The sequence below is a fragment of the Cavia porcellus genome, unplaced genomic scaffold (genome assembly GCF_034190915.1).
Source record: "Cavia porcellus strain 051 isolate PalLab524CR breed Dunkin Hartley unplaced genomic scaffold, mCavPor4.1 scaffold_31, whole genome shotgun sequence".
Taxonomy (NCBI): Eukaryota; Metazoa; Chordata; class Mammalia; order Rodentia; family Caviidae; genus Cavia; species Cavia porcellus.
The window spans coordinates 27,721,938-27,792,252 of record NW_026947514.1 but is presented as its reverse complement, the minus strand read 5'-3'; the positions used below and the strand labels follow the sequence as shown (position 1 = coordinate 27,792,252).

General features: G+C 47.0%; 2 protein-coding genes and 1 non-coding gene across 4 annotated transcripts; 1 reads left to right on the top strand and 2 right to left on the bottom strand.

Moving 5' to 3' along the window:
- The first annotated feature begins 161 nt into the window (after positions 1-161).
- On the top strand, positions 162-10,188 carry Vrtn (vertebrae development associated). The gene is made up of 2 exons (XM_003472415.2): positions 162-472; positions 6,496-10,188. Exon 2 carries the CDS (start codon positions 6,497-6,499, stop codon positions 8,609-8,611), a length of 2,115 nt encoding a protein of 704 aa, XP_003472463.1. The 5' UTR covers positions 162-472; position 6,496; the 3' UTR covers positions 8,612-10,188.
- Positions 10,189-37,453: 27,265 nt separating this feature from the next.
- Syndig1l (synapse differentiation inducing 1 like) lies at positions 37,454-57,904 on the bottom strand. 2 transcript variants are annotated; one of them, XM_023566114.2, is made up of 5 exons: positions 57,752-57,893; positions 46,561-46,711; positions 40,216-40,686; positions 39,381-39,521; positions 37,454-39,243 (listed from the first exon to the last, which is right to left on the bottom strand). In XM_023566114.2, the coding sequence occupies exons 3-5, from the start codon at positions 40,627-40,629 to the stop codon at positions 39,085-39,087; spliced, it is 714 nt and encodes a 237-aa protein (XP_023421882.1). In that variant the 5' UTR covers positions 40,630-40,686; positions 46,561-46,711; positions 57,752-57,893; the 3' UTR covers positions 37,454-39,084. The 2 variants fall into 2 exon arrangements, with proteins under 2 accessions (XP_023421882.1, XP_013010644.1); XM_013155190.3 differs by lacking the exon at positions 46,561-46,711 and having other exon boundaries at positions 57,752-57,904.
- A 12,024-nt stretch (positions 57,905-69,928) lies between these two features.
- LOC111757600 (U6 spliceosomal RNA) lies at positions 69,929-70,033 on the bottom strand. Its single transcript, XR_002791907.1, has one exon. It is a non-coding gene; the product is annotated as a U6 spliceosomal RNA (small nuclear RNA).
- Between the last annotated feature and the right edge of the window lie 282 nt (positions 70,034-70,315).

Here is a 70,315-nt window from a genome sequence, read left to right as displayed (position 1 = left end):
ATGCAAAGTCCGCAGATCAGCCTCACTGTCTGCCCTGCATTCCCTGCGTGCAGCTGGCAGCAGTCCCGTACGCTTTGCATCGCACCTCCAGGAAGAGCCATGCTCCAGAGAACTGCACCTGAGCCCCATCAGCAATTGTCTACTTAAGGGCCAGAGGCTTCCCGTGCAGCCTCCCGTGCGCCTCGCTGCCCTGGTTCTAGTGGTCGAGCTTCGTGGCTCGGCAGTGGGTGTAGGCTCTCTGGGAAGCTGCTTTTTCTCAGCAGTTTTGAGGAAGCCAGAAGTGGGGCATTTTCCTACTCACACCTCTCTGGCCTCTGCAGGGAAGAGGAAGGAATGGGACAGGGTGGAGCCCAGGTCGACGTTAGAGGAGGCCTAGGAGGTTAGGGTGGGGAGAGGCGGGGCTTGTGCCGCAGGAAGTGTGGTGTAACTGGACGTTGAGCCGAGTACACTTGAAACCGCAGCATCCATACAGGCAAGTTCATCCTACCTTCTTGGGCCTCAGTTTCCCTCTCTATAAAACGACTCGGTTCCTTTTCAGTGCGCAGAATCCTGGATGAGGGGATTTTAGGGCAATGGAATTACACTGCTTAGGAGAGGAGATTGGGGGCAGATTGCTAGGGTTTTGTTCTGTTTTTTTGGTGATGGAGGTACTGGGAATTGAACCAGGCCTTCTACATTGAGCACAGTCTCAGGCCGTTTTTAATTTGGAAATAGGTCTTTGCTAAGTTGCCCAGGCTGGGCCTGAATTTGTGATCCTCCTACTTCAGTCTCTCCAGAGTGCTGGAATTACAGGTGTGCACTGCCATGACACTTGGTTTTGTAGCTTTTAATAGCTGGGTAACTCCTGAACCTCCCTTTCTACAGGTGTGAAGTAGGTCATGATGCGAGGGATTGGGGCAGGTGTGATGCAGTTCACATGGAGGGAAAGGGAAGCCACATAGAAACAAAATTACCCCTGAAATGCAAATGCTCACCCCCACGGAAGGTCACAGACATTTTTAATTACCCGAGGGAGCAAGAAAATAGACTCCGTTGAGTGGAAGAATCTTTGCCTACATAATTTGAATCTGCTGCTCCCTCCTGGTTTTTTTCCCTGAGATTTCGATTGAATTATCGGAGTTAAGTGTTACAGTGAGCAATCAGTAAATGGTAGTTGTTTTCCTAATTTTATTTTTTGGGGTTTCTGACGGCACACATTTATATGTCACTATATAACAGTGTTTAACAAGTGACGTCGTGTAAGAAAAAAAATACCACCCTGTTTGTTGGGATGACTGTCAGAAGGAAAAAACATTTTGTGAGAAGTTTATTCCTCAAGGTTTAATTTTCTTATTGCATATGTAGAGGGTTCTCTTTCCTAACGACTGATTTAAAAAGCTTATCTCCTGAGTCCAAAGAACAGTAATAAGGTTGTTTTTTTGGTGCAGTTCAGGTTGGCCTTGAACTCACTTTGTAGTCAAGTGGCTATCTTCCTGCCTCAGCCTCTCCTGAGGGCTGCGATTACAGATGTGTGCCATCACGCTTGGTGAGGCAAGTTTCTTAAAAAGTAAAGTGCAAAAAAATGAACAGAATAACCCGAATCAAGGCTAGATAATGTAGTACAAGGACAATTTGGTGAAAGGTTATACCAGATTTGTTTGGTTTTGGTGTTTTTTTTTGTTTTGTTTTTCTGAGAGAGTCTATGTAGCCCAGACTGGTCATGAACTTGCAACGATCCTCCTGCTACAGCCTCCCAAGTGTTGGGACAGGCAGGTATCACCTGGCCCACCTGGATCTGTTGTTATAACAGACATATTTTTAAGGAAACCTGTAGGAGAGAAATTTTACCCAAGGTTGATTCTGATTTCCAGTGTTATAGCAATGCCTGGAATCTCAGCACTTGGAAGGCAGGGACAGGAAGATTGCCTCAAGTTCAAAGCCAGACTGAACTAGATAGCAAGACCCTGTCTCCAAAAAAATAGAGCTTGCCTTTATGATTACCAAGTGTAATTCTGATAAGTATTTCCTTGCTGCTTTCAGGTTTTTTTTTTTTTTTTTTTTCCCCAATTTTACTAACTCACAGTACCCAGTCAAAAAATGTGAAAGGGCTGTTGGGACTTGAACCCAGTGCTGTCTATGTACATTAGGCAAGTGCTCCTATCTTTTTTCGGGGGAGGGGGTACCAGGAATCCAACTCTAGACCCTGTGCTTGCCAGGCAGGAACTGTGCCACTGAGCTCTATCCCCCCGCCCAAGTGCTCTTGTCTTTTGGACTTTTGAGACAGGGGCTAGTTGTTTAGCTTAGCCTAGCCTGGCTTTAATCTTGTGATCCTTCTGCTTTAGCGCCTTGAGTGCTGGGATTATGGGCCCATGCTACCATGCCCAGCCCAAACACGGCCCTTTTAGTATACAGCCAATGAGCTGAAAAATGTACACACCTAAATACAATGTTTACACCTAAGGTCCTAAGGCTAATCTAAAGAAATGTACAGGCATTCCTCATTTAATGGTTGAATGATGTGCCTTCCAGTAGGCTGTTTTTGTTTTTTTGTTTTTGTCTTGTTTTGAGATCGGGTCTTGATCTGCAGTTCAGGTTAGCTTTGGTCTCACTTTGCAGCACAGACCTCTCTTGAAATTGCAATGGTCTTCTGCCCTTAGTCTCCTGATGCGGGGATTACAGGTGTGCACCACCAAACTCGGGTTAGGCTGTTAATTAATTGGTTGCTAAATGAGGAATTGTATATGGTATATACACTACTCAGAATGAAGCAATGGCCAAAAGAAACTCCAACTTGATGACTCTGATTTTATTTGCATAACTCTTAAAAGCAGTACTGTAATGCCTAACAGACATAAAACTACAGCCCTGTGCTGACAGCACAATCAGCAACAATTGCTGTACTGTAGAAACCACCCACAGGCCGCACTGCTGTGCACCCTCCTGCATCATAAGTTGGAACAGCCCTCAACCAGCAGGCTGTTCCATATCTGTATTGAACTCTGCGTACAAAGACCTAAGAAACCAGAAAGGATAATCTTTCTAATTTAAAAGCAGTCCAGCCAGGTGTGGTGGTGCACACCTGTAACCCCAGCACTCAGGGGGCTGAGGCAGGAGGATCGTTGTGAATTCTAGCGAGACCAGTCTGAGCTACAAAGTGAATTCAAGGCCAGCCTGAACTGTATTGCAAGACCCTGTCTCAAAAAGACGAAATAAATAAAAGCAGTGCCAATAGAGGAATGCCACTCTGCTTTGCAGCTGAACATTGAAATTAGATGATTAGTTTGTGCTGAAAGAGGCTGAGGGTTGAAACCCGAGGAGATGAATGCCCGGCAGCTGAAGGAACATTTGCTTTTAGTTACTAGTTTGGGGGCTTTGTACAAATTAGGCTGTCTCAATTGCCTCAGTTTCTCCCCCTATGAATTAGAGATAGTGGTAGGGCCTATCTTCAGGTCTGGCTGTCAGGGTTAGAACCGCGCACGTAAATAGTACACAGTCACTAAGTCCTAGTTGTTATAGGCTTTTGCTGCCCTTTTGAAAAGATTGTCTTTGTTCCAGGACATTTTTGGTTTCAAAATCTCTTTTTGCTCTTAAAATCTGAAGACCTTGAAGAGCTTCTGTTTATAGGTTGTATCTCTCAGTGCATTCTCTATTTAAAAGTAAAATTGAAGGGGAAAAAAATTTAAATGGACTAGAGATGTTTAGTAGAGTGCTCGCCTGGCAATTATGAGGTCCTAGTTTGATTCTCAGCCCCTCCAACCTGTCCCCCCAAAAAAGAGCAAGAGAATTTTAAAACATTAAAATAAACAGTAGCAAATCATCATTGTTATAAAAATAACTTTTAGAATGCAAAAAAGTAGTGGGAATTCACTATTTTATATTTCCCCCCAAATATCTCTGCTCAATCTGTTTTGTTAGCATAACTTTGGTGGAAATACATGAAGAAAATTCAACTTTGCCCACATTTGTAGATGGAAGAAGAATGGGTGTTTTGATGGCTTTTTTTTTGTTTTGTTTTGATAACCACATCAAAACCTGAGAAGCTGTAGTTTTGCTAAGACTTAGTTATAACACAGCATATGAAAGCATTTCTATGAACTTAGTTTGCCATGTTAGAATTTGTTAGTCTGTACAATACTACAGATCTTTTACGAAGTGCACGATGTTTTGTTTTTGTTCCTTGTCTTTTTTTTTGGTGCCGGGGAATCGAACTCACAATGATGTTTTCTTTTTGAGACAGAGTCTCACTATGAGTTCAGGCTGGCCTTGAAGTCACTATATAGCCCAGGTTGGCCTCAGACTCACAGCAATCCCTTGCCTCAGTCTCCCCAGTACTGGGTTTACAGGTGTGCACCATCATACCTGGCCAAAGTACACAATTTTGCAATGTCACTCCTTGGTTATTTGAAAAATACCGTTTATTGAACGATACAGTTCTTTAATGGAAATACTGACAATTTCATGATAGAGTATAAAAATAGCATTAATAAATATCACCACTGATCTCATTAGAATAGTCTATAGGAGGGCTGGCTGCTTAGCTCGCTGGCACAGCACCTGCCTGGCAAGTGCATGGTCCTGAGCTCAATTCCCAGAACCTCCCCCCGCAAAGTCTCTAGGTGGGGAACTGCCAAGCTTATTGTAGTAGATGCAGATTTTCTAAGAATTTGTGTGTGTGTGTGTGGGGGGGAGTGTCTGACCTCAAGTGCTCCTCCTGCCTCAACCTCCTGAGTAGCTAGGATTATTGGTGTGCACCACTGTGCTGGCTTTACAATTCAAATTTTCAAAGCAAGGTTCAGAATCTTTCACTGAAGTGGGAAGCTTACCTTATTGTTTTGTCCCCCCCCACCCCCCGAAAATCAGTGGCAAAGTTTTATTTGAAAAAAGTGAAGTGAGCTTGCAGATCAAGTTTGGGCCAAGTAAAAGATGAAAGAACACTCTGGAGAAGGTGGGGTGGGCTATCGGGAGGCAAGCCATGATAGCCACTTCATTCATTTGTGAGATAATGTCTGCTGAGCATATCTGAGTCTATATGACTAGTATCTGTCAGTCTTTAAAAATGGAAAGGAAGCCAGACATGGTGACACATGCCTGTAATGCCAGCACTCGGGAAGCTGAGGCAGGAGAATCACAGTGAGTTTGAGGCCAGCCTGGGTTATAAAGTGAATTCAGCCTGAACTGCACAGTGAAACCCTGTCACAAAAAAGCAAAAATGGTATTCCATGCTATGACTATACTAATTCATTACAAAGCTCAGTGGTGCAACTGAGATGTTCCTCACACTCAGTATGCAGCAGAAGTGTTCCGGGACCACCCTCCATTTGGTCACTCCCAGTAAGAAAAGATAGGCCTTTAAGGGTCATGGTTTAATAAAACTTATCTTTACTGCTTCACTGGAGGACATTCTTAAGTGAAGCTAGTCTTAAATTCTTTTCAGTTTGAAGGGCATAGTAGTAAAGAACATAATATTTCTAGCATAGTTTGATGTCATTGCCTTGATCATGCTAAGATAACACAGTTTTATTCACACAAGAATACAGTGGAAAAAAGGACAAAGAATAGCTTCCTACTTGAAAATAGTTTAACTTGCAAGCTATCAGAATACCTTAATACTTTCAGAATCAGTATTTTAGGGAGAGGGAGACCAATTTTGGCCTTATATGACTGTAATTTTTTTCCCTGTAGCAGTAGGGATTTTGGGGGGGAGCACTGAGGACCAAACTCATGACCTTGTACTTGCCAGGAAGGTGCTTGTGCCACTGAGCTAAATCCCTGGCAGTGTAGAGATTGAACCCAGGGCTTTTGCACTGAGCTACCACCCCAGCCATTTTTTTTTTAAATTAAATTGAGACAGTTTCATTAAGTCCTTAAATTGCCCAGGTTGGGCTTGAATTTGTGATCCTTTACCTCGGCCTCCCAGAATACTAGAGTACTGGGATTACACAAGTGTGCCACAATGCCCAGTTTTTGTCTTGTCTTTTTTCTTTTTTGAGAGTCTTGCCGTGTACTCACAATGTAGCCCAGGATGGCGTTGAATTTGCAGCCGTCTTCTGCCTCAGCCTCCTGAGTGCCAGGATTACTGTGTGCCACTACACCCTAGCCTTCCCATTTTAAGTCTTTAATAAAGCTCAGAGAGGTACAACTTTTATGTCTAAGAATGCGTGTGTGTGTATATTTCTATATCTCCATCTGTTACTGTAACTTAGTTATGAATGTAACAACTCCGTAAAATAGATTATTATCACCCCCATTTTACGGAAAAGATAGTATGGAAGTAGGCTGAGTGGCTTACCCGAGGTGGCCAAGCTGAGTCCCAGAAACTACACTTTTCCCTAGTTCCACTGAGTGACTAAACAAACCCAAGAGGCCGTTAGCTGCCATCTGCTATGGGGAAAGGGCGCAGCTGGATGTTGTCTGTAGAGAGAAGGTGCTGGAATGCTTGCTTAGAGCACCATCCTGGTGGTGCTCTATGCATGCAGGCACCTTGTCCTCACCTCTGCTGTGTCCTTTGCCTTACAGGATGACTTCTCGGGACCAGCTGGTGGAGCAGGTGCTGAGGGAGCTGCAGGAGGCAGTGGAGTCCGAGGGCCTGGAGGGTCTTGTTAGTGCTGCGCTGGAGGCCAAGCAGGTCCTGTCCTCCTTCGCCCTCCCCACCTGCCGCAAGGGGAGTCCTGGGGTCCAGGTGCTGGAGGTGGACTCTGTGGCCTTGAGCCTGTATCCCGAGGATGCTCCTCGCAACATGCTGCCGCTGGTGTGCCAGGGCGGGGGCAGCCTGCTGTTTGAGGCAGCCAGCCTGCTATTGTGGGGCGACCCAGGCCTCAGCCTGGAGCTGCGGGCGCGCACCGTGGTGGAGATGCTGCTGCACAGACACTATTACCTCCAGGGCATGATTGACTCTAAGGTGATGCTGCAGGCCGTGCGCTACTCCCTGTGCTCTGAAGAGTCCCCTGAGATGACCAACCTGCCGTCGGCCACACTGGAGGCCATCTTCGATGCGGATGTCAAGGCTACCTGCTTCCCCAGCAGCTTCTCCAACGTGTGGCACCTGTACGCCCTGGCCTCTGTCCTGCAGCGCAACATCTACTCCATCTACCCCATGCGCAACCTCAAGATCCGACCCTACTTTAACCGTGTCATACGGCCCCGGCGCTGTGACCACATGCCCTCCACGCTGCACATCATGTGGGCAGGCCAGCCCCTCACCAGCCACCTCTTCCGCCACCAGTACTTCGCCCCCGTGGTGGGGCTGGAGGAGGTGGAGGCTGATGATGCCCCCAGCCTGCCCCCCACTCCTCCAGCCCTTGTATCGCTGCCTCCACCAGCTAAGACCCTGGAGCTGCTCAACCGGGAACCTGGCCTCAGCTACTCCCACCTCTGTGAGCGCTACAGCGTCACCAAGAGCACCTTCTACCGCTGGCGGCGGCAGTCCCAGGAGCACCGGCAGAAGGTGGCCGCCCGCTTCTCGGCCAAGCACTTCCTGCAGGACAGCTTCCACCGAGGGGGCGTTGTGCCACTGCAGCAGTTCCTCCAGAGGTTCCCCGAGATCTCTCGCTCCACCTACTATGCCTGGAAGCATGAGCTGCTGGGCTCCGCTGCCTGCCCAGCCCCAGCCCCCAAGGAGGCAGCGGCCATAGAGCTGGAGAAGCTGCCAGGAGAGAAGGCTGCAGAGGGGCTGGGCCACGCCCCACTGGCGCCCACAAACCCTGGAATGGTCTTGATGCAACGGGCCAAGTTATACCTGGAGCATTGCATCTCCCTGAACACACTGGTGCCCTACCGCTGCTTCAAACGCAGGTTCCCTGGCATCTCAAGGTCTACCTACTACAATTGGCGGCGAAAGGCCCTCCGGAGGAACCCCAGCTTCAAGCCACCTCCCGCTCTTGCAGCTGCTCCCCAGCCAGCATCTGTGGGGGGAGTGGTCCTGCTCCCTTTGAAGGGCGAGGTAGAAGAGCAGGCAGAGGAAGCCACAGGTGGTGGGCTCCCCACACCCCCGGAGCTCCTGCCACGGAGGGTGCCTCTCTCCCGTTGGCAGAGGCGCCTACGCAGGGCCGCCCGCAAGCAGGTGCTGAGTGGGCATCTGCCCTTCTGTCGCTTCCGCCTCCGCTACCCTAGTCTGTCACCCTCCACTTTTTGGGCCTGGAAGAGCCGTGCCTGGGGCTGGCCCAGAGGCCTGTCCAAACTCCGGAGGCTGTCCTCCTCCTTTGGCAAACAGGAGCAGGAGGCCCAGGAGAAAGAGGCTGGCAGGAACGGGACAACTGTGATGATCCCACCTGTAGGGACCTTACCAGTGGGGACTTCTCTAGGAAATGATTCTACAAAGACCCAGGGAGGTCCTTCTAGAGAGAAGGCCCTGCCAGAGGGGGCTGCAGCCGAGGGTCAGCCCCACAGTGGGGCTCTATCAAGCCATCCTGTAGTGGCAGCTGCAGGTGACAGGGATGGCCAGGTGTTGATGATGGACATGCTCACCAACACAAAGTTCAAGGCCCAGGCCAAGCTGTTCCTGCAGAAACGCTTCCAGTCCAAGAGCTTCCCCTCCTACAAGGAGTTCAGTGCCCTCTTCCCGCTCACCGCTCGCTCCACCTACTACATGTGGAAGCGTGCGCTCTATGAAGGCCTCACCCTGGTGGACGGCTGACATGGAGATGCCCAAGGGGCAGAGAGGAAGGGGATCAGTTGCAAAAGCGATAGGGAACTGCCTTGTCCCCTGGCGTGGCCAAAATGCCCTCTGCTCTGGTTCCCACAGTGTCTACACTGATTGCAAGGGCATATTTGTGTTATTTCCTGGCTCCCGGGTGGAGAGAGCCAGAAACCAGCCATCTGGTCTTCTGTTGAAAGCTACAGCAGCACAGATGTTCTCTTTGGTTGTTGGCTGGTCACATTTTATTGTTGAGTTTTAGTTTTTGTTTTGATTTAAGTGGGTTGACTGGGCCCCCTCGCTGGTGCTGGAAGCTGTGTATTTGTGTGGGGTATGGAGTTTGGCAAGTGAAAGAGGCTTTCCGCTTTTCTTGGGAAAGAGAGGCATAAAGTGTGATTATCTGTCTTATAGGGCAGACATGTCTTCAGTGTCTCTGGGGGGAGGCACCCCCTTTTCCCAAAGGAACTGGAGAACTGAATGTGGATTCCATCCGTGGCTTCTGCCTTGTGTCCCCAATGCAGAAGGTGCCAGACTCAGCTTGAGTGGCAGCAGGGATGCATAGAAAGTGCCAGAGATGGCCTCCAAGGGAAGGCGCGAGGATACTTGAGGTTACTGAGGGGCCAGCCTGTCCCCTGGAGGAACAGGGGTGAAAGGAAGGTCTGATCATTGCCAGGGAACCCCCATGGGCCTCTGCTAGCTGGCGGGCCCTGGGTACCCTGCTTTTCTGTTGAGACTCCTCTCAAATCCCAAGCCACGTTTTCAGTGAAGGACTACTTATGGCCAGGAAGATAGGGTACCGAATTTGCATTGTCCAAGGTTAAAGTTGGAAAACCCAAGAAATAAAGTGATGCGGTACCCACAGCCCTTGGTCTCTGGTGTTTGTTCATCTTCCTCTTTGACTTAATGGGATTGAGTGACTGTTTCTGTCTCATGAGGGTACAGGCTCAGGACCTTGGAGGCTGGAAGAACCTACTTTGGAGCTCTGCCTTGAATCAATGATAGTTGGAGCTTTTTCAGCCAAGGGTGGGTTTTGGCTGCCTGGAAAGAGTCTTCCCTTCTCCCTTAAGCACACCCTGTAGAGCAGGTCTCTCCCAACTGCTCAGTGTTGGCCTGGCCTTGGGAGAGACCTGGTCTACAGGATGTGCTCAAGTGAGGAGCTTTCTACTTGGTCTTTTTTTTTTTTTTTTTTTTTTTTTTTTAGTCGAGACCGGGGATCAAACTCACAACCACATACTTGCAAGGCAAGTCCTTATGCCCCTGAGCTAAATCCCCAGCCCCTTCTACTTGGTCTTTGCCATGTGGCAGGAGGGACTGGGACTGGGCCTAGTCTGCCTAATTAATCCCCTTCCTAGATATTTCTCATAAGACTATTTTTCCCCCTATCCTTGCAGCTACCTTGTAACTTGAGCTCTTGTGGTGCTGGAAGGCCACTCAAAGGATCCCATTGCATCCTGGAAAAGCCCAGAATGATCTTACTGACACTTGAATTTCCCATGGCCCTTAGCACAAAATTGCAACTAATGATATACCTCCCCCCTGTTCAGTCCTGACTGACTTTTTTTTTTTTTTTTTTTTTTCTGATACCAGGAATTGAACTCATGACCTCGTGCTTGCCAGGCAGGTGCTTTATTTCTTCTATTCCTGGATCCCTTTACCCAGACTGGCCTTTCATCTCATTGTTTCCCGCCTCCCCTCTGGTATAAAGCACAGGGCGTTTTGGATGTGTGTCTGTCTCATACGCTGGATAGTTCTGAGGGCTCCAGTGAAGCCCTATCACCAAGCCAACCTCTTAAGATTTTTTAGGATATCAAGAATTGAAGTTATCACCTTTTATTTGCTATATCCCTGGCCCTCCTCTCAAAGGGATGTTCCTGTCTAGTCTGTGATAGCAGCCTGTAGCCAGCAGATGGCAGTGTATTGCAGCAAAAGGAAATCTAGAAAGCTTCCCGGTGGGCACAACCCAGCTGGGTTGTTGCTTTGGCCCTCAAAGCGTGGTCCCCCCTCTTCTTGAGACTATCCTACTGATTCCTACTTCATACAAGGGAGAGGGAGCAAATGTATTGGGGTAATTCATCTAACCTTGTTTTACTTTTCACCCTCAAAGATGGGGTTACATTTGTTTCGCGCCTGTGATAGGTGCACTGTGCAAAGTAAAGAGTTCCATGGGTTTCTGCTAGCACTAAATATTGTAGAGAATATTCTAGAACACTCAACTTTCTGGCTAGTTCAATTAATAACAGTGTGGTGTCCAGCTAGAGAACCCCTGGAGTCCAGTTGCTGCTTTTCAAGATTTGCTCAGCCTTATTCTCAAGGTTAACACTACTATTCAAAGGCAGGAAGTTCTTTTGTTGGAGACCAGAAGTGGGGCCTAAGCCTCCTGCAAAAATTTTAGCTTCTGTTAGAAAAAATAAAAATGTCAATATTTATTGATTTGAGAAAGGTTTGTATAAGTAGGATTAAATTACTTTTGTGCAGAAAAACTGTTGCCTTTATAATCTTCTTAGAAAGGCAGGGATATCTTAGCTGTGACCATATTTACTAAGAATGTTTCATGCTGATTTTCAGGTTGATGTTTGTTGTATTTTCTGTCTTAGGTGCAGGTATAGAAAGACATTTCAGTGAAATAAATAGTCTGAGTAAAAGAGGAAAACAACATGTGAGATTAGCTTTAATATTGTTTTTCCAACAGTCTGCAACTGGGTAACGATTAGCTCTAAATGTTTGAAATATAAATCGGATGAAATGTGTGTGTGTGTGTGTGTATATATATATATATATATATATATATATATATTTTTTTTTGCTTATCTTTATAATTGCCCCTGCAGGAAAGGGCCTGTATTTTGGTGGAGGTCATTTTATCTACTACTGTTTATGAGATTGGTCCTTAAATATTTTCCTGGAGCCCAGCACTCAGGTCACTAGCATTGCTGGCAGCTCTTGGGCCCTCAACACCCAGCTTGTACCCCCTCAAATGCACCTTCTGGATGACTCACTAGTGCCTTAGCCTCAGCAGCTGCCACTGTGGCTCATCCTCCAGTCCCCACTGGCCCACTCTATTTGTCACTCTGGTTGCTGCAACATCCTGTAATCAGTTGAACTGGCCAGGAAGCTGAGTGTTCTAGAATGTTCCTCCCACATCTCCATCCGAGCAGACCCTAGGAACATTGCAGACCAAACAAGATTGCACACCTCTGGGGTAGCACAGAAAGAGATTTAAAAAAAAAAATTGGGGGCTGGGAATTTAGCTCAGCGGCATAAGCGCCTACCTTGCAAGCAGGCTGTCGTGAGTTCGATCCCCGGTACCGATAAAAAGGAAAAAAGACCAAAGAAATATTTTTTTTTTTTGGTGGTACTCAGTACTGAACCTAGGGTCTGCACACCCCAAAGAGCTCCATCCTCAGGGCCTTTAAAAACTGTTTTTGAGGCTGGTCTGATGGCGGTGGGTTATCAGAACTTAATAATAACATTAGTGTCACTAAAGTTGGAATACCATCCCCCCACTGCTAAATTTGACTGTCTTAAAAAAAAAATCTGTTTTTGAGACAAGATCTTGATAAGTTGCTAAGTTTCCCAGGCTGGTTTCCTCAAACTTTCTATCTTCCTGCTTCAGCCCCCAGAGCACTTGGTTTATACACACGTGCCTCCACCTCCGTCAGGAAGAGAATTTGATTTTGTCCAGCTCATCCCTATCCTGTTCCTGAGCACAGATCCTATCAGATCAGGCCGGTCATACCTCTGGTCACTGTCAGCCTGAGTCTGGTCCAGTCATCTGCGGCCAAGGCGCTGGTCAGCCTTGGCTGCAAAGGGAGCTGGGAGATACAATAGACTGACCTCTGTCTGGTGGGAGCCTGTGCTGTAAAGGGAGACGATAGTCATCTGGGCTCTTGTGTTTTCCAAGGCTTCAGTTTATAGGCAGGTGTAGCATGACACAATGTGATAGGAAACGCACCCAGTTATGAGTCCTGGATGCTGTGCCTCCCCCCAATCTTCTGATGTGATTTTTTCCCTTCCCCACCCCTGGCCAGTGACACCCAGGTTACCTGTAGGGTGCCACTGGCCAATTCCTAAGTGTCCCATTGCTACTTTATCCCATGGAAGAGGAGGGGGAAGCTTTTAGGGAGATGAGAAACAGCAGAAAGTAGATTTAATGGTTTAAAAAATTTTTTCCGTGGAAAATGACTTTGAAAATAGCATGAAATCTGCTTAACTCTAGTAGCTGTTCGGTGCTAGGCAGAGAGAGCCGGGGGCATGGAGGGAAGCCAGGAGGAGGCTGGGAGGCAGCTGCTGTGACTCACTCTCTGCCTGGGCACCCACCGGGCTGGCAGAAGGCAGGAAGGGCCACAGGATGCCCTCCCCAGCGGGTCCAGACAGCAGCCCCAGCTCTAGGAGAGGGAGGAGGTAAGGAGCACTCAGCCACGTTGGGGTCCCTCCCCTGCCTGGCTCAGAGGGGTGCTTCTGCTGTTCTGTGGCTTGTGCTAGTGGCAGTTCCTAGGTGCCCTGACTTTGGGCAGAGTTACCTGTTGCCACTGAGGTCAGTGAGCCTCCAGGACAAATGATGGTGCTCACCAGGTCCGCTGATCCTTAGAGCTCACTTTCTAGGGGACAGGTGGGGACTGGTAACTTTGGGATTCTCAGCTCTTCATTTATTCACTCCAGTCACATTTGTCAAGGCCCAGAGCTGAAGGAGAGGGAAGGGTGATGTTTACTAAGACCCAGGCTCCCTGGAATTGTTTCTAAACATTGACTAAATAGCCGGTTCTTGGGGCCAGGGTTATAGCTCAGCAGCATAAGCTCCTGGAGCCTGGCAAGCACAAGGTCCTGAGTTTGATTACTGTACCCAAAACAAAAGCAAACCAAAAAAGCACAACTGGTTCTTATTCCTGTCTTTATTCAGTATTTTAGAGAATAATCACACTTCATTTTATTAGATCAAGACAACCCTTAGCTGGGTGTGGTGGGGCATACCTGTCATCCTAGCACCTTGGGGGCCGGGGTGGGAGGTCTGGGTCCCACCTAGGCAGCTTAGTAAATTAGCCCCTGTCTCAAAAACAAAATGGGATGGGATATAGCTCAAAAAGGAATGGGCATGGTAGGGCATTTGCCCAGCTTGTGGAAAGGTCCTAGATTCAGTCCCGCTATAGGAACAAAACAAAACAACTGAGTGGGGGGAAACAGCTGGGGAGGAAGGACCTGACCACTTGAGTGGGGAGCTGGAGAAGCCCCAGGAGGGTGGATTTTGATGTAGCCATTTGGTCTGATATTTTGAAACCATTCAGAATGTCAGCTTCCTGCTGGGTATGGTGGCATACACCTGTGATCCTACTGCAAGTTTGAGACCAGTCTGGGCTACATAGTGAGAACCTTTCTCAAAAGGCCAAAATAAATAAATAAATAAATAAAAAATAAAAAAGTCAGCTTCCTGAAAATGACGGTCCTACATTGGTAGTGGGGAATTGACCACAATGAAGTATTTATACTACAGAGACTGGCAAATCATAATCTGCCAGACATGTCAGAGCCACCAGATGGAAGACTACACTCCATCTTTACGTTGCCAATGCTCCCAAAGTCACGTCACCCATGTGGAGGCCTGACCCCATCTCATCACCTTGTCCCTGTTCCCATACCCCTTCACTGTTCTCATCCTCACCCCAAATAGTCTCCATGTGGGTCACTGTCACTTTGGAGATATACCTCTCAACCGAAGGAACACATGGGACTTGTCCCTCTACCCAGGTGGCAGGTGCTCAAAAATATTTACTGGGTTAAGAAATGAACAAGTTTCCTCCTGGGTCCTGTTTAGGGATCCAATAGGGGTTGTCACAGAGAGATGGTCAGCAGGGTGAGAAGGAGCCCAGTGCTGGCCTGCTCTTGGCCCAACTAGATAAGGAAGAGGAAGAGGAGAAAAGTCCTCATTGGCCTGTAAGCTGCAGAACTGGATGGAAATGAGCCAATCCATCAGGTCCTCGATGGATTTAGCAATTAAAAACAAAGCATTACCCAATTTGAATTTCAGAGAGACATAAATATTTAGTATAAGTATGTTCTATGCAATGTTTGGGATATATTAAACAATTATTCATCGTTTGCCAGAACTTCGAATGTAGTGTAAGTGTGTTTTCTCCTTGGGGAGCTGTGGTGTACTGAGGTGCACTCTCTGAGACTCTGGTTTCATAACTTTCCCTCCCTCCCAGAGATACTGTTGTCTCTGGGCTGCAAGAGGATGGTAGTTGACCCTTCACTCTTTCCCACCAGCTCCCATATTGTTTTTTTAATCTTTTTGAGACACGGTCTCACTATGCAGGTTCAGGCTGGCCTTGAGCTCACTTTGTAGCCCAAGCTGGTCTCGAACTCACAGTGATTCTCCTGCCTCAGCCTCCCGAGTGCTGGAATCACAGGCGTGCGCCACCATGCCTGGCTTCCCGCTCCATCTTTGTCCCATGCATCTTCCCACTCCATCTTTGTCCCATGCATCCTGAGCGATGCTGGGCAGTTTGAGCGTGGCCACTCTGGACAGCTGTCTATCGTCTGAGGCCCGTGTGAAGCAGCTCTGGACCTCACCTTAGCTGCACATTCCAACCACCTAGATACTGTTTCTTTTTCACCTAGACATTTTTAAACTAGCTTTTGTCAGTCCACCTGCGGACCAACTCTGCCCGGTTTCATTAACCTGTATGACTTCACTTTCTAAATATAGAATCCTTTACCCCCTGCTTCCATCATCACATATTAGATTTCTGTGTACACTCACTTAATCTTCGCCACAAATATTCTAGCCACCTCCCCTACTTTTTTAGGCACAGTCCTGGGGCTTGAACCCGGAGCCACATACATGCTAGGCAAGCATTCTCCCACGGAGCTGTACCTCCTGCCCTCCAGCCCCTTCTGATCTATTCTTCATGGTGCAACTAGAAAGACAATTTTTTCTTTTTGGTCTTTTTCATTTTTTATCAGTATTGGGGATCGAACTCACGACTGCCTGCTTGCAAGGCAGGCACTTATGCCACTGAGCTAAATCCCCCAGCCCCTTCTATAGTATTTTTTATGGGCCTTGGACAATTTCCAAATAAGCCATTTCCCTTGTTTAAAGCCCTTCAAGTTTATTTCTCTTAAGAAAAAGACCAAAGCAATCACTTTACAGTGGGGAAACCTGGCAGCTGCTAACAAAAATGCTAAGCAATTACTGTTGATCCTCTGAGCAACATGACTGCTGTGGAACTTTTGCAAGAAATTTGCAATCTTGATTGAATCCTTAAAAAACATGAGATGAACTGAAATCAAGAGCTATCGAGCATCATAACTGGCCAGTGCTCTTCCGAGGTGTCAGGTTCATGCTGGACAGAGCTGAGGAACTGTCACGGGGTGGAGGAGCCTAAGGACAGGCAACAACTTGGCACAGCGTGGCCCTGGATTCCATGCACACTGAAAGAAAGATATTAGGGGAAACTGATAAGCTGTGAATAAGCATTATAGCTTAGTTAATAGTATCATACCATTATTTCCTGCTTATGATCATTTTACTATACTTCTGTGAGTTGTTAACATTAGGGGAAATTAGGTAGAGGGTTTATGGGAATTCTCTTACTATTTTTCTAACTTGTGTGTAGGCTTAAAATTATTTCAATGGGCCAGAGATTTAGCTCAGTGATGTAAGTGCCTGCTTTGCAATTGGGAGGTCATGAGGTCTATCCCTAGTACCGGGAAAAAAAAAAAAAAAATTCAAAACCAACATTGAGCACTTGGGGGTTTAGCTCAGTGGCACAAGCGCCTGCTTAGCAAGCGTGAGGTTGTGAGTTCAATCTCCAGTACCAAAAAAAAAAAAAAATAATAATAATAATAAATAAAAAATAAAAACAAGCAAAGAAAACCCCCCCAAAAATCAGACATTGGAAAAGAAAATCTTACACATGGCTAGAAGGTCTGTTCTGCCTACCTAGTTGCTGCCTACTCCTTTCCACATCTCCAATTCCTTCTAGCACAGCCACACAAATCTTTTACCTACTCTGGTCATCTGGAGTTTTATTGAGAACCACAGATCAAAACCCAACATTTTGACTTAGCACCACTGGCCAACATAGTCCTTGGCACATAGTAGGTGCTCAACTATTAATTGAATGCATAGTCAAAAAATTCAGTGAGAAGGTAGATAGAAACAAGCCACAGACAATGTATAGGTCTTAGCCATTAATATTAATGATACTAGTAATATAAAAAATAAAACAAGGAAGTGGTATCATTAGTGTTAATTCAGTTTGATGAGGAGGAGGGAGGTAAGATGAGAGGTCTCTGGGGCGAACCGTGGAAAGCATAGATTAAAGATGAGGAAATAAGGAGCGGCAAGGCTCTTTTTCTGATTAGATCCAAGTGGACTCAGCTCTGGCTCCTCAGGATCCCTAGCGCTTGGGAGTGCAGAGAGGATTGGGTTGCCATGGGACGGTCCAGCAAGCCTTGTAGTAAGGGCCCAGGGCCAATTGAGAGGCTGGTCTTTCCCAAGCCAAATGGTTATTACTCTTAGCTGGGCAAAGTCCTGCTTCCTTCTTTCCAAGGGGCACTGAGCTTGGGGCACTTGAGGAGCCTGAGGTGGACCCTACTGTTGAGAACTGATCTGCTGTGTGCCTTTGGACAGTCATTTCAGCTCTCTGGTCTGATGTTCCCTACTCAGGAGGTGGGTAAATAGTAATCACCCTGCTTTCAGTTGGAGCTTATTGGGAAGATCAAAGAGAAAAACTTTGGGATATCTTTCAGGAGCTGGAAAGCCTGGGCATTTACTCTGTCCTTAAATTGGGTCCAGTGGTCCCATCCTTTACTTTTCTACTGTAAATTTGTACTTTAGCACAATAGTAGCCAGCTGTACATTTCAGAACACTTCCCTGAGGGATACAGGAAGCAATCTATGTGTTCACCCACTTGCTATGATGTGTGCATGTGTATAAAAGTGAGCTTTTTATTCCCCTTATGGGCCACATATCTGTGTTTTGTTTATTCCAGCATCACAGAGGGTCAACAGACCCACGTCACTCTAGGATTTGTTTTAAAAAGTTTTCTTTTGATTTTTTTAGTAGAAGGAAACTAATTCAGTACAAAGGCACATGAAAAACTAGATTTACTAGTTTTGGAGGAGGTCAGAAGTGAATCATCCAGTTATTCATGAATAATGAAGATGATATGTTATGCTAAAATACATGCTTTTGAGCTGGGGATGTGGCTCAGTGGTAAAGTTCTTGCCTTGAATGCACAAGGTTCTGGGTTCAATCCCTACCACCACAAAAACCAAAACAATAAACAAAAAATAAAAAGAAACGCTTTCATAACAGAAGAGTCGTGTGGCTGGATGATGATGATGATGATGACTTTGACATTGGCCATGTGAGCAAAAGTTCTTGTGTTATTGTGAAATGCAGCAAGAATTGACTAATAACCATTGTTGCCCCCTGATTGACATGTTTTTGAAATTTTGTTGTAGTTTTTGTCTTCTTTTATTGGTGCTGGGGACTGAACTCACTACTGCGTACTTGGCTTGCAAGGCAGGCACTTATGCTGTTGAGCTATATCCCTAGCCTCCCCCTTCCCATTCCCCTCCCTCCCCCCTCCTTTTCCTTTTATCCTTGAAATAAAAAGGATTTGAAAAAAAAAATTGATTGATACAGATCCAGGGAATGCAGATTTCCTTGATTCAGCTGACAAATGAAATAGCAATATGAGAACATATTTGATTAGTTGAAATGTTGTAAAATGGACACACAACCAAAAGGAACAATCCAATGTTAGAACTAGATCTAAAAGCCAGGTGTGGGGATTTAGCTCAGCGGTGTAAGCACCTGCCTTGCAAGCAAGCAAGCAGTAGTGAGTTTGATCCCTGGTACCAATTAAAGAAAAAAAAAAGCCAGGTGTGGTAGCACACTGCTGTAATCCCAGCACCTGGGAGGCTGAGGCAGGTGGATTGTTGCAAGTTTGAGACCAGCATGGGTTACAAAGTGAGCCCAAGGCCAGCCTGAACCGCATAGTAAGACCCTGTCTCCAAAAAAAGTAAAGAAGTAGGTCTAAGAATCAGTAAAGACTTGGGCAGGGAAGAAGTATACCACAGAATGTCAACACTGCCATTCAGTGTTGGAAATTGTAATAGACAAAATGCTACAAGATGCTATGAAATACATAAAGGCTGAAATGCAAATAAAATGTTACATATGCACCAATAATCATATTAAATATGTATTTATTATGACACCTCACTAGCTGAACTGAAAGCATTCATAGGTCTGCTGTACTTTGCAGGGATTTCTCATGGTGATTACAGGAATGTAAAAGATTTCTTGAAATGCGATGGGTCAAAATATGGTATACAAAGGCTTCCAAAACTAACATACAGTTTTAACATAATCCCAATCAAAATACTAACATTGATCATTACAGAAATTGAAAAAAATTTCTAAAATTCATACAGAACCAGAAGAGACCCAGGATTGCAAAAGTAAGTATTGCCAAAGTAATCAGAGTATAGCAGGAGGGATCACAATCCCAGATTTGAAGTTACCCTACAAAGCTACAGTGATGAAAGCAACGTGACTTTGGAGGATGAGGCAGAGGGGATTGCTTCAAGTTTGAGACCAGCCCGGACTACATAGTGAGACCTTATCTCAAAAAAAAAAAGAAAACAGCATGGTGCTGGCACAACGCTGATCAATGGAACAGAAAAGATGTGGAAACAATCTCAGGCACATTCAGTTATTTTCTCTTTGACAAAGGGGCCAAAAATATACACTGGAGGAAAGATAGTCTCTTTAGCAAATGGTGCTAGGAAAACTGGCTGTCTATATGCAGAAGACTAAATCTAGATAAATTCACAATGTACTAAAATAAAATAAAAATAGATCAAAGATCTAAATGTTAAAACAGAAACACTTAACTTGCTGGAAGATAAAATATGCAAAACTTTTGAAGTTATAGGCATAGGTAAAGATTCTTTTGAACAAAGTTCAATTGCATAAGATATGGTACCAAGAGTCAACAAGTAGCCTCATATCAAATTAAAAACCTTCTGCATAGCAAAGGAAATAACCAACAAAGTGAAGAGACAACCTACAGGATAGGAAAGAGGAACTTCAGTGGTGCAATTGATCATCACACAGCACTTACACGGAATGGGAAAGAAATTCTGCCAGCTGTTCCTCAGACAAAGGACTTATATATAAAATATATAAAGGACTAATCCCCCAAATAAAACAGCCAATTAAAAGTGGGCAAGTGAAATGAATAGGTAATTCTCAGAAAAAGAACAAGTGGCCAGTAGATACATGAAGAAATGTTCAAATTCACTAGTCATTAGAGAAATGCAAATTAAGACAGCACTGAGATTGCATCTTACCCCAGAAAGAACGGCCATCATGAAGAAATGAAATGAGCTGGAGATTTAACTCAGTGGTGTAAGGACCTGCCTGGAAAGCATGAGGTCGTGAGTTTGATCCCTGGTACCAAAAAAGTAAAAAATAAATAATGAGATACTAATGAGACTTTAGGGGGGAAAAGGAACACTTTTACATTGTTGGTGGTCATGCAGACTAGCACAACCACTATGGAAGAGTGTGGAGATTTCTCAGATAACTAAAACTTGAAATTCCATTTGATCTAGTTATTTGCTTTTTTGATATCTTCCCCCCCAAAAGTTAGGGATATCCCAATACAATGATACATGCATACTCATGTTTATAGCAGCACAAGTCATAATAGCTAAATCTTGGACACAGCCTATGGGTCCATCAACAGATAAATGCATAAAGAAATGTGGTATTTACACACAGTGGAGTACCATTCTGCCATAAAGAAGGATAAATGAGGTATTTGTAGAAAAATGGATGAACCTTAAGAGCATAATAGTAAATATGGTAAATCAGACCCACAAGCTTAAATATCACATGGTTTCTCTTATATGAGAAACCTAAAATATAAATAAAGCGCAAAATAAAGGATAGATAATTGGAAATAGGGAGAGAGATCTTTCTCAAATGAGATCAAGAGATGAAGGGAGGGGGCAGGAAGGAGAGGGAAAGGGGATGGAAAAGCAATTAATATTTGTTATGTATGCGCACCATCTCCTCTCAAGGAGTATAATCAAATGTGAATTAATAAAAATTAAAAACCAAAAAGAAAAAAATCATGACTATACCAACAGGCAGTGGGTTGGGAGTGGGGCTCAAAATGTACCTCCATGCAAAGGCCCTGGTTTCAATCCCTAAAATCAAAAAACAAAAAATGAACCCCTTCAAAACACAAGACAAAACAAAAAAGCAACATAACAAAAACTCATACAAAAACTCCAATCAGATTCAGCCACATCCACTTGGGTGGCTATAATAAAAATGTTTTCATAAAATAACCTATGTTGAGAAATTGGAAGCCTTGTACATTGCTGGTGGAAAGCAAAATGATGCAGCTACTGGGACATTTATTTGGTGGCTCCCCAAAAACTTAACAGAATTATTGCATGGCCCGACAGTCTAATCCTAGATGAGTATCTCACAGAACTGAAATATACTCAGACAGGCATTTGCATGCAAATGTTCATAGCATCATTAATCACGGTTGCCAGCAGGTGAGACAAGCTAAGTGCCCATCAACAAATTAATGGAGATATAAATGCGATATATTCATATAATGAAATATTAATAAAAAGTGATACAACATAATTTTTAGCCAGACTCAAAAGGATAAACAGTATATGATACTGCTTATAATTTAGGCAAACTCTAGAGACAGAAAGTAGCTGAAAGTTACCCAGAGCCAAGGAAGAAGATTCATTGTTTAATGACTACAAACTTTTGCATGGGTTGGTGAAAAAATTTTAGAAATAGTAATGATAGTTATGCAAGATTGTAAGTCCAGTTACTGGCATTGAATTCATGACCTTATGCTTTCTAGGAAGGATCTGTGCCACTGGCCCTGATTGATTGGTTTTTTGAGACAAGGTCTTACTATGTAGTTTAGGCTGGCCTTGAACTTACTATGTAGCCCAGGCTGGCTTTGAACTCATGGTATGATCCTCCTGCCTCAGCCTCTTGAGTGCTGAGATTACAGGTATGCACCATCATTTCTAGCTTAAACTGTGCATTTTATTTTATTTTAATTTTGAAAAAAATTTTAAAGAAAAAAAACAAAACAGAAAAAGGGTAGAAATAATACATAATTTAAAAAAAAACAGTAAGAAATCACTAGTTGATAAATTACATATTGTCCTCTTAGAAATAGTTGCTCAAGTTACAAAAGTGAAGCATACAAAGTGGACATTCAAACAGCGAGACTGCAAACAGTTCTGTTCAATGATCCAACAAAAATTTAGTAATATGATTATCAATCTACACACTTAAACATACATGCAGTTATATCCTTTAGAGCACTTTCTTTTCCTCTCTTTTTTACAGTAGCAATTACACATTTTGGGTAATTATTTTTACATTTTTTTTTTTTTGGTCTTTTTCCTTTTTATTGGTACTGGGGATCGAACTCACAACTGCCTGCTTGCAAGGCAGGTGCTTATGCCGCTGAGCTAAATCCCCAGCCCCTTGTTTTTACATTTTTTATTACTTTTTACACTAGAGACACAATGTGATGTTTATAAATATGATTCTTATTTATTTCACTAATGAGGATAGCCTCAAGTTGTCTCCATTTGCCTATGAAGGCCTCAAGATCATCCTTTTTATAGCTGAATAACATTTCATTGTATAAAATACCACATCTTTTTCATCCACTCTGTGGTTGATGGGCATCTTAGTTGTTTCCAAGATTTAGCTATTACAAATTGTGCTGCTATTTTTTTTTGTCTTTTGTGAGACAGGGTCTCTCTATGCAGTTCAGGCTGGACTTGAACTCACTTTATAGCCCAGGCTGGTCTCGAACTTGCAACGATCCTCCTGCCTCAGCCTCCCGAGTGCTGGGATTACAGGTGTGAGCCACCACACCTGGCTTGTGCTGCTATTTTTAAAGTGGTTTTTTTTTCAGTACTAGGGATCAAACTCACAACATTGTGCTGGCCAGGCAGGCAGTTATGCTGCAGAGCTAAATCCTCAGCCCTTTATTTATTTTTTTTGAGACAGAGTCTCACTATGTAGTTCAGGCTGGCCTTGAGCTCACTATGTAGCCCAGGCTGGCTTTCAACTTCTGAGAATCCTCCTGTCTTCGCCTCCTGAGTACTGAGATTATAGGTATGTACTACCATGTCCAGTTTGTGCATTTTAAAATAGCAAATAAAATGCCTGGGAAATAGCTCAGTGGCACAGCATCTGACTGGCAAGTGTGAGGTTCTGAGTTTGATTTCTGGTACCAAAAAAAAGAAGAGTTAAAATGATGTATCTTATGATACATGTATTTTACCATGCCTCCAAACAAATTTAAAGATAAAAAAGGATTAGAGTAGGATAAAACCCAGGCTTAGCATGCATGAGAACCTGGATATAATCCCTAGGACCAAGAGAAAAGGAAAAAAATACTAATGCCTACTACAACTTGGATAAATGTCAAAAATATTATGCTAAACAACAAACCAGACATAAAAGGTCATATATTATATATATATATTTTAATATATTATAAATATTATATATTTTGATATATTATAAATATTATATATATATTAATATATTATAAATATTTTATATATATATTTTTATAGATATATTTAGTGATGAAAAAGCTTGTTTAAGAAGGTAAAAGTGAAGAGTGAGGGGGAAAGAAACTGGCTCTGCAGACCAGTTTAGACTGAATAAAAGAAGAAAAAGCATGATAAAAGTACAGCTTGGATTGAGAGGCTGAAGCAGGAGGATTGCTATGAGTTCAAGATCAGCCTGGGCTACAAAGTGAACTCAAGACCACCCTGAACTGCATAGTGAGAACTTGCCTCAAAAAAAAAAAAAAACCTCCAAAAAAAAGGAAGGAAGAAAGAAGAAAGAAACGTAAATCCTACTGTCTATCTCCAGCACCTTTTCTGCAGTGGGTAGGCTCACTAAAAAGAGGCCTTTCCACTTTGGCTTTGAGTGGTCAGTGGCTGCACCCTCTCTCCAAGTGTTCACAAGCACTTGCTTCCCAGAGCAGATACTAGGTGGTCCCTCTGGGTCAGGAGCTGGCAGGCCTCTGCTCCCCCACATCTGAATGGCCTGCTGCTCTCAGCTCAGATTGGTGAGATATTGTAGGAGTCTTGTGGCCTCTGGGCCTCCTCTCATATCAGAGGATAGAAATAGCTCCCATAGAACATCGCAAGTGGACTCACAGCCCAGCGTTGGACATGTTATGAATCCTCATGAGTACTATGGCAGCTGTTGAAGTCAGGACTCAGATGTCTCTTGGCAAGTTTTGTCAGAATTTGTTTTGGGGTCAGGTTGACTCTCTCTACCTTTCCAGAAGACTGAGGCTACCAACTGGAATAGGGGTATTTTATTTTTAAACCTTTGCCACCACCTGAATTATTTGGGAGGTAAAAGAAAGTCCACTGTCACTCTTGAGAGACTGGGGTAGTTCAAATCTGGGGATGATTCCCTTAGGAAGCACCTTGACCACTTCTGCTGCCTTTGCGGAGCAGACAGAAAACGCTTCAGTCCAGCCAGTAAAGGTGTCAATCAGCACCTGACATTTGTTTCAGACCTCCACGTGGTGGCATGTGAGTAAGATCTAGTTGCTAGTCCTCCCCAGGATGTGTCCCTCTCCTCTGTACAGGGACGTGGTTTAAGCTTGCCCAGGCTATTGCAGGCATGGAATGGGTGGGCTTTGTTTCTAGTTCTAATCCTGCAAACCTAAGTGATGGTTTCCTATGTAGCATCCCTTCTCACATGGAAAGGATCACGAAGTGTTTTATGGCCAAAGTGTCCCTTAGAGAAGGATCAGTTTGTTTTCTAAATACCATCAGAGTCCCTTTTAAATTCCTCCTTGTCCTAAGGCTCATTATCTTCCGGGGGGGGGGGGGAAGCAGGGTGTGGGGAGTAGAGACTGGTTTTAATGGTTCAGGCTACCCTGTTTGCTTCCCCATCAGTCTTTGGATTTCCCAAGGAGACTTTGGATGCTACTGCAACCTGCCTGGGAAGATGGGCTTTCTCTGAGCAGTTATCCGAGCAGGAAATGAGGGTTCTGGCTGGCCTGGCTGCTTTGGGGGAGCTGGGGTGGTCAGACTTCCAGTGCCACAGCTCAGGCACATCCGCTGCCTCACACTTACAGTGGGGCTCGGACAGTGGATTGGTGAAATTGTGTGCTCAGTTTTTAGTTTTCTTGCACTCAAAAGTGAACCTCAGTTGTCCTGGGGTTTTCCTAGGATGATCTGGGTGAATCTGAAGCATTGTCATTTGTGTTAGCTGTCATCTTAGACCTTCTCTTTTGTCCCTCCTCTGATTGTTGCACACAGGAAAGGCCATGTCCTGCAGTTGGGTCAGAGGTGTCCCATCTAGGGAGCCATCTGAAGATTTGTAGGTTACGCTGAATATCTGGGGCTGACGGACAAGATGAAATTAGGTCCACTTGCAGTTCTCCCTCCCTGGAAGGTGGATCCGTATTAGCATATTTCCAAAAGGTTCTGCAGACCTCGTTACCTGCCTGGTAAGGGTAGCTGGCATATCAGACATGCTTAGTCCCCCACTAGTGTTACAGTGCCAGTTTGGTTCTGTTGAAGGGGAAATAACTGTTTCTGAGTGGTTTCCTTTCCTTTTTTAAGGCACATTATCTTTTGCATTATTCCTAGCCTGGTGTACTGATAAAGGAGTCTGATTTATTGGCCTGGGGGCTATAAGGAGGAGGTAGAAGTGACCTCTTAGTATCATCAAAACAGAGCAGAGAGCCTGGCCTCCTGGTACACAGCTATAATCCCAGCACTCAGGAGGCTGAGGCAGAAGGATTATTGTGAGTTCTAGGCCAGCCTGCGCTAAAAGTGGCCTCACTATACAGTTCAGACTGGCCTTGAACTTACTGTATAGTCTAGCTGGCCTTGAACTTGCAACCATCTTCCTGCCTCAGTGTCCTGAGTGCTGAGATTCCAGAGATGTGTCACTACACCTGGCTGGGAAGCAATTTATGAATGGTGAAGAGGAGGAAGAATTCCTCAGAGGAAAAAGATGTCAGGAGTTCAAAACCTCCTATAACAAAGGAAAGGATAGCAGTAGTCAGCTCTTGGGAAACAGTGAGGTGAGCAGAGCAGTGACTTTGGCCTGCACCCTTTAGATGCAGTGGATATTATATGAGACTTTGTAAACTGGGGTGCCTTCAGTGTCTGTGGTTTGCCTAGAAAGTGGGTTTATGCAAAATGAGTGTCACTGGGGACCACAAATTCATAATGGCTGATTTTGCATACTTCCCTGGGGGATAAATGGAGGCTTGGGATTAGGGTATCTGCATTTTGAGAGTTTCCATTAACTCTTGGGACGGGCCATCCTCTCCCACCAAGACTAAACTAAACTGAAGCTACTAAAATGAAAAAACACTCCACAGCAAGCTCCTTCTGAGCATAAGATCGTCTCTGCCCTCTTGAGTCAATCCAGGATTATTTATTGCCAGCTGACTCTCCGCTCTCCCCTCCTGACACTGTACACATCCAATAAGTAGTGGCTGGTTTGGAGGATCTGGGTCTTTGTCCATCCGTAGGCATCGACCTCCCAGCCCGCCATCATGCATTACTAAATCTGTCTGTTTCTTATTGCATCCTTTCACTGTACCCCTCACATAGGCAGTTGGGAATCTTGGCCAGGTGCATTCCTATAATTCCAGCACTCTGGGAGGCTGAGGCAGGAGGACTGAAAGTTCAAGCCCAACCTGGGCAATTTAGTGACTTAGTAAGACCTGGCCTCAAAAAAACCAAACCAAAAAAACAAAAACCCCTCCAGTTTGCTGTGTGAGAAACTGAAAATGTAATTAAGGACTAGAACATATAATAGATATTAGGAAATGGGAAGAAAATGTTCAGATCAGAAGGTGAACAAAGGAGCTGAAAAGGAGGAAAGGAGAAGAAGAAAAGGGCGTAGAAGGAAAAAAATGGAAACAAAGCTTTTGTAAATGAGGAAAGGAAACGAGATTGAAAGGAGGGGAGAGGCATAGGAAAAAAAAGAAGCAAGATATATTATATACTGGCACGAATTCCCTATGATGAATCTTATTATGTATATCTAAAATGTAGCAATAAAAAAAATAAATAAATTGCTACAAAACAAAACAGACCCAGCCAAGCAAGTGTGGTAGCACAGGCTTGTAATCCCAGCACTTATGAGGCTGAGGCAGGAGGATCACCCTGTGCTCCAGGCCGGCCTGAGCTACTTAGTGAATTCAAGGCCAATCTGAGCTACACACGGAGTCCCTGTCTCAAAAAGCCAAGGAGCCTTCAGAGTGAGTCGGGAGGCAGTGGGCCGGAGGTTAAAGGTTTGTCCCCTGAGTCCGGGCTCAGATGCAACTCTGCACCATTAACTGTGTGGAACTGAGCAGGCAAACGCCTCCTCTGCAGAGCAGTCCTGGGGGCGGCAGCTCTGCCTCAGAGCTCATGGGTGAGGAGCAGAGAGGGCAGGACTGGCCCAGCATGACCTGCCCTGGTGGAGACTGTCACACAATTAGGCCCTGGGTTTCTAAGCATCTGTCTCAGTATATGTCCCTAGTTTACTTATCTGTTTAAAAATCACCCCTGTTTTATAAGCTCTTCTCTACATGTTACTGAAACAAAGTTTAGTCAGATTGTATAGTAGGACAGTATTTAGTCAAAACAAATTTTATGATTTTATCATAGATTGGAGATGTTTTTGCCTTGTGCTTGCTAGGCAAGTGCTGTTACCACTGGGTAGCATCCACAGATAATTTACTTATTTAGTCATATGGGATTTGAACCCTGGGCCTTTGCACTGAGCTACATCCTCATCGTTTTTTATTTTTGTGTCGAGACAAGGTCTCCCTAATCCAGGAAGTTACCCAGGCGTCTCAGCCTCCCAAGTAGTTAGGAGTACAGGTGTGTGCCACTGCACCCAGCAAAAGGCTTCTTTTTTTTAAATTAACGTATTCTAATTGTACATATTTAGAGGGTAGAGTGAGGTAATTTGATAAATGTGTACAATGTACAATGATGAAATCAGGCTGCTTAGCATTTCTGTCTCCTTGAACATTTATCAGATCTTTGTGTTGGAAAATGCCATGGGAAAAATCATTAAAGACAGCTGGGGGTGGTGCTGACAGTGTAGTTTAGTGATATAGGATGTGCTCAGCCTGCACAAGGGCCTGAGTTTACGTGTCAGCATTAGAAAAAGACAAGGAAGAGGAAGAATGAGAAGAGATTGAAAGTAAAAAGAAGAAAGAAAGACTTATAATACCAGTGGATGACGAATGGATAAACAAACTGGCCTATCCATGCAATGGGATATTATTCAACAGTGAAAAGCCATGAAATGCTGACACATGTTACCGTGGATGTAACCTGGAGAACGTTATGCAAATAGGCTGGGGATATAGTAGTGGCACAGCGCCGACCTGGTGAGTGCGAGGTTTTGAGTTCAATTTCTGGTACAAAAAAAACCCAGTTTATGAAGTGTTCATTTAAAAATGCCTAATAGTACATTATGAGAATTTTTTCTCAGTAAAAATAATACACCAGGATTTTGAGTTGGTGAATATCCATGATGTGTGGAAAAGCATGACACACACTGTGCAAACTCAGTCACATGAAATGGCATGGGATCGGGAACACATCCGGCTAAAACTGCTCATGACTGAATGACTTTGTTCTTTGCTTTTTATGTTTTTGTTTCCTGTAATGCACTTTATTTATTTATTATTATTATTATTTTGTCTTTTTTGAGACGGGGTCTCTCTATGCAGTTCAGGCTGGCCTTGAGCTCACTTTATAGGTCATGAACTTGCAAGGATTCCCTTGCCTTGCCTCCCGAGTGCTGGGATTACAGGCATGTGCCACCATGCCCGGTCTTGTAATGCACATATTAACTTTAAAAAATAAAGATTATTTTTAAAACTAAAAAAAATGGGCCAGTGATTTAACTCAGCGGCCTAAGCGCAAGGCCATGAGTTTGATCCTCGGTACCAAAAAAAAAAAAAAAGATTCATAGACCCCTCCCTTCTTCCTGATGATGAGCTCAGTTAGAGGTCAGTTTATGAAGGGGAATCCACAGTTGGGAAAGTCACTGTTGTAGTCAGGGTTTCCAAGAGCAGAAATTTAACACGGGACACATAATTTATAGGGTTATTTTATAATATTCACGGAAAGAGTCAATGAAAAAGGATGCAGGAGATCTGTCCACACACTGGAGACCCAAAGAATCCAGCTGAGGGCCTGGATTCCATGGCAGTGTCCTCCACAAGCCCAGCTAGAGGCCTAGAGCCTACGACAATGCCTCATGCAAGTCTGTACCAAGGATCTGCAATGGGAAGGCTTAAAGGTCAGTGGCGGAAGCTAGAAAGTCTGCACCAGCAGGATGAAGGATCTGCACCAGCGGGCTGAGGGAGCTGCACTGGGGCCAGGAAGCGATGCTCAAGGTAAGGACCAGAGCTCCTCTGAAAATAACAGTCGAGTTTGTACCATGAAAGCCAGCGAGACACCCTTCTTCCTTCAGGACAATCCACAGCACACCATCTTCCCCCTCGAGTTCTCCTTTTATGCTGTTGACAACAATCCTCAGGTGGGCCTTCCACACCCAACAGCCTGCTGATTCAGTTCAGCTGAGTGTTCCAAAGTGACTATTAGTTAATCCACCCCCCAACCTAGAAGTGACTTTAGAATCAAAATGTGAGGGTCAGTAAGAGTTGATAAATCCAAGAAGGGAAGGAAAAGTATTTCAGGCAGACATAACAGCATATGCAAAGACCCTACAGAGAGAAGGGCTGAAGGAGGGCAGTCATGGTGGGGTACAGAGTTTTGGGAGGTGTGAGATGCAGCTGGAGGTGGGCAGGGGCTTGTCAGGTTGTTCCATTTTTTGGATACTTATTTGTGGGATTACTGGATTGTAAGGTGGCTCTGTCTCTAGGTTTTTGAGGAACATTTGTACTGTTTTCATAAGGGCCATCCTAATTTGCATTCCCACCAACAGTATATGTATATTTTTAAATTTTTTGTTTATTTTGCTTTACAGCTATACAGCTCTTCCAACTCAGGCAAAAGATCTCATTATGGTTTTTGATTTGCATGTCCCTCATAATAATTAATGTTAAACATTGTTTCATACATTTGTTGACCATATTTGTCCATTTTTTGTTTTGTCTTGGTGCTAAGAATTGAATTTACAACCTCTTGCTTGCCAGGCAGGCGCTTACTCTGCTGAGCTAAATCCCTGGTTCATTTGCCCCCTTTTAAATTGAGCTGAGCTCCTTAAATAATCTGGATATTAATCTCCTGTCTGATGAGTACTTTGCAAATATTTCTCTCCCATTCTGCAGATTGTCTCTTAATTCTGTGGGTTGTTTCCTCTACTGTGCAGGAAGCAGTTGCTGTGCCGCTGAGCTATATGCCTGGTCCTTGCAGGAGCCTTTTGGTCTGATATAATTTCCTTTTTCAATTTTTGCTTTTGTTGTCCTGTGCTTTTGGGGTCATAGCCACAAACTCGTTGCCCAGGCCAAAGGGAGTGAAGCATTTTCCTTAATGCTTAATTTCATAGTTTGAGTTCTTATATTTAAGTCTTTGTTTCTACTCTGAGTTGATTTTTACATATGGTGAGAGATAGGGGTCTAGTCTCAATCTTTTTGCATATGAATATCTGGTTTTCCCAACACCATTAGTGAAAGATCTTCTTTTCTCCAGTGCATGTTCTTAGTTGGCTGTAAGCACACTGATTTATTCTTGTGTTCTTATTCTAGCTGATTGGCCTATGTCTCTGTTTTATGCTTCTATTGTGAGGTTTGGGTTACTATGTATTTATATTATGTTTAGAAGTCAGGTGTTGTGATCCCTTTAGCTCTGTTTTGCTCAGGATTGTTTTTGCTGTCCAAAGTCCTTGGTGGTTAAACAAGAATTTTAGGAGCCTTTTTCTATTTCTGTGAAGAATGCTGTTGATATTTTTATAGAGATCACATTAAATCTCTAGATGACTTTGAGTAATGAGGACATTTCAACAATATCTATGAACATGGGATACCTTCCTTTTTTTGGTCTGTTTTCTTCAATTTCTTTTATCAGTGCTTTATAATTTTTATTGTAGAGCTTTCAACCTCTTTTGAATTTATTTGTAGGCATTTTATTTATTATAGCTACTGTAAATAGGATTTTTTTTTTTTTTTGTGGTACCAGGGATTGAACTCATGACCTTGCACTTGCCAGGAAGGTGTTTATGCCGCTGAGCTAAATCCCCAGCCCCGATTTTCTTTTTTTTAAAGCGCAAAATAATAAAGCCAAATTTCAAAGCAAGAAAGGTAACAATGGTTAATGCATTGTGTATTGTTATTTTTAAATTAGTTACTCAGAGTACAAGATATTGGCATGTAACTGTCCAAGTGATATTAGCACAAACCTTTCTTTTCAGTGAACAAAGAGAAATTAGAATAATTATCTTAACTATCATGTATGTATTTGTATATTTGATTTTTCCTTCTCTTTTCCCCATTCCCCCACCCTAGTTTCTCTTTCCATTTAAGTTTCCTCTCATTTTACAGTATTTATTGTACAGTTTGAATCTTTCCTACTCTTTCAGCTGCGATCGCTTTCTTGATTTCTTTTTCAACTATTTTATTGTTGATATAAAGAGATAGTACCAATTTTTTGTATGTTGATCTTCTGTCCTACAACTTTACTGAACCATTAATCAGTACTAATTATCATTTGTCACAGTCTTAAAAACAATGATGGTTAAAAAAAACACATAACAAAATTTCCCATGTTACCTATTTTTTTTGTGTGTGTGTTTTTGTGATGGGGGGAGAGTCTCACTTTGTAATTCAAGCTGGTCTTGAACTCACTATGCAGCCCAGGCTGGCCTCAAATTCATATTGATCTTCCTGCCTCAGCCTCCCCAGTGCTGGGATTACAAATGTGTGCCACCAAGCCTGGTGCATCTTACCTATTTTTCTTTTCTTTTTTTTTTTAATAGGTATGGGGGATCAAACTCACAACCACTTGTTTGCAAGGAGGTGCTTATGCCGCAGACCTAAATCCCCAGCCCCATCTTATCTATTTTTTTTTCATCTTATCTATTTTTCAAGTGCACAGTTCAGTAGTGTGAAATCTATTCATGATGTTATGTAATTGATCTCCAAAACATTGTCATTTTGCAAAACTGAAACTGTGCCCATTAAGCAAGAACACCCAGGGGCTGAGGATTTAGCTCAGCGGCATAAGCGCCTGCCTTGCAAGCAGGCAGTCGTGAGTTCGATCCCTGGTACCGATAAAAACGAAAATGAAAAAGACAAAAAAAAAAAAAAAAAAAAAAAAAGCAAGAACACACCCTGCTCCTTCTACCCCAGCCCGGCAAGCACCATTCCACATTTTATCTTTATGAATGGGGTACTGTAGGTACTGGGTGTTAGTACAAGAGTGAAGAGTTGGTCCTTTTGTGATTGGCTAATTTCCCCTAGCATGGTGTTCTTAGGCTTACCAATGTTGCAGCATGTGACAGGACATTCAGAAGGCTTTGAAGTAGTACAAATAAGAGCTGACAGGGGCTTGGACGAGGGTTTAGCAACAGACATGAAATAGGCAGGTCAGGGAGATGGGGGAAGGTCAGTCACAGGACTAGGTGTAGGATGGGAAGGTGGCAAGCCTGGGGCAGCTTCTGTCTCTGGTCCAGGCTTCAGAAAGGAATGTGGGCAGATCAGTGGCACCCACACTTGTGGGTTTCTTTGGAGAATGGGGCCAGGAGTCACCCAGGGGCTGGGCTGGGATCAGAAGAGAATGTGTGAGAACTGTCTCTTTAGTCCAGTCCAGGGAGGGGAGACAAGTAGCCACTGTGGCCCCTTTGTGCCTCTGTTTGTGTCTTCTTTCAGGGTGCTGGCCTGCAGGGTGGGCTGTGTGGTTTCCCAGATAGAAGGCAAGTGGAGGAGGTATGTTCTGTGCGTGTTCCTGTGCAGATACCAGCGGGTTGGGTCCCCCGGGGCCACACCACTGTCTCTGATTTCTTCCTTCCTCTTTAACATTGTAAGCTCCTCCCTGCTAGGGGTCTTCTCCCTGCTCCTACCTGCCCGGGAGGAGGGTAATTCTCCCTTTGAAGGTGAAATCCCTGACCCTGACTATCTCCGCCACATGGGAAGCAGCTTCTCCCCAGACACATTCCCAAGGAAAGAGCAGCGTCCACTGCGTGCAGGCCTGTGCCAGGCCCAGCGGAGCAGATCCTACACAGGAGAGCTGCTGCTGTGTCCACAGGAGCAGATGTGGCATAGAATCCTAAATGAGGTTTTAGTTCTTCTTGAGATAAGGTGAGTGTTGTCAGAAAAGACTGCATGAACCTTATCTTGGAAGATTTTAAGGGAGGGAGTGGCAGCAGATAAAGGAATCCCTCACCTGCACAAAGGCAGGGAGATGGGAAACAGACCTCAGTATTTATTCTGTGAGCTCAGGGATGAATAGTGGCCTGGACTTCGGCTTTAGTCTGGACTTTGACTTAGGCCTTTGGCTTTACTCTGTCTGGCTATTGAAATCATCAGGTGTGGAGGTGAGGAACTCTGGTAGGGAAGTCATTTAGATATTTTTAAGAAATTTTGGGGCTGGGGATTTAGCTCAGTGGCATAAGCGCCTGCCTTGCAAGCGCGTGGTCGTGAGTTTGATCCCTGGTACCAGTAAAAATACAAAAAAAAAAAAAAAAGAAAAAAAAAAAAAGAAAAGAAAAAAAAAGAAATTTCATATAGTGGGCTGGGGGTGTGGCTCAGTGGTAGGGGACTCACCATGCATGAGGCCTGGGGTTTGTTCCCCAGCATTTCCATGTATGCTCAGTACTATTATTGAGGCCAAGTAAGTGTTGATTTATGCAATTCTCTAGCCATTGTGCTTACCAGCTCTAAGCAGGTTAAGGGCAGGACTGGAGGGGGACATGAGGAAGGAATGGCCAGAAGTCGGCTTCAGAAGAGACACAGGCAGTGGTAAGGGGGGAACCACAGCAGGCTCCGGGAGGCCTTGCTGTCGTGCACCTGGCTGTCGGCTCCTGCCTGCCCCAGGCTCCGTGTCTGGGGCAGGAGCACCTGCCTCCGTGATTGAGCGAGCCTGTGAGAAGGTCCTTTGTGTTCCTGTCTCCTGCTGGCCCTGCTCCCTGTGGCTGCTGATTCCTTTGTCCCTTTCCAGGCTGTGTCTGGTTTTGTGTGCGTGTATGTGGGTGTGCCATGGCCTTTGGGAGTTTCTGTCATTTCCTCATGGAGCTGGAGTTGGCTTTGAAGCCTGCCTGGCGCCTGGTGCCTGGCTCTTCAGCAGGAGAGCAGTGAAGGCCAGCGGAGGGCGAGGTTGATGTGTTCGGGAGGGCAGGCAGTGGCACGGGCACCTTTTATTTTTGTGCTGAACATCTGAGTCTTCCCAGGGAGACTCATTCTGCACAGAGCTGTGCCTCTCCCTGCCACACATCGGATGTGAGAGCCCCTGGGAGGGTTCAGGGCAGAGGCAGCAAGATTGTCAGCCGCCTGCCCCACCCGAGTCACGCCACCAAAAATAGAAGGGCCAGTGTCAGCCCCAGGGACTGGCAGGGAAGCCTTTGAAGAAGAGTGGCCAGGAAGGGAAGGCAGGGAAGTAGGGCTGTTAATATGCACGGGGCGGCAGGTGGCACTTGTCACTGGTTTTTCTGTGTCTCCGCAGCAGGCACACTGGGCAGTCGTCGCTAACCTAGTCTTGCTGAGAACCTGCTGTGTGGCCTGAGCAGCTCACTGCCCACTCTGGGCCTTGGTGGGCTCTTCTTTAATGGGAGAGATGGTGGCCGGATGAGCTCCAGGTGCCTTCACAGTGCAGCATTCCAGGGTCCCCACCTTAGGGCTTGGCCATGTCCGCAGCCCCGCACCTCATCCCCACCCTGCCCTGAGAGGAGCTTGGGTCTGGCTGTGCCCAGGATTTGTGCTGTGTCTCTGGAAGGCTGCAGGGGGTACAGGGCACATAGGAGATGGTACAAAGACATCCATGTCCGTGTGTGTGTGTGTGTGTGTGTGTGTGTGTGTGTGTGTGTGTATCTGTCTGTCTGTAGGGGGCAGGGTGACATTGAAGATGTTTAACAATCAGAGCTGCCCAGGTGTGGACTGATGCATTTGGGGAGGGGCTGCTGTGTCACCTGCTAACCCTTTCACCCCAGGCTGGTGCCTGGTGTCCTGGAGAGAGATGAAGGGAGCAGAAAGGGAGACATTTGGAGGGGTTGGGGCAGGACAGAGCCTATTTATTAACTAGCATGGAAGTGTGTCACCGCTGTGACAACCTGTGTAGCTGCGCTGTGACCTGCTGTCCATCAGCGGAGGGAGGGAATGAAGGAGGCTAGAGGGGTGCAGGTGCAGGTTCCTTCATTTCTGCTGATAGAAGAGTTCATCAGAGTGGGCAGGTCAGGTGTCACTCTCTGGCCCTGGCCCTGGGGCTAAGGCACCACAAAAGAGGCTCCCCCCATTCCGTATGGCACCCCAGACCCTATCCTACCCAGGGCAGGAGCTTGCCCAGCAGCTGCCAACCACAGGCCAGGGTTGATCCTTCTGTGGCCACCTTCCTAAGCTCTCTTCCCTCCCTAGCACAGGGTACAGCTTGGCACCCCCTCCCTGACTAAGTCCCTCATCTCCTTGGTAAGGTTTTCCACCTGATTCCTCCTAGTCCGTGGAAGAGAAATTGAGGTGAGGTTTGGAGGTGGGGGCTGTGAGAGCAAGTGCAATTTAAAGACAACTGGCTGGGGAGACCTCGCATGCTTGGTGCAGGGCCTTTGCTCTGTCAGCTGCCCCGACTTCCCTGTGCAGCAATTTTAGTTTCTATTTTAAACAGTTTGGGTTGGTTGCTTCCCTGCCTTCCTGCTGGGTGTTTAGAGTGAAGAAAATAATTGGTAATATTTGCACAGATGCACTGGTACTGCAGCCATCACGGGCACCTTTACCCAGGGGACCCTCCCTGCCCCCAGTCTCCCCTTGCCAGCCTCAGAACCAGCCAGAAGGGGAGGAAATAAAACCCTCCAGCCTCCCAAGAGCCTCAGGCAGGAGACACAGGCAGAGCTGGGAAGCAAGAGGCCTAAAGTGCCCCAGGCATGCCAGAGGCAGGCCTCATCCAGAAGGGGAAGTGTCAACCCCCCCACCCCTGTGAGCACTGCAAGGACAGGCCCAGGAAGGAGGGAGAAGTCCCCAGGCTTTTTGCTGATTCCATTTTTTCCTGTGGAGCCTGAATTTGCAGCTGAGGGTAGGTATAGGGGTGAAAGGGGCTGGGCAGGACTAGAGCTGAAAATAGTAAATCAAGCTGGTTAGGTGGCAAATACCTTAGTCTCAGCTACTCAGGAGGCTGAGTCAGGAGGATCACTTAGGCCCAAGAATTTGAAACCAGCTTGAGCAATCTAGTAAGGGCCCATCTCAAAGCAAAACCCAAACAAAACCAAAGTCATTTAGCTTCTCTTCCTCTCCCTAAGCCTGGAACAGCACACTGGAGGAAGGAGGGGCTAATAGGCTGGGCTGGGGGGACAACCTGAGTCCCCAAGCATGTCCTGCACGAGGGGCCCTGTAGCCCAGTGCCCATTCCGGTGCCTGGAGCCAGCCTGGTGACAGGATGGACAGGGCTGGGTGATAATTTTCAACCTCCCCCTCCTTCACCCCTTCCCCATGAAGCTGTGGGCTGTGCCTGTGCATGAAGGTGTGCATGGTCCATGTATACACTGCACTGATACGTGTGCCTGTGAACGTGCAAGTGTGTGCTTGGCTGTGGGTCCCCAGAAGCCAACTGTGAGACAAGGACTCAGTTGCAGGGAGGTTACCAGAGAGTGGTCCTCAGGAATGGAGAAGACCACAGAAGACCAGAGAGAGCAGGCTGCCATGTAGACTGCTGCTGTGGGCGCCAGCGTTCATTCCCACTGGGGACCCCTGGAACCGGTGTGGACTGCAACTAGTCTTCTCCCACCCAAGGTCCGAGACATGGAGGCTTTTATGCACTGACTCCTGTCAGTAGTTGGCTGAAAGCCAACTGGAAACCCCTCCAGATGCTGCAGGTCCCACAGCAGCCTTCAGGGTAGGGTCCTTTAGGGGCCATCTTGGCTAAAGAAAGCCACCCCACCCATAGTCACACCCCCTTTTTGGATGATCCACATCCAATGACAGATCCTTCACCCCACCTTGGGTCAAGCCTGAAGGGCATCCTGGTTGGCTCGACTGTCCTTTAAGTCTGCATCACGGCCTCTGCCAGACCTGCCCAGTCCCTTTTACAAATGCATGCTGTGTGCTCATCTCTGTTCAGAGGCCCTAACCCGTGCAGTGTGTGTGTGTGCGCGCGCGCGTGTGTACGTGTACGTGTACGAGTGTGCGTGTCTGTACATGTGGATGTGAAAAGTTGTATCTTGCAAGTGTGTGCCCAAGGGCTGTATACCTTTCCAAGGCCTCCAAAACCCAATGACCCTGAGGCCAGTTAGCTCTGGTCTAATACAAAGATACTGGGGCTTAAGTCACCCTGGCTCACAGCCTTTCCTCCCTGACCTCCAAGGCTGCTGGCCTAGGAGGGAGTTTTTCCCTCAGACACACATCCTGCTTGGTCCTGCTTAAAGTCAAGTGCAAGCCATCAGCCTGCATCCAGCTTGGCTCTAAGCTGCAGAGCTCTGAGGCGGCATGGGCTCTGGACACTCACCCTTCTGAGGTCCATTTGCAAGCCTGTCTTCAGAGGCTGCTGCGGTCAGGGGAGGCAGACCCGTGACAGAGCTGTGTCCTGAGGAACAGCCTCCAGAATGGGAGGCAAGCAAAGGTGGGCAGGCAAGGACAGCAAGAGGCTCTGAGGGCACCAGATGTTACAGAAAAGTTTATTATCAGGATACATAAATACAACAAGGGGGCATTAAAAGTGCCAGTGATGCGGGAAGTGGAGGATTGGGCAATGCTGGAGGTGGGGGAGGGCATGGGCGAGGCATGGCCTGTGGGGAGCCATAGCCCTCTCTGGGTGGGGTATGGGAATGACCAGGTGCCCCAATCATGCACAATGGGGTCCTGTGCATGGGCCCCGACATGCTTGCCTTCCCAACTGCTGCCTGTCTGATGTCCCTACAGTTCTGCCTGTTGGCTTGAGGCTGTGGAGCAGCGAGCAGACCTGAGTGGAGGAGCTCCAGGGCTGGTGCCACCACCAATTCCCAAGCATTCAGGATCGAAAACTACTGGTCTTTGAGACATAGGCTCGACCTTCTTCCTTTCCGTGGAGCCCTCAGAAATGGTTACAGTTTTGCCCCATCCTGTTGCTCCAGGCAGAATCCCAACAGCTTGGAATGCCCGCTGGGAGGCCTGATGCTCTGCACACCAACAGATGAGGTTGTGTGGAAACCAATCCCCTAGGTGGATTTTACTCGTTCTTCTAGGCTCAATGGGGGGATACCTCCTCTAGGAGGCAGCCCATGCTGCCTGTATCCCTCCCCTCATTTAAACTCACTCCTCACAGGGATCTGTTCACTGCCTTTCCCACAGGCCTGGACCTAGGGCCCTGCGCCTGTTCAGTGGCTGGGAGACACCTAGCATGCTCAGTCTCCTGGGTCGGGGGCACCAGTTTAGAGCTCCTAGGAGGAGCCCAGAAAGGATGTGAGGGCAGGGGACAGTGGCAGAGTGAGGAGGCCCATGCAGCCCAGCAGTATTTCAGGGCCCTCCAGCCTCCGTCATCCTCTCTACCCTTTATTCCTACCAGGGGAGCTCCAGGAGCCTGCCCTCCTAGATGCAGAGGGTTTTTTTGTTTTGTTTTGTTTTTGTACCGGGGGTCGAACTCATGACTGCGTGCTTGCCAGGCAGGCGCTTACACCGCTGAGCTAAATCCCCAGCCTGGGTGCAGAGTTTACATTCAGAGACTTCTCTTCTCCAGCCAGGATCTACCCACCTGCAGGGAGATGAGTAGCCCCTAGAATCATGAGGAATGGGGGTGCCTGTGTCTCTACTTATTGCCTTCCCAACTGGCTGGATTTGGGCACCTTGTGCGTTAGGAGCAGAGAGTAGAGTTGAGCCATTCAGGCTGTGCCCAGGTGAAGACCCCTGTGGGTGAAAGGGCTGGGGCAAGTCCCCTGTTCCTGGCGCCCCTCTCTTTCCCTGGAACTTCCTGTTCTTTCTCTGTTGAGAGAGTGAATAGTGGGCTGCCGACAGGGCAGGTGGGAGTTCCTGTGAGGAATGGGCTGAACAGGCTGGATTAGGCCCTGTGGGGTGACCTGGTGGGCAACCCTATCTCTCCTGCTTCTCCTCTGTAGCCTGGGCTGAGAGTGGTGCCCGTGGTCTGTGCTAGTGAGAAGAAAGGAAGGCTGAGCTCTGCAGGCTGCAGACGGGGAACCCCCATCCCAACAAACCTCTCCTGTGGGTTTTTTCCGAGGCCCAGAACTCTCCGTGGAGTCCTGAGCCCGCCTGGTTCCTCATGTAGGCAAGAGGAATCAAGATGCAGGCCCTACTGGTGACTGCTAGCCATGGCCATTCTGGGACATGTAAGCTGCTAGAGCCACTACCACGGCCACGTAGAGACCAGCCCCCACGGCGATGGAGAGCGTGGCCAGGAAGAGGGCCCTGCGGGAGGTGGTGTTGGCCAGGCGGAAGTCCCCTTTGGAGATGGCTTTGCTGGTCTATGGAGAGAGTCACACTATTAAAGAGAGCAGCACCACAGCCAGCAAGACAGCCCAGCCCACCACGCCCCTGGCCCCATTCTACAGTTCGGGAGCCAAGCCCTCCGGTGCAGTTAGGTGACCCCAAGTGCGCTTACCCCCTGGGAGAAGTAGAAGGCAGCGATGCCCAGTGGCCAGAAGCAGCAGAGCATGGAGAAGAGGGTGAGTCCTAGGTGGTCCCTGGGGGGCAGCGTGAGGAAGTTGTCTTCACTTTCACTTTCTGTGGATGTCCCATCGCTCTGCAAAACAGTGCAGTTTGGAAGCCAGGCCCTAGGTCACCCTAGCAGGATGACTCCTGTCACAATGGCAGGAATTTTAAAAAGGTGAAACTCATACCCAGGAGGCATTGATGTGGGACAATGGATAGTGTCCTCTGCTGTGGGTGGTAGTGTAGGTTGGTCTCACCACTTTCTACCAAAAGCCTTTACAATGATTGGATGATTCTGCCTTTAGACTTTATCCCCAGGGAAGAATGCGAGTCTTTGTATCCGGAGAAGTTCATCACAGGACAGCAGTTGTGAAAGATTAGAACCACTCTCAAAGCCTAGTGGCCAGGAGACTGAGTTCATAAATGATAGGAAAAGCCCACAATGGAAGAGTGTGTAATTTTAAAAATCACCTTGTAGAAAATATTGTTTCATGAGCAGTATTGAAATATCAGGTTACAAAATATGTCCAGCAAGATCTTTTTGAGAGACAAGAACCCAATAGATTAATAAAAAAGGACTTAGATGATTATCCATCAAAATAATAATGCTATGTTTGAGGTTGCTATTTATCAGTTGGACTGAAAGTCAACCCAAGCTAGTGTTTCTCAAAGTATGGGCTGCACTGGTGGCAAAAAGGTGCCTGGACCTCAACCCAGGCCTGTTCAATCCTAGTGTCTGGTGAGGGCCTCTGGAAATGGGCCTTTTGAGTCTCACACGTGCTTACCTCCTCCTCCTGGTCATCCTCCTGGTCCTGCAGCTCCTCTTGAACACCATAGGACACAGTCTGGATGGTGACATCCTCCTCAGCTTGGCTAGGTTCTGTGCGCTGCTCTGTGGGTCCTGCCAGGGGCTCCCTGGCCTCCATGAAACTGGTCTCACAGCTGCCTGCCCTGGGCTCCCTGACCTTGTCCCTCCCCAGTAGGCAGCTGGGCCGGTACCAGGCTTCCACGGCCAGCTGCAGGGACCCTGGGTCCAGGAGCTGGTGGGCGTGAGCAGGGCCAGCACCACCCAGGAGGTAGGAGTACAGTTTCTCCTGGCAGGACCAGCTGGGTGGGGCCTCGGGGTAGGAGTAGGGACCATGGAGGGGGCCAGGCCCCCTGGGCAGCAGTGGGTTCTGTAGTTCACTCAAGCTCTCCATGGTTCTGGGTACAGCTGCTGAGTGGAACCTGGTCCAGCAGAGCAATTCTCACAGAACCTGTTGAGAGAGCAACACAGACAGACTGAGGCTGGGACACCAGGTCAGAAGCAGAAGGGGCCGAGAGCCCTATAATCCTAGCATTCATGATCTCGAGAGGCTGGGGCAGGAGGATCACCATGGAGGCCAGTCTGAGTTACATAGTAAGGTCAAGGTCAGCGTGAACTACATAGTGACACCCTGCGCCCCCAAAAAAGAGAGAGAAGAAGAAGGAGAAGAAGAAGAAGAAGGAAGAAAGAAGAGAAGAAGGAGGAGGAGGAGGAGAAGAAGAAGAGGAAGAAGAAGAAGAAAAGAGAGGGAGGAGGGGAAGGGGAGAGGGAAGAGAAGGAGGAGGAGGAAGGCCGGATGTTCAGCTCAGCAGTGTAAGTGCCTGCTTGGCAAACATGAAGTTGTGAGTTGGATCCCTGGCACAAAAAAAAAAAAAAAAAAAAAAAAAAATGATGAAGAAGAAAAAGCTAAGAATGCAGGCTCTGCAGTGTGACTTGGCTCAAACTCTGCTTTACCATTTGCCAATCTCGGGGCCTTGAGCTGGCTGCTTCTTAGAACACAGTTTCTTTGTCGGTGAGGTGGGGGTAGTGGTTCTACTCACGTCTGAGGGTGGTTTACTCATTTATCCACTCAACACATCTATGTTGAGCCTCAGTTCTGGGAAACTAGCAATCAGAAAGGTGAGAAGCAGGGGAGAGGGAGAAGGATGCTCTCTTGTCTTCATGGAGCTTACAGCTGAGTGCAGAAGATAATTTTTTTTTGCAAGGATTACATGTTTAGTAACAGTAAATCAGCAGAGAGGAAAAATGCATAGCCTCCAAAGCAATTAAAGAAATGCATTTTTTCAAATGAGAAATACTTCTATGAGTGTATTAAGACAAATCAATAAAAGTGACAAAACACCATGCAGGAATGATTATAGGAAATTATATTAAATGATTATAGGAATGATTATAGGAAAACTCATATGTTTATACAGCATGATGGTGGAAGACTTTTGGGACCCCATCTGGTAAAAGATGACAGGAAGTTTTCTGGGGTGCGCATGTTCATCACTGGCATCTGGACATCTGGACACTGGTTTTCCATTCCCTGTCCCCCACTGTTATCCTGGCCTGGGCTCCCTGGCCTCCAGTGCTGCAGACCCCCTCTCCCTGTGCCTGAGTTCAGGCACACTGGCCCTCTTTGTTCTGCTCTAGTGATCTCCCCCGAGCCAGTGATCTGTTCTCCAAGTGTTCTCCTCAGGATCACGCCAGATCCTCCTCTTGTTCAGGCTCCTGTTCCTCCTATCAGAGATGCCAAGTCCTCCAGGCTGGAGCCAGTTGGGAGGCATCGTCAAAGGTCCGTACCCAGTGTCCAAGCAATGGCAATCTTCCTTTCCTTGGCCAGAGCCTGTGCAGCAAAACCCAGCAGCAGAGACTCAGACTGCTGGGGAGGCACCCAAGGACCAAAGACAGCCAACAGGTGACATGTGCCTGAGCTCGGGGGAACCAAGGCCAGCAGCCCAGATACTAGGAAGGGCGTGGACTTGGGAGGCAGACTCAAGCCCAATATTCAGACCATTGAGTCCTGAGGCCGTGCTCTTGAAGGGAATGTGAAATGCTAGTCTCTTCCTCTCTTTCCTTTTTGTTCCCTGGCTACTGTAAGGTGAGCAGCTGACTGACTACAGTGCATGCTCTCCACAGGCACACCTCCTGTGTAGAGCAATAGGACCAACAGATTATGAACTGAACGCTTGGAAACTGTGAGTTGAATAAACCTTTCTTCTTTATGTATGGATCATCTCAGGAATTTTGTTACAGTAACAGAAAACTAACACCTATGGGGACTACCTTTATGCAGATGAAAGAATGTATGCAAAGGTGCTGGGATTGGACTAAGGTTGGTAGGGATGAGAGTTTGGAAGAAGGCTAGTGTGGCTCAGGGACCAGCGGGAGGCATACGATGGAGTAGGGGGTCAAACTGTGCAGTCCTGCGGAGGTCTAAAGGGGTTTCAGGGATCTCATCAGGGTGATAGGAGATTTGCATCCTGAAGCTTCTCTATGGCTTTGTGTGCAAAGTGAATTGGAGAGGGCTGGGCTGTGAATGCATGAGGAGTTTTGCTATGGCTTCAAGTAGCTGAGGTAACTGTGGCTCGATGATAGTGGAGATGAAGGAAAGGTGGCAGGCCTTGGTGGCTGGGAGGATCTAATGGGACCTTGCTTAGCTTGGCACGTGATCCAAGCTCATAGCTGACAGTTCCTGCCAGGGGAAGATGTTATTCCCCAGGTTCAGTCTCATGGAGGTGCACTGTAGGCTAATCTCGCTAGAGCAAAGCATGACCTCAGGAAGTTCCTGCAGATCTCAGGGCTTCTGTGTGCTGAGGTCTGGCCCTGCACATCCCAGCCAGAGCACAGGCACATGGAAGGGACAGACTGTAGACACACTGGAGGGCTGCTTGCCTCCCGTCCATCGGGCAACCTGAGCACCTACTGTGCACTGGGGAGGCTGGCTGAAGAGAAGAAGCAGCCCTTGAGCAAACCCACACCTCTGAGGTATAGAAGGCGGGCGTGGGGTGTAGAGGGAGGGCAGGCCATATGTCCCCTGGGATCTCCACGCTCCCCATCCCAGACTCCTCATGAGGCTGGACGGTGATGGGCACTGACTTGCCCTGGATTTCTAGTCTGAAGACTGAATCCCAAGATCCTGGTGCCATGGTGAATCTGCTTGCCCTTCCGAGTCTCCTCATCTGTAAGACACAGGTGATAGTCCCCGCCACACCACCAGCTTGTCTGGAGGGAACAGTGAGATAGCTGAGCTGTGTGCTGTGGCTGGGAAGCAGGAGAGGCTGCAGCCCTGCAGAATTTGTCTTTTCCCCCAGGCCATTTCTGGCCTTGAAGCAGGGACCCTGATAATGATAGAGGGAAAGAAATGGGGACAGATGTCTGCTCCCAGGTCAGAGTATTCTGTCCCCTCTTCCCCGTAACACCTATCAAGAAGCCAGAGGCAAAACCTGGGAAAGGAATGTTCCTATTTCTGCCCCAAGAGACATGACTGGATTCTAGGAAGCTGGAACCTGAGAGGCCTGAGGACAGAGTGTGGCTCCGGCCATAAGGCTGAGGTGGCAGGACAGAGGGCAGTGAAGGCAGGAGGGGGCCCAGGAGGACTGGAGCGGGAGCACTGATGGCCTGTCCCCAGGGGCAGCCTCCCCTGCTGCCTGTGTCATGGCAAAGGTGTAAGAAAAGGCTGCCCTGGGCTCTGGGCTCTGAATCCCTGCCGATGGAGGAGCTGTCTCACAGCGGAGTGCCGAGACATGTTTGACACAGACTCACAGAGGGGTACCAAAAAGGAGACGTGGCCCAAGGGCCCAATACCTTATGCAGAAGGCACAGATGGTGCTGGGGATGCTGGGAATGTCATGTGCCCGAGGGCCCTGCTGGTGGGTTAATCTGTTGCGAGTCCTACGCAGCTGTCACTCAGCTGGGACAGAAACCACACCCCACTCCTACCACCCTACAGTGACAGAGCACACAGGCTTGGGTGAGGTGTGCAGGTTCAGCTCCAACTACGACCCCTGAGCACCAAAGCGCATGGAGCTCTTGGACTCTGCTTGAGTGCAGAAGGTTTCTTGCAGGTGAGGGGCTGGGAGTGTCCAAAGCAGAGGCCTCATGAATTGGGCTTGTGCTGGGCTCCTCCGGGCAGATTCCCACCAACCTGGTGTCTTCTGACCCTCGCAGACACCCTCAGCCCTGTCCTGCTGTCCCTTTTCCAAGCAGATGTGACTCTCAGGTGTGGAGTGAAGTGCACATGACCACACAGCCCCTGGGTTTGGGAGTCAGGTACTCTGGGGCTCCATTCCTCATCCACCTCCTATTGGCCTGTTGACCTGGCCCCTCCTGGTCTCTCCCATGAGTGTGGAGGAAATGGCCACCACTGTCAATTGTGGCACTAACAGTCCATGATTCCATGCCCTGTGGAGCTCCATGATTCCCAGTCCCCTCTCAAGAGGCAGAGAGATATGAGCATCCAGCGCCAAGAAAGCCGCTGTCACTGCTCCCTACCATCACCCTTTGGGCCGGATGAGGGTGGCAAGAGAAAAGGTGAGGTGTCTGGTTTCCAGCTGGGCAGCACAGCCATGTAGTCATCTCCCGGCTTCCCAGCTCCCGTCCTAGCCCTGCCCCTTCCCTGCCCCTGGCCCATCTCACCACCCTCTGGGAGTCTAGAACATGGCTCCCAGAAGCCCCTCAGCCTTTCCTCCAGCTGGTCTTGAGGTATGTCCTCCGTGCCTAGAGCCTCTGGGTCCTTCGCCAAAGCACTGCTCTGTGACCATCCTTGTGGGCTGAGATGTGCGGAACCTTTGGGTGGGGTGGATAGCCTCAGGTCTTAGTTGATGAATGCCTCTAACTGCTGTCCTACACTCTGCTCACAGGAGGCCTCCTGCCTGATGCCTCTGAAGCGGTGGAGAGTTAACTGGAGCCCATAGGGCTATTTGCAGGGCACGTCCAAAGTGGGCAAGGGCTGCTGCATCCCCGTTCACCTCCTGCTCCTGCCAGGTTCTCCTGGTCACTCAGCCAAGATGGGCCTTTCCTGGAGTACAGCCTAAGCGCTCTGAGTGCAGTGCCAGCACTTCATGCAGGAAGGCACAGGATTGGCACAGTGGAAAAACAAGAGACTGCCACCCCTGGAAACAGGTTAAATAGATGATGGTGACAATGCAGTGGTATAAGGCCTTCGCCCAGGTTTATACAGAGTAAGGACATGAGATATGCTCTTGCAGGCTCATGAGAAGGAAGAAAAGAAAACCATTTGGGCCTGCAGTCACCACTCCACCAGGATGTCAACAGTGATTAGCTGCAGGGATGGAGCACAGGTGCTTTTCATTTTCTCCTTTACACCCTGGTTTTTTACTTTTTTAAAAATAATGAGAATGTACTACTTTTATACCAGAAAAAAATTAAGTGCATAGATTTCTTCTGAGCCAAATTATCTAAAAGTAGTTTAAAGCTTCCCCAGGCTCCAGGTTCCTCATGGGCTTGGTGGCTGGTGGCTGAGCACAGTATTAAAGCCTACCTACACACACACACACACACACACACACACACACACACACACACACACCCCTTCACTTTCACAAAGTAACTCAAGTTAGTGACTGCAGCACCCTTTCACAGCCCAGCCCAACCCCTAGGTTCTATATAGCTGTGTGTCCCCATGACCAAGCCTCACCCTCTAACAGGACCACTCTAGAGTTCATGGCCTGATCTCGGAGACCCAGCTGCAGGTGCTGGCCAGAGGAGGGGGCAGTAGGTCTCTAGGAGCAGCCTTCTCCACCCTTGCTCTGGTCAGGCCTTTCAGCCTGTTTCTTGGGGCTGCATTTCTCTGTCCTCTGAAGAGGTAGACAGCATTAAAAACAGCAATTCTCACTGCCACCCCTGCTGCCTGGTTTCACATGGCCTGTGTGAGCCTGCCACACTCGTGCCATCGCTGGAGTACCTGTGGGTAAGCACAACATGCATGGATATGCTCTGCTCTAGAGGAAAGACACGAGGAGGTCTGGAATTCTGAAGGTAAAGAAATTTTTCCGGATTTTGCAGTTGAGGCTGTGGTCAGGGCCCTGCAAGGGGAGAGGGAGAGAAGCAGCTCTGTGCAGCCACTGCCCCTGCCTGGCTCGGTTCCTTCTGGGCTGAGAACTCAGCTGGGCCCTCAAGCTTTAAGGGTTTCCACTGCCTGACAAGGGTGGGAACTGTCCTGGGATCCCCTGGAGTCCAATTATAGCCCCTGGCTGGGTGTAGTTTCACTGTGGAATGCTTGCTTCCTTATCTAGAAAATGTCTGGGAGAGTCCATTGTTAACAATGCAGCTCAATAGTCCCCAGGATTCTTCTGGGAGCAGAAGAACAATAACTTACACTTTTTGAGCTTTTACCACGTGCCAGGGACCGAACTGTTCCAACTGCTCATTTGACTCCATAATTCTAGTGGGAACAGAACAATAGGACTGGGGCTTCCTCTTCCAGCTGCAACCGACCAACTTGTATCACACCAGACTGCCGGCGGAGGCTGGGGAAAATATGAAGGCACGAAAGACTCATGAGAAAGCAACAGCTTGGGGGTCAAAATGGCAAGATTTCCGAGGAAAGAGAGAGACAGAGATGTGAGCTGGACTTCTGGAGCCCCTGATTCCCCGGGGCTGCCCTGCCTGGGGAATTAGGTTGGGGGCGGGGCTGTAATTTGAGTTCAGGGCCTGATAAAGTCGAGGCCCCAATAAACACCTTGGGGATTCAACTGAGACCTCTCTAGGGCTATACCCTAGAAATAGGAACAAACTGGAAAGGAAGGACTAAACCCAAGCTTACAATCAGCTACCCTTACCTGAGGGCAACAGTGATTTTGAGGGCAAAACGGCTCTCAAATTTGAGTGGGGATTAACATCTCCTGTAGGAGTTGTTACACACGGATTGTTGGATTCCATATCTTTTATGATTCTAGGGTAAGGCCTGAGAATTTGCTTTAAAAAAAAACAAAAACCAGGATCTTGCTTATATAATTTAGGTTAGCCTTGAACTCCTTTATATAGCTCAGCTGGACCTCCAACTCACAGCAATCCTCCTGCCTCAGCTTCCTGAGTGCTGAGATTGCAGGCATGCAGCACCACTCCCGGCCGAAGTTCTATTTTCTAAGAACGTTTCAAGTGATCTTGATGCCTCCCGTCTAGAAACCATTCATTGAGAACCACAGATCTGATAGCCAATGAAAGAAGAGTAAAAGAATGCGTAACCAGAAGTTAGTAGATCTGAATATGAAATGCTAAAACTACATGATTGATCAAAAAGGAAGAAAGAACAGATAGAAAAAAAACCAGGTGAGGCAAAGAGGAATAAGGTGTTAGACTTATACCCAGCCATATTGGAAATCACACTGAGTACAAAGAGAATAAAACTGCCCACAAACAGATAAAGATAGCCTGTCAGTGGTTTAACCCATTTATAAGAAACTCTAGGAGAGGAACATACTACAGAAAGCAAACAGGTGGTGGCTAAGGACCCAGAGACAGAGGGAGGACATTGACTAAAAAGGGGCTGGAGGACTCCTGGGGTGACAGAACTGGTCCATGGCTTGATTAGTGCAGTGGTTTTGTGACTACATGTATGCCACAAAGTATACTCAGTCATACCTTTGAAATGAATGAATTTATCATGTGGATATTGTATCTCAAAGCATTTGAAATTTAATTTTTACATAAATTTATGTAAAATGTTTATATAATTTTTACAATAATAAATAAATTTTAAAAGGACTGCATTTAAAAAAAAAACCCAATTAAGTACTACATAAAGGAGATGGTTAACAATGGACTCTCCCAGACATTTTCTAGAAATAAGGTACCTGAAATATAAAATCACAAAAGGGGAAAAAATTACAAAAGTCAAAGGACGGGATGATGGTAATACCCTTCCAAGTACAAGAATCAAAGAATGGAACGATAATAACACCCCACACTTACTAAGTTCCTGCTGTGATCCAGGCACTATTGCAAATGCTATGTATTATCTCATTGAACCCACACGGTAGCTTGAAGAAGTCTAGGCCACCAGCACCTCCATTTTACAGATAGAGACACTGAGGCATAATAGGTTCATAAGAGCCCAGAGAAACCAGCTGCAGAGTGCAGAGCCAGACATGAACTCCAGAAGTCCTCAGAGTCACTCCATGTATCCCAGTGCCCAAGAGTCAGCCACATTTCCAGCATGTGTGCTTTGTCCTTTGACACCATGGTAAGTGGTTCAAATTCGTTATCTCACTGGGCCGTCTTTCACACAGGGGACCCTGGGCTCTGAGAGCTGCTAGGTTTCCTGTAGGTCTTGACCCAAGTCCCACTGACCAGGGTGCATGGTAAATGCATTTAACTGCTCAACAGCGATGCTGCACTGGCAGAACCAACGCCCTGCAAGTGAAGCAAATGGGCTGTGGATACAGCTTGAAGCTCTCTGGGATGTGCCTCAAGGCCGAGGTCCGGAGGTCTGTTTTGTGCATTACTGCATGACAGCATCTCAGGTGCTTGGAGGACAGTCCACAAGCAGTGTGAGGTGTGGCCACGAGTCAGGTCATCTCAGGACGAGACCTTATCAGAGCCCTCTAAACTCCCGTGTTTCCCCTAAGTCAGCAGCTCCATGTACTTTCTCTCAAAACACTACAACACTAATAAGCTTATTATTATGTTTTATGGTTCTCAGAGCTGAACCTGATCCTTTCACTGGGCTACATCCCCAGGCCTTTAGATTTTATTTTTTATTTTGAGACATAGCCTCTCTAAATTTCCCAGGCTGGATTCAAACTTGCAATCCTCCTGCCTCAGCCTCCTAAAGTGCTGGGATGACAGGCCTGTGCCAAGACGCCTAACCAACACACCTATTATTACTTCCCAGTTTTCAGATGAAAAAACTGAAGTTCAGATGAACTGAGCCACTTGCCCAGGGTTATGCAGGGACAGAAGCTACATTTGAACTCGAGTTTGCCTCAGTTTGAAGCCCGGCCTCTCATTCACCACCCCGGTCACCGTGCATCTGTGCGCAGAAGGTGCTGGACCATGTTAGGGCTGAGTGTCAGGAGCTGGTCTCAAATGGATTAAAACCAGGGCGGTCCTCAGTGAAGAGAACCCGAAATGGGAGCTTTAAGGAAAGATTAAGAGATTTGAGGTTGGTTTGGCTGCCCCGGGTGGCTGCCTAGGTAATCTTTGAAGGCCAGGATTCAAGTCAATAGGAGCCACTGTGAGGTGCTGAACTATCACCCACTACTGCTCAGTGCAACCAGACAGATTGCTTTTCAACTGAAAGATAAAAGCCTGAACTTCCTAGTAGACCACAAGATTAAGTGGAAATGATTTAAATCCAGGGAAAAGGTGAGATCTTTACAAATAGGTGCTAGACCGTCTTCCAGGAAGATGATACACTGCTGCTCTGCAAACTGAGAAGGCTGTGACCACAGGAGCCGTTTGTAGGGCCGGATTTGAGGATGACTGGCCTATAAGCAAGAGGACCACCAAGCCAGCTCAGAGCCAGCAGCTGCAGCTTGCTGTCGGATGACAGCAAAGGGAGAAGAAGCCCGGGGTGGGAATGGGGGTGAGGTGGGCAGAGTCAGGGAAAATGGAAACTTAGCTGTCTTTGTTTCAGTCGCCTCCTCAGCAAACCTAACACAATTGATTATCCTTTCTCTCTCTCAGTCTCCAGCAGCTCCTAACTCCTCTTCTTTGCTGCCAGCACTTAATACATTGTCTTTTCTCTCACTTAACTGAAATCGTCATGGAGATTGTCAAACCTGACTGCAGGGACGTGGCCACTGCTCTTGAGGAGAGGTGGGCGCCCACGTCCCTCGGTTCTAGTCTGAGAGGGCTGGGAACTCTCCCACTGCAGAGCACAGCCAAAGTGATGCTGTGTGATTTCTGAGGCCCGGTTGTGAGAGGCCAAGTACCTTGCACCTTGATCACTGGTGCACTGAGCTGTCCTGCAGAGGGCTGGGTGATGCTGAGGTCACCATGCCAGGGAGGCTGTGAGCAGGCAGAGGCACCAGTCAGTGGAACCCACTAAGCCCAGCCTCCTACCCATCTTTAAGATGCCAGACATGTGAGTAAAGCCATCCTGAACCATCCAAACTGGCCCATCTGTCACCAGGTGAGCTCTGTCAGCGCCACATTGGCAGGATCACACAGCTAGCCACTGGGGCACCCCGACCCCTCAAAGTCATGAGGTGTGATAAAATGTATGTGGGTAAAGCTGGCAGGTTTTGGGGTATCCCAGGCAGCAGAAGATAACGGGAATGTCCTTTGCCGGTGCCTTGTCCCTCTCAGCTCCCCCCGCCTCTCTCCTTCACTTCACAGTCATGTTTCTTGGAAGCATCTCTCAGAGCCACTCATAGCACTCAGCAGAAAGGCCACTTCCTCAGGGAGATGCCTCTCCATCCTTAGGCTAGGTTTCAGTGCCCTGGTGATCTGCTCTCCTGGCTCCACGATCTTCCTCTCCAAGTGCTTATCACAGCCTCTATTTATATAGGTGTGATCGTTGATTAGTGTTTTTCTCCCCACCAGACTGTGAGCTCAGGAGGGAGGAGGACGGTGTGCGTCTGCACCCCCTCACCGGGTGCATCCATGGTAGGCAGCCAATAAACAGCTGGCCTCATAAACAGGTGAGTGAGTTGCTGAGTGGGGAGCGAGCAATGGGGTCCTGAGGCTTTCCAGGATCCGAGGGATGGAGGCACGCAAAGGTTTCCCGGGTGCTTACTTCAGGCTAGCTCTTGGGGTGCAAAATTAGACAAGAAGTAGGGGCAGGAAATACAGCCAAGGAAATTCAGTTTCCACAGAATGGAGGGCACTGTGCCGGCAGCTGCCAGAGCGTGAGGGACCCCTAGCCTGGGGTGGTGGCGGACGGTGGGAACTGGGAAGAGGCTCCTCTAGGCAGACAGCATAAAAATGAGTGCAGAAGGTAGAATAGGAGTCATCAGTTAGGTGAGATAATGAGAGAGGGGCATTTCCAGAGAAGGAAATGCCACAAACAAAGGCCTGGGTTGTTGGTGGGGGGAAGCCGGGGTGGTTTGGTTCTGAGAGGAGGAGGCGAGTGAGGTGGGAAGGCCTGTGCCAGGCAGAGGGGCTTTGCTCCGGGAGCAGCAGGGAGCCAGAGATTGTGGTAGTGGGGAAGTAACATGGTCCTGTCTGAGATTTGGACAGAGCGCTCTGGCTGGCAGCAGTAGATAGAAAGGACGGCATGAGAGGGGTGAGAAGGAGGTGAGGGGTCCCGCTATGAGACTACTGGGGTTTTAGCATTCTTCACAATTGCTAAGAAATGGAACTAGCTTGGTTGCCCATCAACAGTGGATGGATAAAAAAAATATTGTATGCCAGTACTTGGAAAGCTGAGGCAGTAGGATCATTGCAAATTTTGAGTTCAAGGCCAGCCTGAACTGCATAGCAAGACTCTGGCTCAAAAAAAAAAAAAAAAAAATTGTATTATACACAATGGAATATTATTCAGCCATAAAAAGAACAAAATACTATCACTTTCAGCAAAACGGACAGAACACCAGGGCATTAAGTGAAATAATCAGATGCAGAAAGACAAATGTCACACATTCTCTTATGTATGTGGAAAGCTAAAAACCAAATTGACCTGAATGTAGAATAGTGATTCTGAGAGCCTGGGAGATACTGGAGGGGAGGGTGGGTAAAGGGGGTTAGGGTAATGTGTGCTAGAGCAGTTAGGTGGAGGGAATAAGCTCTGGTGTTCCGCAGAGCAGCAGAGTGACCATCGTTCACAGTAACCTGCTCCAAGATGCTGGTTCTCTATGATGAATGTGATCATTAGGTATATCTAAAATGTACCAATAAAATCTGATTAAAAAATAACCTGTTACATATTTTACAAGAGAGGAGCTCAAGGGCTCCAAACATGAAATAATAAGGAGAAGGAAATGCTGACTACCCCGATTTGATTAGGGCACATTTTATGTATGTACTGAAATATCACAGTGAATCCCATTAATATTTACAATCAAGCAAAGAGAGAGAGAGAGAGACAGAGACATAGAGAGGCAGAGAGCAGAGACAGAGACAGAGCTAGAGAGCTAGAGAAATTACTGTAGAAGTGTAAGAAGAGGACGTGAACCTGAACAGCTCTGTGGCAGAACGGCTGGAGAGGAAGAGTGTTAGCCGAGGAGTACATAGAAGGCTAAATGATCAGGAGTTTGTGGTTAACTAATAGCAAGAGAGGAGTCAAGAATGAGTCCCAGGGCTGGGGATATAGCTCAGTGGCCCAGCGCCTGCCTGGCAAGTGCAAGGTCCTGAGTTCAATTCCTGGTACCAAACAAACAAACAAACAAACAAGAATGAGTTGAGTCCCAAATTTCTGGCTTTGTCAGCCAAATACAAGGTGATGTGATGAACTGAGACAGAAAGACTAGGGAGAGCCTGCTCATTCTAGAACACAAAACCATCTCTTTTCCTTTGTAAAAAGAGTATCAGTGGGCCAGAAATACTGAGGAATTTCTGAGCGCTAAAGAACAGGTGAAGAAATTAGTGTAAAGAAATTTGCAACCCCAAAACCTAGAGGTAAGGACAATTCCCTTCAAAGAAGGGACCTGTTGAGGAAATAAACTTACCTGACTCCAGAGGAGCTCCATACTAGCTGCCTATTTTAGTTAACACCTTTTTTCTCTCGTAAAAATGAATGGACAAAAAGAATAATGAAAAACAACTATAGGAAAATAAAAGTGAAGAATTTAATAAACAAAGAGAATGATTTGCTCAATGAGATTCTAAAATTCTTCAAGTTACAGCAAAGATCTTTAATTTTTAAAAATGTATATTCTTGGAGAGGTACTAGAAGATTACATCTATAAAACAAGAACAGGTTGCTATGAAAAAGGAGCAATCCACAAACATAAAAGTTTTTGAAAATAATTGCTTAACTTTTCAAAAATTCAATGGAGATGTTGAATAATGGAATAGACAGAGGGCTTGCACTGAGCTATATCTCCAGTGCTGCTGGTTTTTTGTTTGTTTATTTATTTATTTTTTGAGACAATGTCTCACCATATAGGTCAGGCTGGCCTTCAACTCATTATATAGCCCAAAGTGGCCTCAAACTCAAAGTGATCCTCCTGCATCAGCTTCTGAGTGTTGGGATTACACACATGTACCACCACTCTGGCATCTAGTCCTTCTCTTTGTTTATTTTTTGACACAGAGTCTTGCTAAGCTGTCCAGAATGACTTTGACTTTCCATCCTTTGCCTCAGTTCCCTTAGTAGTTTAGGTTACAGGTGGGCACCACTATAGCCAGGTAATGAATCATCTTTTTTTTTGTCTTTTTCGTTTTTTTATCGGTACCAGGGATCGAACTCACGACTGCCTGCTTGCAAGGCAGGATGTTATGCCGCTGAGCTAAATCCCCAGCCCCAATGAGTCATCTTTTAATGTAAAAAAAGTTAGTGGAATTCCAAAAAGGAGAACAAAAATACATAGAACACTTGAAAAAAAGACACAGAACATATGAAGGCATAGAAGAGGGGAACAGGAGGTCCAACATCCATCAGGATTTTCAGAAAGACACAACAGAGACTGGAGGAGAAAAATAATAATTTAAGAAGCTTCACATTGTATAGCATAAATATATATAATTATTATTTGTCAATTAAAATTAAGTTAAAAATAGTTAAAGAAGCAGAAGCAGTTAGTATTTCATGAGCTTCAAAAAAGAATATTTAGACTGAGAGAGCTCAGCAAGTCCCAAGCTGGAGAAATGAGCTCATACATGAAGAAGCAGGGTGAGGAGAAGTGGATGAGTTTGCTTTGAAAGTGCCTTTGGGGGAGCAAGAGAGAAATTCTGCCTGGCATTTGAATGTATGAAACTGGAACCCTGCATAATGCTCAGAGCTGGAGAGGGGCTTGAAAATCATTGCAGGACCTTTGAAGAGGGAAGAAGAGAGCCACGGAGGGGACTAGAAAGGAGAGGGCAGGGGAGGGACCCAGAAGGATGCATAAAGCAGATGGAACCGGTCTGCACTGCCATGGAGCTGTCTCAGCTGTCTTCAAGGGAGAATCAAACTACCCTCTTCTCCATTCTCTGCTGTTGTGGAGTCCCGTGGGCCAGACTGGCTTTTCCCTCAAGGCATCATCCACCTGCCTGGGGAATGGGATTTTGGCTGACAAGGGTGAAAATTGCTGGGAGGACAGGGATGGTGGCTGCACTCCTCAGATTAGTCCATTTTCAGGTGGAAATCAAATCTTTGTTCTTGCTGAAACAACCTGTCTCTCAACTGGAGCAGCTCATTCTGAACTACTTAGAAGCAAACAGTGCGTCTAATGGTAGGAGATGACACACCTAATGGTGAGGTAGAGCAGTGGGTTGTTCAGTTTGCTTGGGGAGAGGGGAGTGAGGATGGCAGTTATGGGGGGCAGTGAAAAAGAGAGTAAGAGAGGCTGTGGAGAAAAGAGGACTTGATACAAAGGGCAGGGATGAGATCCAGCCCTTACTGTCCCTCAGCTTGAGCCTGCCCCAAATAGAACGCCACCTGAACCTGGGAGAGGAGAGGAGGAGGACTGGAGAATGCAGAAGGCTTTGAGAACTGGGTGTTTCTTCTCCCCCAAGTGAAGACTCTGTCTTCTGTGTCTTTCTCCCTGGAGTGGTACTTGGGAGCTAGGAGTCCCTCTAAGACCCAGAGATGAACTGGTTTTTGGACTTGAAAATAATTAATAATGTCCACATCTCCAGATATTCTCTGCCTCTGATATTTTGAGTGTCTTACAGGGGAAGAGATATGCTTGTGTGTGTTTCAATATTTCAAATACTCTCTTACACATACACACACTTATGTTCTCTCTCTCTCTCTCTCTCTCTTTCTCTCTCTCTCTCTCTCTCTCTCACACACACACACACACACACACACACACACTCACACAATTTCTTAATGACCATGTTGCATTTGTTCTTCCCTGTCCTGAGCTTCCCTGCCTCTTGACCTAAATAAGCAAGAATACTTCCTCTTTTCTTTAGGGTCTTTCAGAGGGGCCTGAGTAGGAACTGCAGAAAGGGAGAGGGTAGAAAGGGAACTTCCAATGAGTGGTAGTTTCTCCTGGTTGGGAGAAGAGCCTGATGGGATCTGCCTGGGTGAGCAGGATGCCCTGAACCCTGAAAATTTGGGGGTGCAGTAGACATCCAAAGAGCTGTAGATAGAGTGTATTGTTCTCAGCCCAGCAGCAGGCCAGCTGCTCCATAGACCAGTTCAGCAGGAAATAAAACCCCATCTACGCTGGCTGCTGCCATGCCCTCACTGTGTTGTGAGGTTAGTGACTGTCCATTAACTCCTGAGAGCTGATTCAACAGCTGGGAACCAGAAAGCGCTGACATGGGGAAGGGGGGCTGGTCCCCCACCCTGGCTGGGGACTTACAGAGTAAGTCAGGGAGGTCACTGGCATGGCTTACTCAGCTCTGCCCGAGTACCAATTAGCTAAGGTTTTTCTGAGCAGTGGCCAGGCCTGCCACAGTTGAGAGAAATTACTGCCAGAGGAACTCATTTTTTTTTTTTTTTAAATAAAAAGAGAAACCTCTCTACAGGGATGGATCTTTCCTGACTGTCCTTCCAGTCTCCATGAGGTAGACACCAGGGTCCCTGGGAAGAGATGACCAAGGATAGAGTCCCTGGCCAGTGGCTACTCACAAGGTTTATTGGTGGCAGAGATTGATTCCTGGCTTCTTGGTTTGAAGGCAGGGATCCTATCAGCTCAGCTACTCTATACGTGTGTGACTTTCTCAGGAAAAATGGAAGAGAGGATTCCTAAGAAAATACCAGTGACATAAATGACTTTTCTTGGTTCCTATTGTTCCTTTCCACTCCATTCATAAAATACAGCTCATCACTGAAAGGCTACTAACTTACTCTTCCAGCCAGGTGAAGTCCTGAACTCCCAGAGAACTGGGTTCAGGACAACCTCAGAGAGCCCCACAGAACCTCAGTGACTGGAATCTTAACACTCATCTGGTCCAATTCTTTTCTTTTACAGATGAGAAGACTGAAGCCTGCAGAAGGGAAGCGGCCTGCCTGAAGCAGCCAGAGGCAGATCCAGGGACAGAACACTGGGCTCCTGATTTCCAGTCAAATGCTTTTATTTTGATACATTTTCACATTTCATAGCCTTATTTTACACCCAATTACTGAGTCCTTACTATCTTCCAGGTGCTATGGGGGAAGGGTGTGGAGGGAAGCAAAGAGATGAAAACAACACAATCCTGCCTTCAAGGAGCTATTTCCCTAGATCTATAATTCTTGGGGGGTGAGTCAGACACTCACTCTATATTATCTTCTATAGGTGATGATGGAGGAGGAGAAGGGGGAGAGGAAACTCTTTTATCTGCTCAAGAATTAGAATTTAAGCTTCACTGATTTTAGGAGCTCAGGGAAGCCAAGGACAAAGCGAGCCTTGGATGAAGGGAGAGGGTAGGGATGACAGTGACGGGGTCACTGCCAGCAGGCCTTGGCTAGGGGATGAGAACAGGGATGCGGCCACACTGGTATGGAGACACAGTTGGCAGGCCTGGACCTCTGATCAGGTGCACTGCTTCTTTGAGTCCCTGTGCAGTTCCCTGAGGTGAGAAGAACCTCAGAGTTTGCATCCCCAAGTTGAGTGAGGGTTAGAGAGGCTGGGTCATGGGCCCAGCCAGGGACTCTAGTCTACAGCTCTTTCTGTCACTAGAAAGGGTGGGGAAGGTGCGTTGGGTCGGAGGGTAGGGATGAAGGACTGTAAAGCAATGGCTGTCCACAGTGATAAGCCACGTCTTCTTCTACATAGTTTTATTTTGATCGCTATATTCTGCCACTCACAGAACTCTGCTTTGAAGAACTGGAAGCACTTTGCAGCCCTGAATGAGCTCATTCAACAAACTCTTGCCAGAAAGCAAGAGAACTCCAAATGGAGGCTCAGTCTAGGGTCATCCGCATTCTAGCACAGAATAAAAGGCAGGACTCAAGTTTCCCCTTCTTTGTCCTCATGAACCAAGGACACACGATGCAAAACTGGCCTCCTTCCATGGGAGTCAAGAGGGCCACAGGAAAAAACTGGTTCTTCTGACAGCTCCCTTCCTCCCCTGGAAATGGGTTTATCAGTTCTGAGAGGATGGGCCCTTTTGTTGGCCCAACGGCCACTGGTGGGGCAGAGAGATGTCAGAGGAGCGGGTGATCACAGCCACTTCAGCCACCCTGGTGACCAGGCTTGAGGAGAGGGGAGCTTAGTGAAGCCCGCTCGGATTCTGCTAATGCCGCAGAACCTTGGTGAGGACTAGGGTCCCAGGGAGTCTGGGAGACTCTCATCCGTGTTCCTGCAACCAGTGGGCAGGCTGTCCCAGGGCTGCCCGAGGTTGGCTTCCAGGCCTGGTGGTGTGAGGTCAGGGTGCCCGGGTGACTGTCACGGATCTGGTCCCCCAGGCCCCTCCTAGTGTCCCCAGACTTCGTGGTGAGTGAGGAAGAGCACAAGGGGCGGCCGGCCAGGAGTCAGAGTCCCGTCCCCGAAGGGGCTCCCGGTCCCCTCCCGGCTCTGCGCGCCCCCCGGACGGCCCCTTACCTGTCCCGCCGCGGACGGTCCCGCCTCCTCCGCGGGGCTCGGGGACCGGCATGGGCGGCCGCGCTGGCGCTCCCCGAGGGCTGCTGGCTGCCGGCCCCGCGTCCCCGCCGCCGCCGCCGCCGTTCAGCACCGCGGACAGCGCCCGCCGGCCGCCCGCCGGCCGCCCCGCCCCGCGCGGTCCCCGGAGCCCCGCATCCCGGCTGGGCCCCGGCTGGCCCGCGCGGCCCGCGCCGACCTGGGGAGCAGCAGAGGGGCGCGCGTGCCCTCCCGCCGCCGCCGCCGCCTCCCTCCGCCTCCGAGCTCCGAGCTCCGTGCTCCCTGCCACGCTCCGAGCCGGCCCCCGGGCACCCCGGACCGGCTCCGGGAGGGCGGGGCGGCGGGCGGGGCGGGAGCGGCGGGCCCGGAGGGGGCAGCGCAGGAGCGGGGTGCGCGGCGGGGCTCTCCGCCGGAGCCGGCCCTCGCCTCAGCCCCTCTCCTGCCTGCCTCCGCGCATCCCCCAAGAGATGGGCGGCCCTTAGGCTTCTGGAAGCGCGCTGGAGCTCCTGGCTCCTAAACCCTGAGTTATCATATTGATCTGCCCCAGAAAAAGCGAAACAAACAGGAAGTATTTATTGAGTGTCTACTATGTACGATAACACCGTGCCAGGTTATCTTATAAATCAACACGATCTCATTTAATTTTCTACACAACTCTAGGAGGCAGCCCCCCACCATCTTTTTTTTTTTCTTTTTTTAACAGATGAGGATTCTCAGCTCATGGAGATTAAATCTCTGATTTGGGGATAACAGTACTGTGCTGGAAAGTATGCAGGCTTTAAAGGCCATGGGCCCAAATTCGAGGGCAGTGTCCCATTTACTTACTTAAGCAAGTTATCTAACCTTCTAAAATCTTGGGCTTCTCCTAGGCAAAATAGGGGAACAGTATCCATCTATGAGGGGTCATATGAGGACACGATAGACACTAGTACCCAACAGGCCCGAGTGGGGTGACTCACTGGCTCACTTCTCACAGTGGGAGACTGGAAATCTGACCGCGGGTCTTCCTGGGCTGCCCTGTCTCCCACACTGCTCCTCTTTCTCTCCACTCCTCCCCCACCCTCATTTTCCTTTGTGGTTGGCAGGGGAATCCCCATCTGAAGTGCTGCTGAAGCTACTCTCTCCACCCCCACAAGGCAGGATCCGGATGCAGGAGGGAGAGCAGTGTCATCTTCTGAAGTTAAGGAGGAGCCTACAGGTGGACTCCAGAATAGACTACCACAGGGGCTGGGACTGCCAGGTGCTGGGAATCGGTTGTGGCAGTGGGACTCCTTCCTTCCCCCACCCTACCCCATCCAAAGGCATCATGGCACACTGAGTGCTGGGCTGCACAGAACATCAGAGTGGTTCCTTCAGCTCCAGCATGCAGAGGAGAAGCCAGGAACTCCCCCTTCCATCATGAGAGGCTCCCCTCCAGGTGGGCAGGGGACCCCTCTCCCCATGTCTGTCTCGGGGCTGGCCTTGGTGTTTAACCTGTTGGGTGTGGAATACATGCTTGCTCTTCCTGCCCTTGCCCCGCTAGAGTGGCAGCCCCTTGAGGCCAGGAAGTCTCTTAGACCACACAGCATCTACACACATCCCTTTGCTTCCCTTCTGTCTGCAGGCCCCTCTGCACCCTTGCTTTCTTCCAGCCTCCTCACACAGGGGGCTCATGACCTTGGCCTCCCTCCATTTCTCTGCTCCCTACCCTGGCTTTGTTCTATGCCCAGGCTGCTTACTGAATTACTAATTGAAAAGATAATAAAAAAGCCAATGAAGCAAAAGCCGCACATATATTCCAAATACTCATGTTGATAATTATATGCTGCTGCCCAGAGAAGCTCAAAGTGCAAAGGCCCTGGCCTGGGTGCCAGGAAACCTGAGCGCTGGTCCTGTCTTTGTGCCTGATTGTGCAACCAAAACTGTCATTGATACCTTCTTGGACCTTTGCTTCCTTGAATTCAAAGCCCTTTCAATCTCTTTAAAGACACTGTAGGAATAGTGAGCAGCATATGAAATTTATTACAGAGAACAGTGGACTAACTCAGGGATGGGAGCTTCTTTTAAGGAAAGTACATTTCATCCCTCACCAGGTATACTTGGTGGTTCAGGGACTGAGGAATCTATAATTATGCAAGTTCCCACTCCACTTTCCACTCCCTCTCTTTATCTCTTCTTTCCTTTCTTCATTATGTATTATCTGCCATGTAAGGAAGGTCAGCTTCTGTGGTAGCTCCTGCAGATACAAAGTATAAACCCACATCCAGGTCTTTGAGGAAGCTACACTGAAGGATTTGGGGTAGACACGTTGGCCAGTAATTCTGGCACATGAGATAAACGCTGTCATGGAGTTTGCATGATGCTTTGCCTTGAAAAATCCCAGCAGACTTCCTGGAGGAGTTGGCATTTGGACTGAGTTTTAAAGGATGAGACATCCGAGAGGCAGGCCAGGAGAAGAGGGGCTTCTGGCTAGGATGACTGACTGAAGAGGGGAGGCTGGAAGACACATGAGGAAGCTACAGCAGAGTCCAGGACAGTGTGGTGACAATTTGAGCAAGGCCAAGTCAGAAAGAGAGGGGCAGGTGATGAGGTTGAGACAGAGAGGAGAGATTAACTGTGGGAGGGGTGGACAGGTGTCAAGTGGTGCTGGGGTCTCTTGTTTCTGGGAAGTTCATCCTTTCTCTGTCTCTGTCTCTGTCTCTGTCTCTGTCTCTGTCTCTGTCTCAATTTTATACCAGGAATTGAACTCATGACCTCATGCTTGCCAGGCAGGCACTATGCCTCTGAGCTTTATCCCTGGCAGATTTGTCCTGGCAGAGGGGATCAGGAGGGGATCAAATGGTGCAAACCCTGGGGGCTGCTGCTGAATGCCACACCCTATAGAGTGGCCAGGCTTTTGTACTTTCTTTTAACATTTTATATTGGGCACAGTGGTGCACTCCTGTAACCCCAGCACCCCGGAAGTGAGGCAGGAAGATTGCTGTGAGATTGAGGCCAGCCTGAGCTACACAAGTGAGTTCAAGGCCAGCCTGCATGACATAGGGAGACCCTGTCTCAAAGGGATGAGAGAGAAAAAAAAAGGAAAGCAAAGAAAAAAGTCATTTATTCTCCCTTTAGTGAAGGTGAGAGGGTTGCTGGAGGTCTTTAAAGCCCCTCCTGTCTCGTCTTGATTGACTCCCTGGAAAGGGACATGTCCCAGCTTGGCTCAGGAGAGCTCATGGAGACAGAGCAGCTCCAGAGCCCACCTAGAGGGGGCAGCAGGTTTCTTGCTGGGAACCGAGCAAGGTTTAGAGATAAGGACAGAGTGGGCACTGGGTACGCATCTGGAAAGAGATGCCCATGTCCTGTTTCCCTTCCAGCTCTCCCACAGTCCCCAAGCAAAGTGCAGCGTTGGTGCGTGATGCCTTGGTTGGAGTCAGCTTGGGCTGCTAATCTCTTTCCACCTGGGGACTTCCTTTCATAAGCTTTTTCATGCATAAACTCTTAGTTCTTTTTACAAGGGGTTGATTTCTTCACAGTGTTCCCTGGGGAATGTAAATCAGCACCAAATATAGGGAGATCTGCTTCGGTTGCTGCTTTAATAGGCCACACATGGAAAGAGATGATCCCCATAAGGGGGAAGGTGAGCCCTGCCCCAGTCCAGTGAGCCCAGCTAAGTCAAGTTCATGAGCCAGGCTACATGGCTATGACCTACACTATCCTGGGTGAGGGAGGAGAATCCTGGCATAGGACAGGCTTTGAGCTGCCTATTAACCAAATCCCATACGTGGCTCCAGAATGTCACAACCCCACGGAGGACTGAGTGCATTTGTGGGTCTAAGAAAGTAATGGGGACCAATTCTTGACTCTGTACCCAAAAGAGAGACCTGAAAATCCTCCTGGCTTCTGAGTCATGACCTCTGGTTGGAGCTGGACCTCGTGCCCTGCAGTAGTATTCCTAGTCTGTCTTTTACATTTCTCCTTTGGCATGGTGCTTTGGAAATACGTTACCAGCTGCTCACTTCCTCTCTCCATGGGAGACTGCAAAGCTGAAGATGAGCTTTAGAAACACACTGATTCATTCCAGGGAAAGATGAGAAGAGGTCTCAGCACCAGTTCTGCCCAACTCTCTGCTCTCCTGCCAGGCACATGCTTACTCAAGCCTGGGGAAGGGAGTGGGTGAGTTATTTCAATTCTGAGAGGCAGGGCCGGAGCATAAGGCAGAGGAACAGAGCAACCCCAGACTGCACAGCTCAGAGCTCCAGCACCGACTCTGGCTTCCACAGGCTGCCTCAGGGCCATGCGAGCATTTGCTCACTGGTAGAGAACCCTGCACGGTTGGCACTCTCCCACTTTGGCAGAGCAGAGATGTGTGAGTGTGCCTGTGTGAGGCTGTGGGGTGCTGGGTGAGGAAGATCAGCAGTGGCAAGCAGGCAGAAGGGTTCTGTCACCTGATGCAGTGACAGAATAACAATGCTTTTTATTTGCCTCTCATTCTGCATTTGTGGGAGCACCTGCTCATTTGATTTTCACAGACATGCATCATCCCCAGTTTACAAACAAGTCCTGAAGAAGCTACTTTCAACTTGGAAAAAAAATAATCAGAGATTAACTTCAAGTCAAAGGAAAGGAAATGAAATAGATGCATGATTCCATGCGCTCCCTGCCCTTGAAGTCGGAACTTGCTAGGTCTGCAAAAGGAAGCCCTCTTTGTTTTCACCTTGAACTAGGACATTGAAGAGAGGGGCCCAAAGTTCTACAAGGCGTTCAGTGTAACCCTCTGGACTAAGACTCAGAACCTAGGACCACGCCATGTGCGTGCATGCGTGTATGTGTGTGTGTGGGGGGGGGGGCTTTGATCCGATGCAGTGGTAACTTTCTGAGCTAGGAAAAACTTTCTCCTTCTGTGTGCAGCAAAACACTTTCCTTATTCCTCCCTGCAGCTGGAGTCTCTCTGATGTGCAGATGAGCGAAGTGGTCCTTCTCTCCTGCCCACTTGCTGATTTGGGGAGACAGGCAGCTGGAAGACAAAAGAGTAATTGACACTTAAAAATAAAGATTCCTAGAGAAGCTGGGGAAACTTCTCATTCTCTTCAGCTGAGGAACAGGAAGAAGAGAGTCCATCCAGAGAGCCCACTAGGTGTCAGACACTTTTATTCTTTAAGCCTCTAAACAGTTCACTTAGGTTGTTTTCAATCAAGGCTCATAGAGGTTAAATTAATGGGCCAGGTTCATATTTTCACCAATGATGGGCCTGACACCATCGCCAGTCTCCCCACCACCCCATTCCTTTCCCCAACAACCCATCGCCCTCATTGCTATTCAACAGACTGGGATGTTTAATGGGGGAGCAGGAGAAGAAACAGGAGGATGCGCCTTCAAGGTGCAAAAAGAAGCTCTACGTGGCTGGCATGTTTCTCAGGGGGGATTGGAGCGGCGCCAAGTGCCAAATCCTCTGTTGGGTCAGGAGGCTGCACTTGTCAAACTCAAAGACTGAAGGTTCCAATGTGCTTCCTTCATCCAGGTGCCTTTTGTTTTTCTGATGTTCCTTTTGAAGATCCCAGTCTGACTCACCCAACAGTAAAGGATGAGGAAGTGACAAGCAGAGGAAATTCCACTGGGAAATCTAAGCACAATAAAACAGGTGACATTTACTGAGTAAGTACCATACCCTGGACAGCGTTCTAACTACTTTAGATGAATCAACTTATTTAATTCTAACAACCCCATTAGGCAGGTCTTCTCATCATCCCTATTGTACAGATGTGAAAACTGAGACAGATAATTTATCCAATGCTCTGTATCTCCCAAGGGCAAGTTCCAATTTGGGCAGCCTGGCTCCATGGCCTCACTCTTCAACCCTGCACCGTATTGATGCAAAAACTTGCCACATAAAATGGCCACTGCAGAATTCACTACTTACAGAAAAGCTGGAATGCATACGCTTGTCCAGCAAACAAACAGGGCAATGGGTAAACAAATTTAAAGAATGTTTTTAAGAGCGTGTGATTACTTGGAAGAATAGCTTGTGCTATGATATTAAGTGGGAACAAAGCAGGTTACAAAGTTGTACTACCAGGTGTGCAATCAACACGGAAAATATCGTTAGAGTAATGAAAACAAAATGCAATAAAGTGTTGTGTCTGGACAGTGGAAACTGTGGCTCACTTAAATATCCCTCTTTCTTCTTTCCTATATTCTCTAACTTCTCTGCAATATACGTGCACTCCCTTAAAATTATTTTAAAATTTAAGTCAAAACAAATACTCATTGAGTGAACGGCCCCTACCTCTGGAGTCCTTTGAGACCCATCTCTACTCCCACAGAGACAGTGATGGGGTCAGGGGTGACCTCGACCTCTGGCCTGCCTCAGTGGGAGAATGACAGCAAATGAGGTCACATCTCTCAAGGACTATACTCCCCTTAGAGCGCTAGGGACCCTTGAAGGCACGGAAGAGAGCAGCGGGCAGGAGGCAGAATGGCAGGGGAAAAGCAGGAGGCAGAGGAGATGGCAGGGAGGCAGGGGAAGAGATAAAGAAAGCTGGCATCTAGGAAGGGCAGAGCTGGCGGGGGAGGAAGAGAGGGAGCGATGAAGTGAGATAAAGAAGAGGGGGGGGGAGAAAGAGAGGGGGCTACTGGTAATATATTTAACTCTTTTCATCTGTCAAGGGTCTGGCTAAGCTGCAGCGGATTGTCCTAATGTTAGAGAAACCATTTTCTGCAATTAAATGCTGCTTACATCCAGGGGAGGATTTCCCAGGGCTTGCAACTGGAATCTCTTCTCCTAGCTGCCTGGCCATCCCTCTCCCCTCCATCCTCACAGTTCCAACCAAGAAGGTCCTCTTGGGACTATAGCCATTGTGATTTGCCAGGAACAAATAGACCTATCCCTGCTACAGTCACCCAGCCCATACTGGAAGCTTTGGTACCAAAGGACATGAGTCAGAACATAAACACTGGGATTAGTGCCCAGTGGTCCCAGGGCGCTGTGTACAAAGACTGCCTAAATCTCCCAACATTATAGGCCAAAACATTTTTTAAAAAATCTTGTAAGCCAGGCATGATGGTGCACTCTTGTAATCTCAACACTTGGAAGGCTGAGGCAAGAGGATCACTGTGAGTTCAAGGCCAGCTTGGGCTACATAGTGAGTTCAAGGCCAGCCTTGAATATAGCTGACAAACAAAACAAAACAAAATCATGGGACAATGTGAGACCTTTAAGGGTCAGCTATAGAATCCAATCACAGTAAGAAAAATGAGGCTCATAGATGGAAGACGTGGCCAGGGCCAACCACTAGTTGGCAGAAGAATCGAACATTATGCTTTCTTACCCAGTAGAATGACCACTTCTGAGTATTTTGTTTTCAAAAGACTTGCTATGGATCTGATTATCCTTCTTTTACTCTCATGTTTTGCCTTGGAGTAGATCACCAGGAAGAAGCTCCATTTTTTTAAGGTAGCAAAGCAGCAGCTCAGAAAAGCATCACTGGGATGACAACTGTCGGGGCTCAAAGTTAATCTTCCCCAGAACATGCACAGGAGGGTTTTGCTCAGTCATACACTTTGTGGAAAACTTCCAGTGCCAGGAGAGCAGGAGCAATTGTAACTTCCGGAGTTTGCTGGAGTCCTCCGGTCAAAGAGCTTCCGTCCACAGTAGAGTGGGTATTGGAGCCATAGAGTAGGTGTGTTTCTCCTGTAATGCTCTGGTTTCTACTATGAAACCATTTGTAGTAGTTGTTGGACTGTGTCAATTTGAGATACTTAAAAGCTTAATTAAATCAGTTTAGCAATTCTACAGCCTAGGGTGTAGAAGACCTGTCCTAGGGTGGCTTATTGCCTAGATGGTATAAAAAGAAAGGAGGAAGGATGGGTGAGATTCTGTCCTCTGGAGGACTCCAGTCTTCACCTTCAGCTTGGATGTCATCTTCTGGCTTCCAGGGCAGACTCTTCAGCTTCTGCCTTAGATCCTTCAGCCTTCTGGCAAAGACTTTAGTCCTCCTGTATAGACTCTTCAGCCTTCTGGGGGTAGACCCATTGGCCTGCTGGTGCAGACTTGCATGGGAAACTGGGGTAAACTCCAGGTACTGGGTTGAGTCCTTTGGCCTCTGCATGCTTCTTCATCCAACTCTTTGGCTGACCCTCGTAAGCCAATCTTGTAATTTCTTTTTCCTTTTTTTCTCTTCTTCTTCTTCTTTTTTTTCTATTTTGGTACCAGGGATCAAACTCATGACCTTGAGCTTGCCAAGCAGCACAAGGCACTTATGCCACTGAGCTAAATCCCAGCCCTAATTTCTTATACAATCATACTTCTCATGTTATATCTATTTTCTCTAGTAAAACCCTGACTAATACAGATTTTGGTACTGGGAATGGGGTCATTGCTATTATGTTGCCTGGCCATTTGCTTAAGAGCCTTGGAAATTAATTTAGAAAGATTTTTTTTGGTCTTTTTTTCATTTTTATCAGTACCAGGGATCAAACTCACGACTGCCTGCTTGCAAGGCAGGTACTTATGCCGCTGAGCTAGATCCCCAGCCACAATTTAGAAAGATTTTGAGAGACTGGCCAAACACTCAGCCTTGTATGCTGTAAACCATATGGGAGACTGTAGTGGGAACCCAGAAAACCAGAGTACTGATGGAAATGCTGCTGGTTAAGATGAAGCTCAGGAAGCTTCTATTGAGGGCTGCATCAGCTGCTGGATTCCAGGTAGTATATTGTGCTTTGGCTGAAGGTTGGTCTGCATTTTGCTTGTGTTTAGCAATATTACCTGGGTGCAGAAAACTTTCAGTGCAGTCTGCTGTTGGGATGGTAGCATGGTTTCTTCTGAGAGCTGGTTGACCAGATCTACATTGGAAATTTAGAGCAAAGAATGAGTAGAGTAATTTAAAACATTTGGTCAGAAAGAAGGCTCCAGTGGAACTGTGGGTTACAAAGATGAAACAGAGGAGAACATAGTTGTTCAGAAGAACAGCACAGTGGAAAAAGGAACTGAAGTCTTTAGCCCAAAGGGAGAATATATTTGAATTGCAGGAGATCCTTGTTTTTTAGTCTTGCCATGGCACATTAGAATTTAATGGGAAGCAAGGCATGTGATTGTAAATGTTCTTTTAATTTGATTTTAATGTTTTGTGTGTTTGTACCCAGGTTAATTAATCAAAGTATTGTGTTCCAACCTTAAATTTTGGTAACCCTTTGAATATTTTGTTTTTGGTGTGGGAATGAGTATGAGTATGTTATACATGTAATTGTTGTATTAATGTAAATCTCAGTAGACAAAGACATATTAACTTTCACAAATCTGCCACTAGAAACTATAGTTTAAGGAAATGTGTATGGTTATCAAGTTGACCAGGGGTGGATTATTATGGACTAAAAACTGGTGGTCAGGGGCTGGAGATTTAGCTCAGCGGCATAAGTGCCTGCCTGGCAAGCGTGAGGTTGTGAGTTCAATCCCCAGTACAAAAAAACAAACAAACAAACAAACAAACAAACAAACAAAAAACTGGTGGTCAACTCAACACCAGCTGAATTATATCAGCATGATGCTGAGTGTAGATGGCCCACCTAGGACTGTTGCCAGGGTAAAAGGAGGCATGGAGAGGAAGAGTGAGTGTTGTGGGTTCTCCCAAGTGTTGTTGTTTGGAGCCGTTGGTTCCCCTGGAGGAGCTTGTCCTGCCTAGCTTCCCCAGTATGAATTAGTCATTCTCATTCTCAGCTCAGGTGTTTTTTCTTGGGACCCTGTCACTGAGAATGGCTGCAGTTCACGCTGGAGAAGCTCTGGCCCTTATTTTGAGCATTGCTTCCTGGATCCAGAGAGGAACATGTGTGCTGTTTAATCCCCAGGAGGTTTGTCACACTGCCTTCCTGATATTGACTTAGCTGTTCTCCTCAGAGGAGCTTGGGACTTCCTTGTCATTGAGGATGGCTGTGGTACTTTTCCAGGGTGTCCTGGTCCTTATTTTGAGCATCGCTTCTTGGCTGCACTGCAGAGCCCTCAACCTACTGGCACAGACCCTTCACCCTGCTGACATAGACTTTCTGGCTTCTACTGCTGACCTTTAGGCCTTCCCAGCACAGAGATACATAAAACAGACTTACACGAGTCATTGCCGTGGGCTTTAGGCCTCCAGTTGGACTCATGGGAGGCATTGTCATGGACTCTAGGTCTTTAGCTGGACTCACGCAGGACATTGCTGTGGGATCCAGGCCCTTGCCTGGGTTTCCGTGGGTCTTCAGTGTTGTGGACAGATTTCCTATACTTTCTTGTATTTCACTCTGGCTGACCATCATAAAACAATTGTATAAATTCTGTGTCTTGTATATAATTGTACTCCTTGTAACCCCTGACTGCAACACCATCTGTATTGCTGCAGTTGTGATGTGTGAGGCCATTATCATGGATAGCCACTGATGGAGCATTTACTGTATATCCTCAGGGTATAGGGTAGGTTCTGGGCTGCAAGGGGATATAAGACATGGCCCTGGTTATCAGAGAAAGGATTATGTTAGTGGATTAAAGCCAAACACATACAAATACAAAGCAATGACAGGTTGACAAGTTTGGCTTTCCTTACAGTTCTTGGAGAATTTGGAGTGTGTGTGCATGTGTGTATTATTGTGTTTCAGTTTCAGCACTGTGAATTAAAACCAGAGCCTCACACTTGCTAAGGAAGCCCTCCACCACTGAGTAAAATGCCCAGGCCAAGTGTCCTCCCTTTCAGTGCACTCTCCTTCCCCTTGAAATCCCTTATCCCACCCCTCTGCCCACCATTAAAGCTCAGCTTGGGTGTTTCTTTCCCCTGTCTCCTCGGCCTGGGTTGGATGCCCCTTCCTGGCTTCCTGTAGTAAAACCTGTATTTTCTCTACATCGCACTCGTCTCTCTCTCTCTCCTGATTCTGGGTTGCTGGGAAGAAGATGGGGCTGTGTCCTACCTGTACCTAGCCTGTGCCTGACGTAAGTAGAAACATAACTGACATTTTTTGTTGTTGTTGTTCTTTTTGCCTTTTTAAAAATTTACTTTAAAGAGAATAAAACAGCCAGGGGTTTAGTTCAGCAGCATAAGTGCCTGCCTTGCAATCACATGGTCATGAATTCGATTCCTGGTACAAAAAAAACCAAAAAACAAAAACAAAGCAAAGCAAAGCAAAACACAACACAACAATGGAAATCAGAGCAATAATGCAAAAACACAGGATTTCAGAACAAGATAGCAGGAAATCAACAATGGTGGGGGCTGGAGATTTAGCTCAGCAGCATAAGCGCCTGCCTTGCAAGCAGGCAGTCGTGAGTTCGATCCCCGGTACCGATAAAAAGGAAATCAACAATGGCTACCATAATGTCTCTTGTTTTCTTTGAAATAGTTGTCCATACCTTTACACACAATAAGTTAATACAAATCCAAATAGTACAAAAGCAATCAAAACAAAAGAATGAGAGCCTTATGGGCCTTCAAAACCAGACACTAGGAAATCAGTAATGGCTACCATAATGTTTATTTTCCTCAAAATAGTTGTCTATACTTTCATACATATTGAAATTGAATAATTGAAAACAGACTAAAACCAATCAAAACCAAAAATAAAAATATTATTGGACTTCAAAACAAAATGATAGGAAATCATCAATGGCTACATGATGTTTCCTTTTCTTCAGCATAGTTGTTCATACTGTCACACATAATAAAATCAACTCTTGTAAACCCTTTAGGTGAAGTTCTAGGCGTATGTAAGCCTATACATGATGTCTATCTTTTTTATATTAGAGGGAAAAACAAAAAAAAACACAAACTATAAGAAAAACAAGAGTCAAATAAATAACTATAAAAAACAGCTCCAAACAATAACAATGTAGGCTTTCAAAACAAGGTGGTAGGAACATAACAAATTTTGTTATTTTGCATATTTATCTTCAAAAATCTTACACGAATTACCAGATACAGTCATGCAAAATTGATCTAATCCTATGGCTGTTAATTATTTTGTTCCAAGAACCAATAGAGTTAGTAGTACAATCATCTTAGTAATATTAAGTGTATATATACAAATTTATACCTTTTTTCTTCCTTCTTTTATCCTTTTCCCTGTCTGAGTTATTTTTTCCTCTTTGAGCAATTTCTTACCCTTTCACAATATTTATTAAATATTTTGTATCTTGTTTACTCTTTTATTAGCTTACACTAGAAGAATATGGAACACTTCATGAATTTGCATGTTATCTTTGGGCAGAGGCCATGCTAATCTTCTCTGTATTATTCCAATTTTAGTATATTGCTGCTGGAGTGAGCACTGTTTCTGTCTTTTTGAGACAGGGTCTCATTATGCAGTTCAGGCCTTGAGCTCACTTTGTAGCCCAGGCTGGTCTTGAACTCACAATGATCCTCCTGCCTCAGCCTCTCTAGTGCTGGGATTACAGGCATGCACCACCACACCTGGCTCTGCAGTAGATTTTTGTCAAATGAAAAACAACAATCCTGCTCTAAGGCCCCCTGCGATACACTTCACTGATCTCAGTAAAAGGAGGCTCATCTCACTGAGGCTGGAATGTCTCCACTTAGAAGGGAAGGAAAC

Bases quoted from the DNA above. Each gene is read 5' to 3' on its own strand.
- Vrtn (XM_003472415.2), top strand. From the start codon at position 6,497: ATGACTTCTCGGGACCAGCTGGTGGAGCAGGTGCTGAGGGAGCTGCAG.
- Syndig1l (XM_013155190.3), bottom strand. From the start codon at position 40,629: ATGGAGAGCTTGAGTGAACTACAGAACCCACTGCTGCCCAGGGGGCCT. The intron at 39,522-40,215 runs GTAAGCACGTGT...ACTGTTTTGCAG, and splicing joins AGGATGACCAGGAGGAGGAG to AGCGATGGGACATCCACAGA. The intron at 39,244-39,380 runs GTAAGCGCACTT...CTCTCTCCATAG, and splicing joins CCTTCTACTTCTCCCAGGGG to ACCAGCAAAGCCATCTCCAA.